We start from the raw sequence: 72089 nt of genomic DNA, 5'->3' as shown, positions 1-72089 counted from the left end.
GCCAGGAACCTAGTTTTTCATGCTCACACGAAGCATATAGAGGTCCACTACCATTTTGTCAGAGAGAAGGTTCTGGCAGGAGACATTGACCTTGTTTATGTCAGCACATAGGAACAGGTCACTGACATCTTCACCAAAGCATTGGGTACAGAGAAGCTCAGCAGATTCAGGGCTTCACTTGGTGTACATGAGATGGAGTTGAGCGGTTTCATGGTTTTGTTCAATCTTTGTCTTCTTCCAAGCTTTCATGGAAAACTTGGACATAGCTTTATGTTTATTTTTCTCCCTTCCCCTCTCTCCTTTTCTCCCTTCCCATCTCTTTCCTCTCCCTTTCCCTAACCCTAAAGACCGTATTAGGTAAACTGGAAAAAATGCCATTCCCACATTGAAAAATTTAATGAATTTAATCTAGAATCTACCTTTTTTAACCTATAAAAAATTTAAAAATGGTTTGCTTTATCAAGTGATGCTAGATCGAACCTAACTTGATCTTAGAAATAGAAAGGTTTCAAGATTTTTTAGATCCACCACTTGTATATTTTACAATTGAAGAGGATTTTTAGATCCACCACTTGGCCATTCTACAGTCCATAAGAACCCAAGATCAGATTCTACCATTTGGTCAACCTAGACCCCCAATTAAAAACAATGGTACAAGAGATTGTATATTGAGAGTCCCCTTAGAGTAGGATGCACTCTTCAATTTAAGACTTCATTGTAATGAACAAGACTAAATGAACAAGAATTTTAAAAATTGACATGGTGAAGGTATCCTTATATACACAACCACTACAAATTAACATTATTAAGGATAGAAAGAGTCTCCTTGGAGTAGAATGCACTTGTCAAAATTACGATTATAAATTTTCATTTTGATGAAGCTTATTCTACTAAAGAAATAATAAAACTTTTTCATTAACAACCAAAATATAAAAGGATAAAAGGAGTCCCCCTAATGTAGGATGCACTTTGTGGATGCATAAGAGGAGTCTCCTTAGAGTAGGATGCATAAAAGGATAAAAGGAGTCCCCTTAAAGTAGGATGCACTTTGTAGATGCATAAGAGGAGTCTCCTTAGACTAGGATGCACTCCATTTATGAATTTATTTATTGTGTTAAAAATTGTTCAATGCATTGCAAAGATACACAATTGAACAGTCTGCTCCCAAAGTTGGCCAAATTACAAAGACCCTCTATATTTTGTTATAATAGAGACCATTTACAAAGACCATTTACATTCAATTATAAAAGGGAGTAACAAAATGTGCTAGTATCATGGGGGTGTAATTTTGATTTTAAGGGGTTCTAGCTCCACCACATGGTAGAGCTAGAATTTTGAGCTAGCTCTACCATGTGGAGCTACAACACATTGAGGAGGATTTAAAGATTTTTAGATCCACCACTTGGCCATTCTACAGTCCATAAGAAACCAAGATATCACATTTGATTAATCTAGACCCCCAATTACTAACATTGATACAAGAGATTGTATATTGAGAGTCCCCTTAGAGTAGGATGCACTCTCCAATTTTAAAGCTTCATTGTAATGAACAAGACAAAATGAACAAGCTTTTATAAATTGAGGTGGTGAAGGTATACTTATTGTTGAGAGGTAGCGATTGCATTTGTGCAATGCTACATTGATATGGGTGATGGATGATGGGTGAGTTGTGGAACACCTCGATTAAGAGGGGGTGTTGAGAGATGTAATCGCGGTGTTGTGTATGTGGGAAAGCACCCTAGAGGTGCAAGATATTGTCACTGAGATAGGAATGCCACATGTAATATTGTATGGTGTGTGAGTGTTGACCAAAAGAAGTGGAAAAGGAGTTGACACATGGATGATGATGTGTAAAGTGGGATAAGGCTAGAAAGCCTATATCATTGTATGGTTCATTGTGATATGCAAGTGAATAGAATTGAGTGTTGAGTGTGCAATCTCTCTCTCTCTCTCATGGAGTTTTTAGTGTGGTTTAATCCACCTTAATCTTATACTTAATCTATGTCCTTCACCATGACCAAGAGCCCACCCAAGCTCTGATACCATGTTAACAATCCTAAAAATGGGATTGATCATGGTGAAGGACATAGATTAAGCATAAGATTAAGGTGGATTAAACCACACTAAAAACTCCATGAGAGAGAGAGAGAGAGATTGCACACTCAACACTCAATTCTATTCACTTGCATATCACAATGAACCATACAATGATATAGGCTTTCTAGCCTTATCCCACTTTACACATCATCATCCATGTGTCAACTCCTTTTCCACTTTCTTTGGTCAACACTCACACACCATACAATATTACATGTGGCATTCCTATCTCACCACAATATCTTGCACCTTCAGGGTGCTTTCCCACATACACAACACTGCGATTACATCTCTCAACACCCCCTCTTAATCGAGGTGTTCCACAACTCACCCATCATCCATCACCCATATCAATGTAGCATTGCACAAATGTAATCGCTACCTCTCAACACTCCCCCTCAATGATACATTGGAGTGTCCATCAACCAAACATGTGTGCGCATGTCTACCATCTTAGACACCTAGTCCATTTTGAGCCGACTCACTTACAGCGGAACCACTGAGTCCGATTTGAACATAGAAGTTCGGGTGGGAACCAACCCATGTGCATGCACCTCACACGTGCATCGCTCTTGCACACATCACAACCATTTCGAGCTTCTCGGTGAGCTCGGGCATGGTTACCCTCATACCATGGGTGAATACAAATTTTTTTCATTTTGAGCACGCATGCTTGTGGACGATTGTCCATCATCATATTTGGGTGAAAAACAAAATTACAAACCCCTTGGTCGCAACCCGGCAGGGGACCCTCGATGTGTGTTTGAACATCTTCAAAAAAACTTTGAAAATTATTTGTGTGTGAATGTGTTCTCAAATAATGCCTTTCAAAAGCATGTGAACAAGGCTTTATAATTTTCATATAATGCCTTTTGAAATAAATGATGTGGTGTTGTGTGAATGTACCCTTATTGCCAATAAGGGTTAAATTAAATTTTTTTTAAAGAAAAATTTCTGAAATTCTCTGTATGCGCGTTGAATGCGCCGACCGTGCTCAGACTGCAAGGTCTTCTTCTTCCTCGGTCGCAGCTTCTTCCTTTGCGTGGTTGTAGCCGTTGCTCCTCTGCTTCACACAAGACGCTGGCACACATGCAATGCCTTTGTCTTTATCTTTTACACTAGCGCCAATCGCAACCCACTATTCTCAGTCTTCTCCTCTGCACTTGCTTCCTTGGCTTTCTCAGGCTTCTTGGTGGCACGGTGCACCCTCGGCTTCTTCGTCTTTAGTAGACTCTCCCTTGCCGCCTCCCTTCTTGTTAGCCTTGATGGCAGATGTCGTGTCGCTGGTGCTGCTGTTGTACTTGTTATTGCTATTGTTGTTATTTGGCTTCGCCTGGTTCTGCGGATCACTACCTTTGCCTGTAGAGCTGACTCGAACTGGGCCACATCTCTGCGTGCTTACCATGCTTTTGCAGCCTTTGCAGTATGCCTTGGAATTAACTGCTCTCGTCCCATATCTCCCTAATTTAAAATTTAAAAAAAATATTCCCTCCACACAGGGAAACTCGAATTTTCCACTAGACTCCAAAAAAAAATTCCATGAAACACCTATTTCACATCATGAAACACACTTGCTAGTTTACGTCATGAAATGGGCCCCCGTGCAAAAAATAATAATCTATGAAACGCCTATTTCACATTGTGAAATGTACGTACCTGTTCACATCGTGAAACAGGCCCCCATGTGAAAGAAAATCCGTGAAACACCTATTTCACGTCGTGAAATGCACCTACTAGTTCACATCGTGAAACAGGCCCCGTGCATATATATATATATATATATATATATATATATATATATATATATATATATATATATATATATATATATATATATATATATATATAAGCAACCAGTTTCGCCTATTACTAAAATAATCAAAGGAATACCACGGAAAGATCGAGACATGGGTGGAGTTCGTTCAGCTTGAGATCTTTTGGATTTTGAAGACAGTATGTAACTTCTTAATGGGCTTTCCTTGTATCTTCAATACTTTGATTTGGTGATGTTTTGACTTGTTATATCCTTGGTTCATTTTTTAGTAGTATTTAGTTCTTTTGATTTTATACAATGCTTTTATTATTTTTGTAGCTCTCTCCAAATTGGGCTTTGGAATCTAGAATCACCAAGTTATGGATCCTAACATGTTCATTGACAAATTCACTTTTTACAGCCAACTGGTGAATTTAAAAATCTAGCTTATAAATCTAAGATGATAGAGCTAGAGATCCTCTCATTTACTTCAATCCTACCTTGTGGTAGATCTAGATTTCAATAGGTCTACAATTTGGTGGAGCTACCTCTTCAAAGTGGTGGACCAAGAACCCATTAAAGTCTAGCTACCTCTTCAAAGTGGTGGAGCTAGGCCAATGCACCCCCCCAAAGACAGTTTTTGCAGTGCATCCATTTAAGTCTAGCTCTACCATATTGTAGAGCTAGGCCAATGCATTTCTAGCTCCACCACATGGTAGAGCTAGTTCAAATGCAGGTTCTTGTCACGATGAGCTGGAACCCATTGAAGTCTAGACCTAGAGCCTATGGAAGTCTACTGGCTCCACCCATAAAGAAGCTATCTTGATCCCCAACTCAACCACGTGGTAAAGCAAGACTTATAAATTCTAGCTCTACCATATGGAAAATCTAAAACATCTAAAATTTTAGCTTTACCATATAGTTGAGTGGTTTTGTGTTTCTCACCTCCACCTACTCTTGGAGCTCGAGGGTGGATCTCAAGGCCTACTTCCAACAAGAGCTCCCTTGCAAACTGGCTCTACCAAATGGTAGAGCTAGAATAATGGGTGTATTTGAAAATCCATTTTAAACCCTCCAATTCTAGAGTGAGCAAGTAGAATTGATAATTGGTATCCAAACATGATTTCCTTTTAAATTACACCAATAAACATGTGTTAAGAGTGAGTGTTACAATTGTAAATTCTTGTAGTTTGAAAGATTGTTGAGTCAATGTTACTTTTTTTTCTTTTAGATCCCGAAATTGAGATAGTAGCACCAAGTGAAGTAGCTACGGAATGCCACAATCAAACTGTGGATGAGAGCTTCTCCCACACATTCAAACAGTGATGTCCATCCAGAAGATTTAAAGACAAATGCTGACAATGAAATTGGGGTACCTAAATCTCCAACAAATGAAGCAATGGGTGAGAGTTTCCAGCTCGAAGAAGAAGTACCAAGAAGTACCAACACTGCTATCTCCAAGAAATCAGTGTTGACAATTATGTTGGACCTGAATGGTCTACTACTGAAACGTTGTCAACAAAAACCATCTTCAATACATGAAACTATTCAAATGGATTCAAAATGATATATTATACTAAGGCCAGGATGTATCCAATTCTTGAAGATTTTATTAAAAAATATTAATGTTGGGATCTGGTCAACAGCGACGACAGAGAGTAATGTTCTTCAAATATTGAGAATATTACAAGACAGAGCAGGAGAGATATTATCTTTTTTTGTAGTTTGGGCTCAAGAGGCTTGCGAGAAGGATAAAAGTGGTAAAATAGCTAGACCTGATAATCCAACAGTTCTCAAGCCATTGTCAAAAATCGCTTCATGTTTTGATTGTGATGCGCGTAGAACGGTTCTTATTGATGACTCTCCATACAAGGGATGTGCTTCTCCTGATATTAATTGTATATATCCTGCAAAGTTTGATGAAGAAAAGATGGTCGACAATATTCTCATTGATGAGCTCCTCCCTTACTTTTATTGCAGCTTAATGAGAGTGAAGATGTGCGTGAGATCATTGGCTCTAATCGCTACGAACAACCTCCAATATCCAATGAAAATGAATATAGAGGTGTGGTAGATTTTTGGAGAAAGCGCAATTTAAATTGGTCACAGAAGATAATCTACACTGATAAGCTACCACTATCAGAGATTATACAAAAGTTTGTCAACAATCAAGAGGTATTAGCGAGACAATATGAAAACAAAAGAGAAGAGATAATAGAAATTATGGCAAAAGAACAAGTCAGTATTGCTAGCATGAGGGGACCACAAGTGATTTCTCTAGCTAGAAAATTGGGTTCTACCACAACACAATTGAAGGCAGCCAATGCAAGGGCTTTCATAAACAAGGTGTTAAATGAGTACAATCTTCTCCAACGGGATAGAAATAACTAAGGTACTACCTAACATAAATGATAATTATAACCAAATACATGATTTTATACAACAATTTTATATTCACAAATGAAGAAACTTAATTTATGATGGTTTCTTGTTGCTGATTTATTTCAAGGATATTGTTCCAAGGAGTATTCACTTAAAGAAGCCATTTGTCACAAGGATTGTATTTTTTTGGAGAAATTTTATTTTTTTGTAATCGTGAATTAACAAGAAATTTTGTCCTATTTTTAAAGTAGTGGCAAATGTATTACTCTTCAGATAATTTTATAAATGTTGGAGTGCACTCTACTATAAGGGGCCTCCTAATTTGAAAATGTATGGAAGCTTGATCTTTGTCTTATGATTTTAATTCCTACATATGTGGACTATGGTAGAGCTAGATCAATGCCTTCTAGCTCCACCTCATGGTAGTCTAGCTAGACTTCAAAGCATTCTAGCTCCACGACATGGTAGAGCTAGACTTGAAAGCGTTCTAGCTCTACCATATGGTAGAGCTAGATCAATGCATTCTAGCTCTTCCACATCACCACATGGTTGAGTTGGACTTCAAACCATTCTAGTTCTACCATGGGGTCTAGCTAAAATATTTTGATACAGCTCTACCACGTGCTAGAGCTAGACTTCAAATATTATTTCTAATTTTGCCATGGGATCGAGCTAGAATACTTTGATATAGCTCTATCACATGGTAGAACTAAATTTAAAAATATTCTAGCCCTACCACATGGTTGAGCTAGAACAGCACATTCTAGCTCAACCACGTGGTTGATCTAGATCAATGCATTCTAATTTCACCACATTCCGATACCTGCTAGCACATTTTGTTGCGTCTTTTTAGAATCAAATGGAAAGAGTCTTTGCATCTTGGGTCATTTTGTAATGTAACTAAAGTCAACATTTTGGAACAGTATATAGTTTAATGTTAGCATGCATAGTCACATTTGTTTTGTAATTGTTTAAAATCTATCTTTGCATAAGAGTAGTTGTAACATTTCTTCCCCCACATGCCACCTTTATCATTAAGCATGCTCATTGTTTTCCAGGTCATGTGATTGATTCTAATTGGCAGAGGTGACTTCTTCGTTCACAGAGCATTAGTACGTCACATGTCCAAGAAAATCCAGAGTGTACGAAGACAGTTGGTTCAGCGCCGTCTTGACCGTCTACGGGAAATTGATGCAAGGTTGCACTTTGTGCATCCCTCTGAGGGGGTTATCATACTGGCATGGTATTTGTCAGACCCAATATGCGTACCCCTATGCAAAGAGGATGATAGGAGGGCTATTATTCTAAATCTCAATGGTTTGTTGTACTATGTTGTCGAAACCCAATATGATGAGAAGGATCCTCCTTATAGCAACGAGTTGGTAAAATACCTAATTAACCAATATCGTTATGTCCTATGTCACAAGGATACACATGAGTTCTTAGATTGGTGTATTCAATTCTTTTATGTTTTTATTTGGTAATTGACACAGTATTTCCACAACAAAAGCCCAAGTTTGCAAGTGTTCTCTCACAAGAGCATTGTTCAAAAGCCACATGGGTTGTGCAGAATAGACAAGTTTTCTTTAAAAAGCTTGAGACCTTTTGGGGTCTCCATCCTTTGTACAACAAGAAAAATACATTGATAATTGATGATAGCTACTATAAGGTGTTTAAGAATGAGCGAGGTACCTGGTTAATAGTCCCAGAATTGTACCATCAACCTTCCAAGGAAAGGTATAGTTTTTTGACAGAAGATTTAAGAAATTGGTTGTTTTTATGGCTACAGAATGAAGATCAGCAAGAGTATACATGGGATAATGCCTTTAAAGAAAAACCTAACCAATTCTCAGATGATGTGATGAAGAAATGGCTTGAAGAAGAGAAATTGAAAGTAGAGAATAGGAAAAAGGCAGAGGTGTGGAAGCGACAGTAGGAGATTGATGCTGAGGCAGAGAGGCAAGAACAACTTGAAATTCAAAGAAAGCAACGAGAGGAGGCTGAAGCTGAGGCAGGCAGAGAGTGAAAATTAAGCAACGAGAGGAGGCTGAAGCAGAGAGGCAAGCAGAGAGTGAAAATTAAGCAAAGCAACAAGAGGAGGCATCATGAAAGTAATACACCACCATGAAGCTCATTTTGTTTGTCCGTAATATAATCAAATGTAGAGGATGCAAGTAATTTGGCCTTTTTTTTATGTAATAAAAGTCCATATATTGAAATATGATATTGTAATCATGCCTCTTACGGAGCATACTGTCAAATGTTTGCCTTTGCAAAGCATTGAACAAATTCTAGCACAAGCAATAAATTCATGTTCATTTACAATGTCTTATTATAATTGAGTCATAAATGGAGTGCATTCTTCTCTAAGGGGACTCCTTTTATCCTTTTATCTTTTGGTCAAACTTTGCAAATTATTATTTTTTTAGTAAAGTAGGTGAAGACTTTTAACTATCATTTTGACAAAGGGCATCCTACTGCAAGGAGACTCTTTCTATCTTTAATAATGTTAATTTGTAGTAGTTGTGTATATAAGGAAACTTTCACCATGTCAAATTATAAATTCTTGTTTATTTAGTCTTTGTTTATTACAAGAGAGTTGCAAATGGAGTTTTGCAACATGGAGAGCTTGCTCAAGGAAGTTGAAAATAGAGATTTCAGCATTATGAAGGCTATGGAGTCTTCATCATCGTCAAGGAGAAGCTGCCAAGAGAAGATATGCTGCTGATTATACCTCAAGAAGGTTGGTTTTGTGAAGTTTTGCCTCAAAGTTTTGTGTTTGAGCATGGAAGAATGCTCTATGAAGGGTTGCTATGTATGGGAATTGTGTATCCCATGAATCTTGTGGAGGTGCATGCTTGTCAAGATAATGGCAAGTGAGATGGTGAACTCAATGGAGTTCACATGTGTGTGCATCAAGAAGAGGATGTACTTGAGAGGATGTACTTGTGGATGTTTGCTCAATGAAAGAGAGCAAAGAAGGGGATGGAAACCTTGGAAGTTTCCACATATTTATGCACCTATGGTTTCATTTGAGAGACCATGTGAAGAAGCACCCTTAAAGTTTGTATGCAAGAAAAAGCATAGAGAGTGCAAGTTCATTTGGGAGCTTGCAAGGCCATGTTGATGGCTATGGGAGAAACCTCAATGAGAGAGGTTAGAAGAGGCAAAGAGATTGAAACAAGGAGATGCATGTTAGAGTTCAAATTGGGAGCTCTTGAAGGCCATTTGGATGGCTATGTGTGAACCTCATTGAAGAGGTAGAGGACGCAAAGTGACATAATAACAGAGAAGATGAAGTTGTTGTTCGTGACATGAGGTAGAGCTGGACCTCAAAGCTTTCTACCTCTACGATTCTAGCTCCACCACATGGTAGAGCTAGACCTCAAATGCAATTCTAGCTCCACCAAATTAGCCTTTTCAAATGTATAACGCCTTCTCGTGAACTAGCATGTAAGTGTCAATCATTTTAATACCATGTCTGGGCTCTTGCACTTGGACCCCCCAGCCAAGGTAATGCCCAGGTCCCAGCTAACGTTCGTACCCCTGACCATCTCGTAACCATCATCAATGGTCATAATAATGACCCCATCGACGTCTAAGCCAAGGTTCCAATAAAGACATATGCACCATGGCTACTCCTCATAATGGGGGCCTGACAAATGTGCATTATACATCAAAGTGAGATACATGGTGAGAGGTGGCCATTGAGTGTATATTAACACATTTACATAGATAGCCTAAATTTGTTTACTTTAAATGAATGCGGATCAGATTGACCACGTGCTTTATAACTTCATACAAATTTTTAACTTGCACATACTAGAAATATCTACATTTATGGAATTGCAACCACATCTATGAAATTTGAATCGCCTAGAGACATAGAGGCATCCTTATGAGTAAAATCATCAAGTTGAAAAAATGATTCTATAAACCCCATGCCAAAAGACAACTTGTGCCACCATGTTTTTACATCAACAAAGCACATTTTACAACTTTTAAGATCCATTACCTTGAAAATTACTAACTTGTATAGAATATTCCATTGCCATATCACGTGTTATGTTATTTTCTCAATAAGTGTATAGGATGTCATGGATGAAAAACGAGAACTTCAAGGGAGTGCGAAGCATTCACAAATAATATGCCTACGTAAGAATTTAAAAAAAACACATTAGCAGTGGTGGATTATTGCTGAACACATAATTATATATGCTAAAAAACGAGTTACTGCAAAAGCAATAATATATTTGGCAAAACCCAAAAGTGCCCCCTCAAAAAAGAAAGGTTTGAAGTGTGTCCTGTGTTTTAACAGTCAACGCGAGGAAGGGCAAAACGTGATCATGTACCCCTTCGCATCCTTACACGTGAAAGTGCTGCTAGCGTCGTCGTAGGCGTAGCTATAGGCGTTGGGGCACGCACGCTTGAAGATGCGGGAGTACGCGGTGGGCTTGCAGGTCTGCGGGCTGGCGAAGCTGCCCGTGCAGCAGTACTCCGGGGAGCCAATCGCCTCGCAAGCGCTCTTACACGCGACGATGTCGGCGCCGTGCTTGACTTGGAACTGAGGCGGGCAGATGGGGTTGAGATTCTGGGTACAGCCGGCTTCGGAGCAATTGCCGTTGCCCATCATGGGAAGGACCGCCATCTGCAGATTGTAACCATCCACGAGGCTGACGTCGTAAAAGTCTAGTCCGGCGTAGCCGGAGAGCGTGATTTCAAAGATGGTTACGGGCGCGCTGCCTCCCCGCCCATCGCACTGCAGGCCGCCCCCCTCGCAGTTGCCTGTTGCGCAAGAACCATTGCTCTGGCGGCCGCCTTCAAACACGCACCTGGTCCGGCCCCATAATCTGCCCGCCCACCCATTTGGAGCAGCGATCGTCTTCCTTGCTCCTACCCCCAGCTCGAATCCCCCCTCTCCGAGGGGTGCTTTCCCTGCGTTCGGCTGAGTAGCCGGCCATACCACTTGGTCGCAATTATTTATCAACGTGAACGAAACGGCAGAGACGTGCATGCTGCCTGTGCATGCAACCCACCAAACCCACATAAATATCAGTGTTTGGGAGCCCCTACAACAACATTACAAACGCAGCTAATCCATATTAAAAGGTTACCGGGATCAAGCGAGGCGAAGAGGAGGACAGCAGGGAGGAGGAGTAACGCCATGAATCAGAAGGACTCACCACAGGCGGTTCACCGCTCGGTTTTGAAGCGGCACTGCTTTGGTCCTACCTGCCAGATATAGGTGGCCGTGGCCGCTAGAGGCTCGTGAGTTTCCAACCTGCTTATCTTTCATGCTTTCCACGTCATTGATAACGTGGTTCGCTATTGGTCCCTCACTTTTTTCTTTTTTTTTTCAAATCAATAAAAAGGCTACGACGCGTGTCTTAATTTCCAAGAAGATCGGATGTGTTTTTTTTTTAAAAACACCAAGAGGAAAGGGAAGTTACATGAAATTCATCAGGGCTTGATTTAGGAAATCCATCTATGCTAGGGCTTGATTTAGGAAATCCATCTATGCTGGAGCAATTCAAGGCACGCATAGAAAGAAGAAGCCGCAAAGATTTCGTGAAAAGGGTCCTTAAACCCCCCTGATTTCGCATAAAATAAACAATGCAAGGAAATTGTAAGACTTAGGAGACATTCGAAATCATGTTGTCTCACCTAGGCTTGAGTGGCACTTGAGGTTTGACCATTTAAAATCTAACATCCCACCTGATAGCTACAAAACCAATTTCCAAGAAAATCACCATGCTCCATGCTCTTGTAGTTGTTAACTGGATGAGCTTTTTTGGAGTAGAAAATGCACGAAGAGGAAAGGGAAATTACAAGAAATTTGTGAGGGCTTGATTGGTCATGTAAGACTTCAAAACAGGCATGGGATGCACTTGCTGCATTATACCAAGTGCACAATGAAGCATGTTTTGCATATATGCGCAAAAAGTTAGAGTCTGAGTGCATGAATGACAGAGAATCAATGGACAACTTCTTGACCAAGATCAAAGATTTTAAGGAGCAGCTTGCTAGTGTGGATGAGATATATCGTGATAGTACATTGGTGCCCACAGTTCAAAATGCATTGCCGGATTCTTATGAGAGTTTTGCCTCTACCCTTAGACTCATGATGAAGGGAAATCCAAATGCCCTTACATTTGATGAGCTGGTTTCAGTACTCTTGCAAAAGAAGAGTAGTCTAGGTAAAACAGATCTAATATGTGAGTTGGTGACCAAGCTTTTTTTGTCAATCTGAAAGGCAAAGGTAAAGCTTCTTCGCATGGTGGCTATAAGCCAAAATCAAAATCCCCAGGTAAGGATGCAGAGAAAGAAGGTGATAAGCCTAAAAAGAAGGGCAAGTGTCACTATTTCTCGAAACCAAGGCACTACATACATGAGTGCAAGAAAAGGCTAGAGAAGGAGAAAAACAAAGAATCCAACATGGCTGTGGTGGGGCCGATGCATCTGCACCAAGTGCAGAGAAGAAGGAATCTGCAAGTTTTGCTCAAGATGATTGGGCATGGATTGTACATCACAGTTATGACCCTTCTGTTCATGATGTATGCATGTTAGTGGCAGAATCGGATGCTTGGTACTTTGATGGTGGTGCTAGTAAAGCACATTACTTCACAAACTCATCAAGGGAGCCTCCACCTTCTAAGGACCACCTTATGCAATATAGCACACCTTGTGCTACATAGCATTCAAGAGCAGATATGTGCTATATAGCTATAGTGAAGCCTCAACCTAAGGATGATGATTGCTATGAAGCATAAACTAAATAATGTAATATCGCTAGATTGTGTTAGGACTGTCCATGATTAATAATGAGATTGAAGTCTTCTTTCTATTATTGGTATTGTAGATTGTATCGGCAAGCTTTGAGGAGGAACTGACAAAGGAAACTACACACACTAGTTTTTGTGCTGGCCTAAAGAGGATGGCTGAGACATCAGGGCTGCATGCATTTCGTCCACTCCCCCCTACTGTAGTTACTGATCCTCTCAATGGAGCCTGTGTCACTGGCTCATATAGTTGTGCAGGATGTGGATCCCCCTTTGATGCAGTGGACCTTGATGCCTTTTCCTTGCCTTGCTCTGCCATGTTTATCACATGATCTGCTTTTTACACATGTGCATATCCCAAGGTGCATGTGCATACCCTGACTGTAGCCAAGTTGTGTCTGAAAGGGCAAAGTATATGGTAGGTCAGGCAATTGCAACTGTTAAGACAAAGCCCTATTCCAGTAAGTTGCTGACTTTGTATACAAAGCAAGTACTCCACATTGATGGTTCTGGAGTAATGAATACATTGAATTTGCATTTTTAGGTAGTGACAAGCCGACGTCTGGTTTTGCGACAGAGGAGACCATGCAAGTACTAGAGAACATGTCAATGCATGCGACTGGTAAATTTATTCTATATATTCATAATAAAAACCTGTATCTTTCAAGTTTCTTTGGGGAACTTCTAATGTCTCTACATGTATACATGTAGAGCAATGCTCTCATGCTAGTTTGGACAAGGTGGGGGGTTCTCAATTTGAAGAAAACCCAACCCCAAAGGTGCGACACAAGAGTGAGACAGAGTCAACATTGGATGATCAATATGTCGAGTCACTTAAGGAGATAAGCAAAGCGGCAAAGAATCTTGGAGGAACCCCCTTCCCAAAACCTGTGAAGCCATCCCCAAAGTGCCTACGATCCACCCCAAAACAACTAGGTGATGAACTGAATTTGATGTCCCCTTAATCCATGTTAGGAAAAACAAAATTGTGCTACAAAGCAAAAGTTGTATGCTTAATGATGGTATTGTGCATTGTCACATGCCATGCATTTCCCTTTTGTAGCCACTATCTTTAACAAGTTTTTGTTATGGCTTTCCTATTCTTGCAAAGTGTCTATATTCATTGTTGCAACTTTTTGTTATGGCTTTCCTATTCTTGCAAGTTTCTATATTCATTTTTTTTAATGAACGTTATTTTATTTCTCCAACTGCCACATGCCATGGATTTTCCTTTCGTAGCCATCATCAATGGAAATGAACAACGTCTTGTGATGTTTGTTCCTATTCTTGCAATATTTGACATGCATGTGCATAAAAGAATAATATGTTACAGCAGGTAATAAAAAATTGAGTAGCTACCAGAGGCTACAAGGAAAAAAAAGATGGATCCGCATTGTTGAATATGGTACAAGGAGCCAACCACAAAGTGATGCTACTTTCATGGATGTTTCTAGTGATGAAGGTAGTAAAGAAACATCACAGGTTCCAAAGAATGTCACTGTGGTAGATGCCAATGCTTGTGTTCAGGAGAATGTCACTGTGGAGGAGGATGTTAAGATGGACACATTTTATTTTTGCCGTAGTGGTGCCAATGCCAGTGTTGAGGACAATGCCACTGTGGAGGAGGCTGTTAATATAGACACAGCTATGGATGTCACTGTAGAAAATGCCAGTGTTTAGGAGAATGTCAATGTCAGTGTAAAGGAGGATAATAGCCATCGTGGTGCCAATGCTAAGGTTGAGGACAATGTCACTGTGGAACAAGACAATGCCAGTGTGGAGGAGGCTGTTAACATGGACACAGAACATGACAATGTGAGTTTAAGAAATGACACTTTGGAACAAGACAATGCGAGTGTGGACGAGGATGTTAACATGGACACAGAACAGGACAATGGTCTTGCAGCAATCCCATGTCAGGTTATATGTACACCCCCCCAAAGGAGGATAGAAAGCCTCAATTTCAATATGTTGTAAGGCTGATGCTCTTAGATTCCTCTCTGCAGTTGCGGTACACTACTTTCATGTTGCCTTATGAACTAGTATGGTCAAGGACAACCTATATGCAGTGTTGAAGGCATGTTTTCCTGAACTACAAAGATCCTTTTTGTGGATATTTTGCCACAAGAGAGATGCTAGGCTACACCATTCACCTTCAAAGATGTCACGGGTATCCCCATCTCTGATTCCACAGACAAGACAATATTTTTAAAGGTGATTATTAAGGATGACTTCTTGTTATGGTACCCATGGTTTTTTGCCCAAGACACTTTGTTAATCGATGACACACGGTACAAAAGCATGAAGAACCCTTGGGAATGTTGTATATGTCCACCCTCATTTGAACTGGAGGATGAATCTCAAGAGCCAAAATTCTTGACGAGGACCTTGTTTCCATGGATGTTCAAGTGGAGGTGTGCTAAGGATCCCCGGCGTTATGCACGGGATAACATGATGTATAATCCTAAGGATAAGGTATCTGCTACTGTCATCGAATACTATGTATACACCCCCATTATCCTATTTGTATACACCCCCATTATCCTTTTTGTATACGCCCTCATTTTTGTAACAGCCATTAACTTGAATATAATACAACTAGGTGGCGAAGTTATTATACGATTTATGGCTCAACTAGAATTGGATCTTGTTTTGTCTATGCTATTTTTTCTTACTCAATCCTTGGTTCTGTGTCTTGTGCACTTGTTGTATAGTACATGTGCTATATAGCACAACCAGAAAGTGAACTTAGAGTGAGAGGGACATTGTGTTGTGCTGTATAGTATAGGAATTATGCTATATAGCACAACTAGACATGGTGAACTTAGGGTGAGAGGGGCATTGTGTTGTGCTGTATAGTACAGGAATTGTGCTATATAGCACAACTAGACATAGTGAACTTAACGTGAGAGGGGCAATGTGTTGTGCTGTATAGTATAAGAATTGTTCTATATAGCATAACCAGACTTTGCAAAGGTTTTGCTACTAATGACAACCTCCACAAATCAGATTTAAGAAATGACCTCCTGCATACAAATCAGGTTTAAGAAATGAGAACCTGCATACATATTTGATTGCACATGAGACTCTCTCAACAATGTGTTTGCAAGGTTTCAAAGAAAGGTTATTATATAAAAAGGATACATAGCAAAGCTTTCAAGCAGTATCATACGGCATGGCATTGTAAATGGACTCGTGAAGTTGAGGGGATAAATAATACATCTTAGAGGTAGCATCCACAAGGGACATGTCAAACTTGATTGACCTAACTAGGTGAGAATATGTGTGGCTCACACCCTTGTCATCGAGCAGTTTGTAGTGATTGGGATTCTCCATTTGCTGCTTATAATAAAGACTTGTGACAACATATGTGCCTCTAGCGCACTTGTTTTTCCAAGTGTCCTTAAGAACCTTCTCTGTCTTCCACCTTGCTTTTACACATTTCAACACATAGAAATCTACTCCTTCTACATTATTAGCCTCTACGTTGTCTGCATAGTTGTCTCTCTCGAAAGAAGTTGGCAAGCATATCTAATGATCCCTCAAACATGGGTCTCTCATCTTCAAACTCGGCCACCCTATCTAGTATATTGATTGGTTCTTGCATATCTTCCATGTCCAACCCTTCTGTTATAGGCTTGAGAACAATATGTGACCATTCCTGGACATACGATTTGTTAGAGCATGATCTCCAATGACCAGCTATACATGCATTGCAGAAACAGGCCAAATTTCTTGTTTTCAACTATGTCGGGTCTAGTTTGCAAAACCCGCACACAGAATGTAGGGATTGTGTCCCCTTGAGTGTTGCACATTCCCATGCATTAGACCTGTCCACATCATTTGCACTTACTAGCCAAAACTTTTAGTGAATCTGATGACCATTTCTAGTACTACAAGCATACGAGCTACTTGCACCATGAGACATAGTTTTCGTTAAGAAAGCTACAACGTCAGCAGCATTTTGAAGAACTACACCATCAAACTTGAGTTGTTCATGCGTTAATGTCCTCTTCACTACTGCACCAGCACCATCATGTTCTCCCTTGCCATGGCTTGAAGAAAAAAAATATTCCAAGTCATCTCCACACCTGTCAGTTTATAAAAGAGACCAACAAAATAGAATGGTTGAGCAGCTTTAAATTGGAAGCAGTGTTGCACAAAGAGAGTATCATGTTTCTTATCATCAGAGATATAGAAATGCATCTCCTTGATTATTCTTTGGTCGTTGCTTGTACTACACCTATATGTAATGTGAACAAGGATTGTGCATTGATTTGAGTGCCAATGCATGGACTGTATTTCATTTTGCTATTTGAATGAGTAGTTCTCAGTAAAATCTATTACAAACACTATGACATCTATAGGAAAATTCTTGAGACACTCCCTGTACTGATCAACTTTCCATATGTACCTAAAGTTATGCTTAATGAACTTTGATGTGTGGTGTTTCAGCATCACTAATAACTCTTTGATAACAACTTGTTTGATGGACAACACTTTTCATTGTCTGGTTACATCATGTCTATTTTGAACTTGAATATCCTCAAAGACCTGAACAGTGGTTGTCTTCGTTGTCTCCTTTTCTTCATGTGGACACAAGCGTAGCTTTTTAACACCGCATTTATTGCATTGCCCCATGATACATCTGAACCGATGGTATGTGGAATCCTCCTTCTTTTTGCATAGACAAGATTCCCACAGTTCTGTAATTCCAGACATGACGTGCTCATGTGCAACACATTTTCCCTTGGCTTCCATTGATTTGCAAACAATACAATGACATTTGCACAAGCTTTCATGAAAGCCAAAAGCATCTCAGCACATCCAATTGAAGGCATCTTTTAGGTATAACATTTGTATGTGGTACACACAGCAACATATGTTCCAGTCCTTTAGCTTGCTCACAAAGAAAGGTTTGAGCTTCTCGAATGAACGTTGGCCAGTTTGCAGATGAGGATAAGCAGACTTGAACTTCAAAAAATACTCCGTCTGCAACAAGGAACATAGACCATGAAGAATTTGCAAATGAGGATAAGTAGATACACAATGCTATGTATTCACAAAACAGGTTAGCTATATAGTACATGGTTATGCATTAGTAATGTGCTATATAGCTCGTACTGATTGCTATGTAGTACATGTGAGCTATATAGCACATGCACAGTGCTATTTGTGAATCTTAGACTTATGCATAATTGTACAAGTGCTATATAATTAGTTCAGTGCTATATAACTGGTTGCGTGTTTTGTAGAGAGTGCTATATAGTACATGGTTACGCAATAGAACCCCAGGCTTTAATGATGTGTGCTATATTAGGGGTCATTGAACATGTGCTATGTAACTGGTTAACTGTGCTATATAGCTCATAGAGTGACTGTTATGTACTACATGGTTATGCAAAATAGCCCTGGGGTTAGTAGTCAATGTGCTATACCAAGGTGTTGTGAGATATTAGTCAATGTGCTCTATGAGTAATTCTTTTAGCTATATAGCCCGTGCATAGTGCTATTTGTGAATCTTAGACTTATACATCATTGTACAAATGCTATATAACGGGTTCAATGCTATATAACTAGTACATGGCTATGCAATAGAACCCTAGGATTTAATGACGTGTGCTATATTAGGGATGGTCATTCAACATGTGCTATGTAATTGGTTAACTATGCTATATAGCTTGTAGAGAGTGCTATTTACTACATGATCATGCTATATTAAGGATTGTCATTCAAACATGTGCTATGTAATTGGTTAACTATGCTATATAGCTCGTAGAGAGTGTTATTTACTACATGATCATGCTATATTAGGGATGGTCATTCAACATGTGCTATGTGATTGTCAACTATGCTATATAGCTCGTAGAGACTGCTATTTACTACATAATCATGCAAAATAGCCCTGTGCATTAGTCAATGTGCTATACAAGGGTGTTGTGAGCTATATAGCATTCTTCAATGAGTAATCCATGACCTCTACAAACTACTCTCTTATCATCAGTGGATTCATCCAACAAGTGTACCGGATGTTTGATTGATTGCTTGTAGCCAGTTTTGAAGCCGACAAACATCTTTCTTGTTTGGATACACCCTTGTATGATCCGTCCAAAATTTTGGTACTATTTTCTTGATCTCTTCAGCCAGCAGCCTAGAATGGGAACTCTTTCTTTTACATGTTCCAGTGGCAATGGAGAAGCCAGAGCATCACTGCTAGCTCTACTTACTGCAGCATAAAGTTTTCTTGGGTGAATGTTAAGAAGCTTTGCAGCTTGAACAAGGCTAAGTTCTTTGTCAACATATCTGAAAAACGTGATTTAATCCATGAACAAGCATTGTTAGAGTGTTGCGCTTCAAAAATAACTCATCCGAGGATAGTGGAGTCTTCAACACCTGTAATGAGCTACTGATTGCAGAGACCAAAAGAGAGAGACTTTTTGATTTGTCCTCTCTATATGGTAGAATCTGTTCATTACTGATGAGGACTTGCTTAACGATATCTGCATTGTCATTTTTCTCATAAGGTTTTAGTTCTGTCAAAATGTGCTCAACTAGGTGCTCTGCACTTTTTGGTTTCCTTAATTTAATGTCTTTCTCATTGTCTGTGACCTGTGATTGGTTCTGTAGTAACAGATGCCTTTTTCGATACTCCCTCTTTGTAAAAGCTTCATACTTTCTAACTGCATCCTATTCATCTTCAATGAGAAGCTGATTTCTTCTTGAAGAATGGGAACATTCTTGAAATGAAATGAAATGTGCTTGTGAAGAGTTGCTTGCAACCATCAAATGCGCAACAGAACATCCCTCCTGATTTGAAGGCTCTATACTATCTTCTCTGCCTTCCATTAAACAAAACGAAGGATAGATATGGAAATAGCCTCAAGAAGATATGGAAATACCCTGTTAATTTGTGTGTGTGTGTGTGTGTGTGTGTGTGTGTGTGTGTGAGAGAGAGAGAGAGAGAGAGAGAGAGAGAGAGAGATGGACAAAGGTTCTCTATATGGCTCTCTGTGTGTGATGACGAGGAGATGGGCAGAGAGAGATAAGTACATAGAGGGAGGGGGAAGCAACAAAGGCTTTTGAAGAAAGAGGAAACCCACGTAGCAACCCCACTATGTGGGAGATTCAAATCCGAGATGGGCAGAGAGAGATAGGTACAGAGAGGGAGGGGGAAGCAACAAAAGAGAGGAAGCGGGAAGCAACAAAAGCTTTTGAAGAAAGAGAAAACCCACGTAGCAACTCCCACTACATGGGAGTTTCAAATCCATTATACATATATTATAATTTAATTCTTTTTTGTGACTTTTGAAACATAAATGAACCCTTTAAATTTAGCGCAATAGCTAGTGTCCATGAACACAACTATATGAGCCACCATACCATGCATTCACCCACCTATCTTAATATCTAAATATGCTTAAATTCAACCATTGGATCAACTTTTTACACAAAGAAAATTTACTTTCTTAGACAATTCGTGGAAGAATTTCATCAAATTATATTGAGTATAAAAGTAATGTCAATTTTATCACCTATCAGTTTGTTGATAACACGCTATGTACAACATGCATTGTAGAAATGTGTATTGGTAAAAAAACTTATCCGTGCTCAAGGGAAAGTATGATCTAGAGAGATGCTTAAACAAAGCAAAAAAGGAAAGAAAAGTAAAATTTGTCGACGTGTGGAAATGCTTAATTTGCATGATATAGAAATTGTTGTATATGGATTTGAGTTAAAAAGCTTCTTAACACTTGCACCAGAAAATAATTGATATTTTTAAGCAAAAGATCCAATGACTCTCCTAGTTGATTGGAAGAGTTTCTTCTCTTTTGTATATCTTTTTTTAATTGGACGTTTTTGGGTTTAGAGTAAAATGTAAGTAATGTTTTATGCATTTTTTTTTCACAAAAGTAGTGTTTTTTTTTTAAGTTTGACATGAAAGTGTGTCTTTTGTCTCCATAAATTTGAAGAAAAAAAGGGTATATTTTTGGGTTTTTTTCCAAAAATGGAGTTGAGTTGTCGTTTGCATAATTTTGTTGTCATTTTCCATGACTCACTGTTTCCATAGATGGGGGATAAAGGACTGTAAATTAAAAGTGGTGTAAATTATAAGAGTGCATGGATGGAGGATTTTTGGATTACTCCTTGAACACACATGCTATATCGGGTTTATACATATTGACTACCTTAAGGATTGTATGTGCTTTGTGTATTTTTTCTACATGGAGCATAAGACAACTTAGAACTCCCTATAGGGGGGAAAAAAGAAAAAGAAAATCATAGTGAGAGGATTGTGTATCCTCTGTGTATTTTTCTTCGTGGAGCATAAGACAACTTAGAACTCCCTCTAGGGAAGAAAGAAGAAGAAGATAATATTCGTGAGATGAGAGCTTGAAAAACATGAATGCCTATGTAGAAAGAGGAGGAAGCAAATCAACTAAAGACATAGAAAGAAGAGGAAGAAAATCACTTGATAACCTTGCCTTACGCTTGACACCTTTTTGATTTCGCAATCTCATGGAACCTTCCAAAGGATTTAGTAAACAAGGGTTAAATTCCTCCTTTCCCTTGGATGCTTTGCATCTTGACAAATGTATTAGAGGAGACTTTCCATCTTGATGAGTGCATTACAGGAGACTTGCGTGAGAGATTAATGGACTTCACCTGCAATGCATACCTTGTAGGTGAAGAATGAGATGCTGCTCTAGTAAGAGGATTAGGACAATCAGCATGGCCACTTCCAAAGCCCATCTTTATTTGAGCCATGAGAACATAACTCAAAAGAAAAAAAGCCAAGGAGCCCCATCCAAGAGGGTTCACTATGTAGAAACCATCACATGTGTTTTAAGGAGTAATTGCCATACGTACTAATTCTTACAAGTAGGATACCCTTATGTACTCTTTATGTAAGTAGGATACACCCCTTATGTACTCTTTATGTAAGTAAATGTTTTGTAAATAATGTTTTGTAAATATACAAGACAATAAAACCCCTTGTTTGAAGTTACATACTATCTTACATACTCTTGAGTGATCTCAAGGCCGTAAAATTTGAAAAGGCCAAAATTTCATACCGAGAGCGTATGACTAAAGATTTTTCTAGAGGAGGAAGCATTGCATAATGGTAAAGATAGCATGTAGAAATCCATCTCACTCTAAGAAATGTGTACTAGAGAAGCTAGAAAGGGAGGACATGAATTCTAGATATAGCAATCAATTCAAGTGCATGCAAGTTGGACCCAAGCTAACAAACCTACAATGCAAGTTGAACACAAAAACATAAAAATGGCAATGATCTTTATGTGCATGAGTATATCCACAAGATGTGTACACACCATAGCATGCTTGCATTGCCAAAGTCACCTGAGAAGTCCCACCATGTAGATGACTTTGCTTCATGGATTTTGGAGGTGTGTGATTGAATTTATCCAGAGTCTTTTTTTCCAAGGGAAATCAAGGGGTTTCAAGGATCCCTTTCCCAAAATATTTGTGGCTTCTCCTTTTTTCCTTGTCTTGACCTACTATAGCCCTGGAAAATTTCATCTACCTTCCTTTCCTTTTGGTGCATTTTCCATATTTGAAAAAAATCATCTGATTATACCAACTACAAGAGCATGGAGTATGGTGATTTTCTTGGTAATTGGTTTTGTAGCTAATGGGTGGGATGTCAGATTTTAAATGGCAAAAGATCAATTATCCTAAAACCTCAGGTTCCACTAAGGCCTTAGGCGAGACACAGCTCTTAGACATGATTTTGAATGTCTTCTAAGCCTTTCCTTGCATGATTTATTTTAAGGACCCCTTTCATGAACTTTTACCTTGAATTATTTATTTTATGTCAAACCAGGAGGTTTAAAGGACTCCTTTCATGAAATCTTTGTGGCTTCTCCTTTACTTACCTGCCTTGACCTACTACAATACCGATGGATTTTCGAAATCAACCTTGGAAAATTTTGGATACCTTCCCTTTCCTCTCGGTGTATTGTCTATTTAAAAATAAAAAATGAAAACTTTAACTAAAGAGCATGGAGCATGGTGATTTTCTTGGAAATTGGTTTTGTTTCTATTAGGTGGGATGTCAAAAATGGTCAATTATTGTGAAACCTAAGGAGTCACTCAAGTTTAGGTGAGACACACTCATAAATGATTTCCAATGTCTCCTAAGCCTTACAATTGAGAACTTTTGTGAACTTTTGCCTTGCATTGTTTATTTTATATGAAATCAGGGGTTTCAAGGTCCCCTTTAATGAAATCGTTGTGGTTTCTCCTTTCTGTCCTTGTCTTTACCTGCTCCACAACACTGACATGGATATCCTAAAAATCAACCCCCTCTCCAGAATGTTTGCAAAAACCTTGCGGTGTCCAAAACGTCCCCAAATCACACCGCGGACTCTGAAAACATTGTATACATTGTATACAAAACATTATAGTATATACCTTCTTCTCCTAAGATGGTATCTCAATCGGAGACAGAAAAATAGGGTTGTGAGGAGGGGCAAACTACTAGATCATGTCAAGGAAGCTAGCTCTGATACCAATTGTTAGAATTAGGGTTAGGGTTGCAACAATGCACACACACAAGATAGAGAAGCTTGAGAACACACAAACTCACTAGATTAGAATGAACAAATGTGTGCTAGATACAAAAGATAAGTACACACCCCAAAATGAGTAGATAAGAGGGTGTATATATGCACGGGGAAAAAACCTCCTAGAGTGAGGGAAAAAGTACCTCGGCGGTTATAAGTGTATTCACACACAACACTACCAGATAATGCTACACATATACATAAGCTTTATGTATATATCCTATGCATAAAGCCTATGCAAGCATTCATAAAGATATGCATAAAGCTTTATGCATGGAGCCTATGCATAGGGTTTATGCACGCTTATGCATAAAGCCTGTACAAGCCTATGCATAGAGCTTTATGCAAGCTTATCTAAGATTCATGCAAGCTTTATGCATAGAGCCTATGGATAAGCTTTATGTCAGCTTTATACATAAGCCCTATGCACGCTTCATGCATAAAGCGTTATGCATAAAGCTTGCATAAGCTTTATGTATGAATCCTAAGCATAAGCTTTATGCATAGAGCCTATGCATAAGCTTTATGCATGCTTATGCAAGCTTTGTGTATGAAGCTTACATAAGCTTTACGCATAAATCCTATGCATAGAGCCTATGCACAAGCTTTATGCACTAAGCCAAACCTAAACCCGGCACCCAAGAGTGCAATAAATGTAGATCTTGCATTATCAATTACAGAAAAAGAGGGCTTACCTCTTTATTGTCAAGCCGAAGGAGAGGATTAGTGCAAGACCTACAAAACATAAAATTAAACAAAGTTATTATGCATAAAGCTTATGCACACTTTATGAAAGCTTCATGCATAAAGCTCTATGCATGCAGAGAGAGATTTATGCATGCATTAAGAGCTTTATGCATGCATTGAGAACTCTATGTATGCATTGAGAGAATTGAGAGCTCTATGCATGCATTGAGAGCATTCAGAGCTCTATGCATGAATTGAGATCTCTCAATGCATGCGTAGAGCTAACCCTAAAAGCATACAACCTAAAAAATACAAAACCTTAAAAGAACTAAAGCCCTAAAAGCATAAGAGAAAGAAGTAATCTCTTACCTCAAGAATGTTATAAGTGTTGACTTGAATAAGCCTACACAATATCAACAAAACACAAAAAAAAAAAAGTTAAAACGTATACTACATTTTAACATATGAGAAAGCAAGAGGAGAAGGGGAAGATGATAAAAAAAGGCAAGTCTCTTTAACCCTAACCCTAATACATGAATTGAGAAAGCTTGTGGTTTATGAAACTCTAACCCTTGTTTCTAAATAGAAAGACTAATAGAGAGCTTTGATGGAGAACTCTCCATCAAAGCTTTATAAATATTGGCACTTCTATGTAGAATCTAGGGTTAGGGCAAGGTAAAGAGAGAGGAGAAAGAGAAAGGAAGGAAGAGAAATGATCACCTGAAAGCATGGATTAAGCTTTCAACAAACACCTGAGAGTAAAGGAAAAGGGGATGAAGCTTTCCATGCAAGCTTGAGAGCATAGGAGAGGGAGAGAATTGATGGAATGAAGAGGTGGAAGGGATAAAACTGAAATGGATGGGAGGAAGAGCTATAATCAATCAACTATCGTCCAAGCCCTGTGCTTCTTTGAGGGTAGGTAAAAACACAATGACAAAGATTTATGTGGGAGTACTTTTTTTACAGGCTGCTGATGAGCATTGAAATTTTGCTGCTGATTTCAATGCTAAGCAATGAAATTTTGCTGCTAATTTCAATGCTAAGCAATGAAATTTCACTGCTTATAAATGCTGCTACATAGCAGTTTTGGATAGCATATGTCTTTTTATGCTAATATACATTCACTTGTGGTCTAATTGTAGATGTTTGCAGTGATCAAGGGCTCAATTTTGGTTTCAAAGCATGGTTGAGAGACACGATACGATGTATGTGTGATTGATGCAAAGGGTTAATATATACGATAATTTCATATACAATTGATCATGTTTGTACATATGGGCTTCATAAGAGGTAGTGTCATGAGTGACTAAGTGTGGATGATAACATGGACGAGAACCATAGGAGAGTGTTACACAATATGCCACACCATTCCATGACATTGGGTAGATTGCAAAATGTGGCAAGGCTTCATAGGGAAAGCATGGTTGATAATCCTCTTCTCCATCCAATAAATAAGATGCCTCTACCATTTCTACATGAGGAGAAAGAGGATCTCATCATGGAAGATATGGTGAATGATTTATTTGAACGGGAGGTCATAGATGATGGAGAGCAAGCTCCAATGTCACAAGAGGAGAAAACCTTACATAGAGAGGTAAGCACCCCTTTTTTTGTATGAGGTGTTGAGATGCCAAGCTCAATATGAGCTGGCACTCACAAGGCACCTGCATGATTGTTTGACATTTACATCACTGATGGGTGGGTTTCGTATCTGGCACAGACATATCTTTGCCAAAGATTCTACAATTGGATTGCACCGGCTAGTCCACACCTACCCACTCCTCTTAGCGTGTTCACATTATGGACCACTTGTATATTCTCTATTATGTGTGTTAGTCACTTTATCTTCTTTGTAGACCTCTTTTGTTGTGTGAAGAAGAAGAAGAATTTTCAGCCTCTCACCTTGTGTGTTCTCTTCTAGGGTTTGTGTGAGTGTGTGTGTGCTTGCAAGAGCTCAAGCTCTCTTCTCCCCTACATCTTTTTATAGTATCAGAGCTAGGTTCATGCTAAGGGCTAAGCGGCAAGCAAGAGAAGCACAAGAAGCCGTACGAGGGTAAGAGCTTCATCTACTCTTTCCCATTTGTGTTGGCTACTACACCCTTGTCAATAAAGAGAATGTGGGGGAGAGGGAGAGCTTCAAACCCTAGCAAGAAAATACACACATAAGAGAGAGATGGATAGCTGAATTTTCTTCTATCTTCTTCTTCTCTACTCAACCAATATAACATAAAGATAAGAGTACACACTATATGGGTTAGTACTCAACTACTACAACATAAAAGGGTCGGAGGTCCATAATGTGAACCCGACTAAATGAGCTAGCGCTATAACTATGCCAGTCTCTAGTAATCCAAAATGACTGTCACATAGCCTGTCATCCCACTAGCCTCATATCACCTATAATCTTACCAACCATGTCAGTGGGGTAGATACGGAAGCTATCACCCAGGCAGGTCATCAATGTTTGCCATAGCACGAGTTGAGCTTGATAACTCAACACCCCCCCTCGAGCTCAACTCCACACACTCTGCACTCCACGTAAGCTCCTAAACCTATGGAGCTTCTCTGTGCCCAATGCCTTCGTGAAGATGTCAGCCACCTGATCCTCTGTGTTGACATATACCAGATCTACATCTCCTGCTAGAACTTTCTCTCCCACAAAGTGATAATGCACCTCAATGTGCTTCATTCTAGCATGATATACTGGGTTATTGGCCAACTATATGCTGCTCATGTTGTCACAATATATGACAACTACCCTATCCACGGGCTCTCCCATGTCACCAAGTAGCTTCTGAAACCAAGCTACCTCACAAGCTACCATAGCAGCACCCCTGTACTCTACCTCTGTACTCAACAAGGCAACTATTGGCTACTTCTTACTGCTCCAACTCACAGCAGCACTCCCAAATGAGAATATAAAATCACTCGTAGATCTCCTGTCTACAATACTACCAGCCCAATCAGCATTTGTGTACCCATGCAACTGTATCTCTGTACCAGCCTCATAGAAAAGTCCATAATCAATTGTGGACTTTATGTACCTAAGGATCCATCTAGCCACATCCAAGTGTGGCTTCCTAGGGGCTTGCATAAATTGGCTCACAAGTCTAGAAGCATAGCTGGCCTAGAAGCATAGCTGGCCTTGTAATGGTCATGTAGATCAAACTACCCACTATGCACGTATGTAGTGGGGTCCTCCAAAAGCTCACATGTATTTGCGAAAAGCTTTGTGTTCTGCTCCAATGGCACTGAAATAGACTTATAGCCTGTCATACCATACTTGGACAACATGTCCAAGCCATACTACCTCTACAATAGAAAAAATCCATGAGGTGATCTCACCATCTCTATGCCCAAGAAACATCGCAGCTCACCCAAATCCTTCATCTCAAACTTCTACTTCAAAAGCATCCTGACATCATGTATGTCTGCATCACTACTATCACCAATGATAAAATCAATTCATCCACATAGATGACTAATAGCATGATCCCTCTATCTGTTCAAAGCAAGTGGGCTCAACCACCTGTATTGCTTTTAGCATATGTAAGCATAATCAAGGGATATATATCCATCATATCTCAACTTGTCAATAGGATATCCATCATATCTCAACCTGGCAATAGGATATCCATCATATCTAACCCTCGTAGACCTGCGTACACCTGGATCACTACTAGGTGTCCTCAAAACAACCATGGTTCTCCTTACACTAAGAGTAACCACAGATAGAATGCCAAGCTCCTCATCAAGGCTTTGAACATGCTTTTCATGTGGGAAAGCATGTTTGGCTTGCTTACCAAGTTGGCATGCTTCACATACCTTATGCATACCGTTAACCTTAAACTTTGGCAAATCTACAATAATATTTTGGGCCTGCATAAACTTCAGTCGCTATACATTCACATGACCAATGTGCTTGTGCTATATGTCAATATTTGCAATGATACTTGTTTCATGTGCAAAAATGGCTGCCTTTATCTCGGGCATGTTCACATCCAAAGTAAACATCCTGCTATTTCTGTTACCCTTTGCAACCAAGCGACACTTATTTTTGAAGTATTCCACAAAACATCCTTAGGATTAAACCTCACTTGTAGGCCCTGTTGTGTCCAACAGAAACCAGGTTCTTCGTAATATTCGAAACATGAAGTACATCAGCCAAGTACTTCATTTTGCCATCCTGCATAGACAATGGCACTTTACCAACATGCGCAATATCATCACACCTATTTCTAAATAACCTGGTTTTTCCATTTTTTGCATATCTCTAAACCACTCAGCATGACTGGTCATGTGGTTAGAGGCGCCAGAATCTACATACCATAATCTTGAGATCCTAACACATCCCCTGTTATGAAACTAAGCATGTGCTACATCACAAACAGCTGCTCACTTCTGTCATCACCTCTATGTTTTCTAGATGATGCATAGTTGCCTTGCTGCTACTTCCCACTTTTAATGTCATTTTGCTTTTTGTAGTAGCCCTTTGCCATGTGTCCTAGTTTGCCACAATAATAGCACTCTATGCTATTTGCATTTTGATTTCTTTGCCAACCACCTCGGCCTCTTTGGCTCCCCCTGCCTCTACACTGGCCTCTTCCACCTGTATATTATTCTGTTGTGAATCATTGGAATGTTGTTAACTAGAATTCTGATTTCCTTGTCAACACCACCTTAGCCTCGACCACGGCCTCTACCTCTACCTCTACCTTAGAGTAGAAGGCCTGTTCTGATGTGTTCTTGGTTTGTGAAGAAGAATCCTCACTTAAAGCCTTTTCTCCTATGATCAGCATAGATATCAAGTTCTACAAGTTGGGAATATCCTCCCTAACTGCAATGGACGTCTTGAATGGCTTGTACTCTTTGCCAAGCCCATTCTGATAGACACTCACCAAATCATCATCCTCCACTGATACATTGATAGACCTAAGGGATTCAACAATGCCCTTGATCTTTAAGGCATATTCATTGATGGACATGCTTTTATTTTCCACAGTATGCAACTCTTGCTTTAACTGCAACCTCCTTGCCTTTGTGTTAGTCTAGAACATCTGAACCAAATTCTGCCATGCAAATACTGGAGTGGGTGCATCCTATATGTGTCCTATCATAGTGTCTGTGACACTAATTGAAAGCCAGTACATGACTTTTCTTGCACCCTGATTCCAATCCTTGAATGCCTTTATATGTGCAGGAGTGGCATTCTCCTCAGATAACTCTAGAGGCTCCTCATTGTCTCCTTCTACATAATCCTAAAATCCTTTATCCATTAGGAAGTTGGTCATTCTAAACTTCCAGGTATGGAAGTTATTCTTATCCAACTTCTCACTAAAAATCTGAGTAATTCCGTCAGACATGTTTTCCTACAGTAATCAAATAACCTACAAATAGACAACTTCTGTATGCAACCTGTAATAGCATCAACCTTCATAGGTATAACCACTGACTTAGACTCAGGCATTCCAAATATTTTCATTATTTCTTCTGTATAGCTACTAGAGCATTAAGGGTGGTGATTTCCTTGGAAATTGGATTTGTAGCTATTAGGCTGGACATGAAACTATAAATGGTAAATTATCTCAAAACATTAGTTTTAAATGATTTAAGGTCAATTATCCCTAAACTTCAGGTGCCACTCAAGCTTTAGATGAGACAGGGCTCGTACATGATTTCGAATGTCTCCTAAGCCTTACAATTTTCCTTGCAATGTTTTTTAAATGCAAAATCATGGGGTCTCAAAGGACTTCTTTCACAAAATCTTTGTGGCTTCTCCTTTTTTCATTGCCTTGAGTGTTAAAGTGCCAATTTCATAGTTCAAGCCCTCGCAAATTTCTAGTAACTTCCCTTTCCTCTCCGTGCATTTTCTACCAAAACAAACTCATCCGATTAACAACTACAAGAGCATGGAGCATGCTGATTTTCTTGGAAATTGATTTTGCACCTATTAGGTGGGAGGTCAAATTTTCAATGGTCAATTATCACAAAAATTGGTGAATTTTAAATAGCAAAATATCATGGGGTTTTAAGAACCCCTTTCCTCTCAGTGTATTGTCTACAAAAAACATTAAAAATAATAAAAACCCCAACTAAAGAGCATGGAGCATGGTGATTTTCTTGGAAATTGGTTTTTCTTCTACTAGGTGGGACGTCAAAAAAAGGTCAATTATCTAAGAACCGAAGGTGACACTCAAGCCTTGGGTGAGACATGCTCGTATATTATTTTTAATGTTTCCTAAGCCTTACAAATTGAGAACTTTTACCTTGCATTATCTATTTTATACAAAATTAGGGGTTTCAAGGACCCCTTTCATGAAATCTTTGTGGCTTCTCCTTTCTGTCCTTGCTTGACCTACTACAATGCCGATGGATTTCCTAAATCCAGCCTTCGTAAATTTACTGTAACTTCCGTTTCCTCTTGGTGAATTTTCTACAAAAGAAAACCTATCTGATTACGAACTTCAAGAGCATGGAGCATGGTAATTTTCTTGGAAATTGGTTTTATAGCTATTAAGCGGGACATCATTTAATTTTAAATGATCAATTATCTCAAAGGGTTAATTTTAAATGGCAAAAAGTCAATTATCTCAAAGGGTTAATTTTAAATGGCAAAAAGTCAATTATCTCAAAACCTCAGGTGCCCCTCAAGACTTAGGTGAGACGCGACTTGTACATGATTTTGAATGTCTCTTAAGCCTTACATTTGAGAACTTTTTCTTGCATTTTTTATATTATGCGAAATTAGGGGTTTCAAGGACCCCTTTCATGAAATCTTTGTGGATCATCGTTCATATCCTTGTCACCACATGATGTGCTACTATGTCGATGGATTTCCTAAATCAAGCCCTGTAAAATTTTTTGTACCCTTTCCTCTTGGTGCATTTGCTACAAAACAAAACCCATTCGCTACAAGAGCATGGAGCATGGTGATTTCCTTGGAAATTGGTTTTGTAGCTACTAGGTTGCAAATGGTCAATTATCTCAAACGATCAATTTTAAATGGTCAATCATCTTGAAACGTCAATTTTAAATGATTTAAGGTCAATTATCCCAAAACCTTAGGTGCTACTCAAGCCTTAGATGAGATGCGGTCTGTACATGATTTCGAATGTCTCCTAAGCCTTACAATTCACCTGCATTTTTTTTAAATGCAAAATGGGAGGGTTTCAAGGACTCCTTTCACAAAATCTTTGTGGCTTCTCCTTTTTTCCTTGCCTTGAGTGTTTACGCACCGATGGGTTTCCAAGATCAAGCCCTCGCAAATTTCTTGTAACTTCCCTTTCCTCTCCATGGATTTTCTAATAAAAAAACTCATCCGGTACCAACTACAAGAGCATGGAGCATGGAGCATGGAGCATGGAGCATGGTGATTTTCTTGGAAAGTGATTCTATAGCTATCAGGTGGGAGGTAAAGTTTTAAGTGGTCAATTATCATGAAAATTGGTAAATTTAAATAGCAAAAGATAAGGGGGTTTCAAGGACGCCTTTCATGAAATCTTTGTGGATTATCCTTCATATTCTTTCCACCACCTCATGTGCTACTATGCTGATGGATTTCCAAAATCAAGCCCTGGCAATTTTTTTGTACCTTCCCTTTCCTCTTGGTGCATTTTCTAGAAAACAAAACCCATTCGATTACTAGCTACAAGAGCATGAAAGATGGTGATTTCCTTGGAAATTAGTTTTGTAGCTATTACGTGGGACATCAAATTGTAAATGGTTAATTTTCTCGAAAGCTCAATTTTAAATGGTCAATTATCTTGAAACATCAATTTTAAATGATTTAAGGTCAATTATCCGAAAACCTCAGGTGCCAGTGAAGCCTTAGATGAGACATGGCTCGTGCATGATTTCGAATGTCTCCTAAGCCTTACTATTTGCCTCGGATTGTTTTTTAAACTCGAAATCAGGGGGTTTCAAGGACTCCTTTCACAAAATCTTTGTGGCTTCTCCATTTTTCCTTGCCTTGAGTGTTAGAGCGTCGATGGGTTTCCTAGATCAAGCCCTCATCAGGTGGGAGGTTGAAATTTTTAAATGGCCAATTATCACGAAAATCGGTCAATTTTCAATAGCAAAAGATTAATTATTTAGAAACCTCAAGTGCCACTCAAGCCTTAGGTGAGACATGGCTCGTACATGATTTCGAATGTCTCCTAAGTCTTACAATTGCTTTGCACTGTTTATTTTATGTGAAATCAAGGGGGTTGAAGGATCCCCTTTCATGAAATCTTTGTGGCTTCTCTTTTTTGTGTGTGCTGCCTTGACCTACCAATGTCAATGGATTTCCTAAATGAAGCCGTGATGAATTTCATGTAACTTCCCTTTCCTCTTGGTGCATTTTCTTTTAAAAAAAAACACATCCTGTTACCAACAACTAGATTTTATTTAGGTGGGACGTCAAATTTTAAATGGCAAAAGGTCAATTATCGTGAAACCTTATCATGTGAAGATTGATATGGAAAAAAAAAAGTACACGTTATGAATGATGTGGAAAGCATGAAAGTTAAGGAGGTTGGAAACTCACGAGCATCTAGCGGCCACGGCCACCTATATTCGACCAAAGCAGCTTTGCCGCTTACCTAACCTATTTGAGTCGTGGCGTTACTCCTCTCTTCTTCGCCTCGCTTGATCCCGGCAACTTTTTAATATGGATTAGCTGCGTTTGTAATGTTGTTGTAGGGGCTCCCAAACACTGATATTTATGTGGGTGTGGTGGGTTGCATGCACAGGCAGCATGCACGTCTCTGCCGTTTCGTTCACGTTGATAGGGGGGGGGGGGGGGGGGGGGGGGCCATCGCTGCTCCAAATGGGTGGGTGGATGGCTGGGTGGGTGGATGGCTGGGTCTTTGAGGGCGGCCGCCACAGCGATGGCTCTTGCGCAACAGGCAACTGCGAGGGGGGCGGCCTGCAGTGGGGCAGCGCGCCCATAACCATCTTTGAAATCACTCTCTCCGGCTACGCTGGACTAGACTTTTACGACGTCAGCCTTGTGGATGGTTAGAATCTACAGATGGCGGTCCTTCCAAGGCGAGAGGATTAGTGAGAATATGAATTGGGGTACAAGAGTAGCGAGAGAAATACAATCAGCCTGAGTTTTGTTAGTAGCAGATACACTAGGAAAGGGATTTAGTAGCTTATTGTAGATGAAAGAAAGCATGGGTAAGTAACATATGTGGAGGATCCTAGTGTTTCTGCTTGTCCTTCGTCAGAATTGGGTAGAGGTTGGATAGGCTTGTTAGTTTTCATAAATTCTTGGAGGTTGAAGATTTCTTCTTTGGGGATATTCAATATAATCTTTATCAAAATTATATGTAAACCACAATGGTGAGTATTGCCTCCATGTATTTATGGGTGCTTCTATATAGTTTTATAATATCATATAGATGATATAATGTTGATTAAGAGAGATTTAGATGTTGATGAGTATTATAAACTTCAATCCACCTTTGGCTGATAACCCATTGGTAGTTGGCCGGTATTAATGGTATGTCATCTAATATAAACAGGGCGAGTTTATCGACACTGTCATCAGGATGGCCAATTGTTGTAGCACCTAACACCAACTATGAAGATTGAGCACTATTGGGTGTAATAGGAAGAAGAAAATGTCGGCTATGTTAGTAAGTACTAAATCCTTGAGCTCTTGGATTTGTTGAGTGTACCCTTCTTCTTTAGCCTAGAACGTGGAGTGGGCTTCCCTTAACTATGTGTGTTGTACCTCTTTTTTCCTTGGTGTGGACCTCTTCCTTTTTTGGAGTTTTTTCTTTGCTTGATCAACTTGCGCTTTAAGCTCATTATTTTCTTTGGTTATTATGACTATGGTTTGGCTTAGTATAGCTAATTGTTCCCTTCTAGCGTTTGAAGTCTTGCTTCCTGTTCTTTGGCTACCTTTAAACCCTTAGTGATTACCTCCTTATATGTGGCATCAACAGCTAATTGATCTTGAAGAGTTTGCATCTGTTTTGTTTTGTCCCTGAGCTACTGCCACAATTCTTCGTGTCTTTCATAGTAGATGAGTTGTGAGAAGATGACAATGCCACACTCTTTGTTCCTTTGACCAAATCGAGGAGCTAGAAGAGTCCATGCCATCTGCTTCATGAAATTGGAGATGGAGCAATCAGACCTTTCATGGTTTCTTCGAGAAAGCGATTTGCATCCTTTGGTATACGTTAACGATCTAGGAAGGAGCCTGTGCTTGGAATGCTAAGAAGTCCAATCTCCTTCGCTTGCTTGGGCTGGGTCTTTCCTCTGTCCTCGTGTGTTTGTCTACTTCTTGTTCCTTTTGAGTAGCCTCCTCTGGATGTGTAGATGTGGTCTCTTCATGTTTGTTTCCCACATCTGTTTGTGGCAATGGTTGTACCCCTTGAGCTTGTGTGGCACCTATCTCATCTGAAGTGGAAAGATCCTATAATCTGAAGTGGAAAGATCCTATAGTAGTGATAGGTTTTTGAACACATTGGTGGCAAGGTTGGTAGGTGATGTTTGTAGTATGGAATCAGGAACTATAGATTCAGAGGGTAACATCCCCATTAAGCTCATGCTCTCCATTCCCAAATCTGTGGTTGTTACCCTTGCTGTTGGTTGGTGTTCCTTGAGAACCTACTGATACAAGGCAATGTCGTTGGCGAGCTCTTATTGGAGGTGCTGGTCTCTTCTTCCACCTGCTATAGGCTACCCCTCATCTTTTTAGGCTTCCTTGTCTTCTTACTTTCTTTTACCTCCTTGACAAAGCCCTGTATAAGCTCCTTTGTCTCTTTAAGGACAGCTTGTCCTTGTTGCAGCTCTTCTGGTATGTTTGTCGTTGGCTCCATTTCTCCTTTGGCTTGTGATATTTCTACTTCCCTGAGTGTCTTTGGGTATGGGGATGTTACCTACATGGCTTAGAACTTTCATGGAGGAGGTAAGGGTTACATACTTTGGAGTGGTCAGAGATCAAAGATAGTTCCCCGATTCCCTATAGATGTACCATGCCCAATCGTTGGACTTCTCCTCATGTACTTTGGCAATTATGTGGAGAGGAATCCTCTTGTATCTGTCCACTGGTTTCACTTGCATGAGCATTGACATTGCTCGGCAGTATCTTTCATCTACTTCCTCTCGGATATTCTCATATTCAACCCCAGTGGAATTAAAAGAGACCCTCTTGAGCATGTCGTCTCCATGGGCATTTGATCCAGTAAGTGCACATGTGACTGAATGGGAGGGGAAGACTATAGTGCATCTCTGATTATGGTTTCAATGATGAGAACATGCTCTTGAGATCCATCTAGCTTTGTGTTGTTCCTCTTTTTTATATTCTTATCGTAGGTCTTGATATATTCTGCACATGATGGATTAATTGTCTGGGGGAGTACCTCTGCCATCTTTCCTATCCCCACCTTCTCCAGCTTGTAACACACATTAGTGTCTTTGAGAATATTTAGACACTCTGGATTGTGGTATTGGAAGATGATTGTACCTTGATTGGTCTGGATATCTATCTGGAGCATTGTCCCTTGTAAATTTTTCTATGATATGCAATACTTAGAACCAAACACGTCTTCTGGATGGGGTCGTTTGAATCCATTACCCCTCCCAATATTTGGAAGCAAAGAGTGGCCATTGCCAACTTCACAAACTAGTGAAAGTTATAGGATCAAGTTGTATCACGACATACAGAAGTCTCTTAAGGCATTTGTTGCAACAAAGAATGTCAAGCTTACTATTTTTATGCCTATCGAAGTGTTTGTTGACTTTTTCTTTGATGAAGAAATAAGAAATACTTCAACAATGTTTATTTGCAAGTCAAGTAAGGCACTGGACTTTTTGGACAATGGTTGGGACACAAGAGAAAGACAGAAGGCATCATTTCTGTTTTGGAGAAGACGTCAATAGTTTGCAACATTATTGGCTCTCAAAACTTCATTCACTACACCAGATATCATTATGTTCATGGCAACCTTGTTCCATTATATCAAGATTTGGAGTCAGATCCTCTAGTAATGGAGATATATTTGGAAGGGCAATTGCTTACAATGCTGAACACACTATCTAAAACATCTCTTTCTCAAATTAGAGAAGACCTTACATATGAGGAGATTGAACAATTGCCAAAAGATTATACATTTACAATGGATACTAAAAAGGTAAACCATTTATATTTACATTCACCATTTAGTATATTGTGCATAACATTATGTAACATACCACTAACAAAACCCCTTTTTTGTAGGTGCCAAGGCGAAAAGAGAAAACGACTTTCTATAAAGAATCTGTCTCTCATACTATTCACTTGATTAATAGTTGAATGATGACAGTATTGAGACATTGTAACTCCAAAAGCAATTGTATATATGAAAGATTTTTTTCTTACAAAATTAATTTTAATGTTACAAATGTAAATATAAGCCTAATGATGGTGACGCCGATCTCAGAAGAGTCAGGGGCACGGGAGCGACACCGTGATTGAGAGGTCATGCTTGGGATTGAGGGGGCCTTTGCTTTTGCTCCTCTTGCAGCCTTTCCATTTCTTCCCACTGTGTTTCTTCTCTTTCCCTCTCCACCTACAGCTCAACCTACCTCTTGGATTCCACCCACTCATCCACCTCCCGCTTGTAGCCTGTCATACTCATTCAGGGTAGCCACATGTTCTTTGACTTATCTTTGCCACTCGTCGTCTCGCTGATGTATTCTCTCTGTAGCTTCCCTCGCAAATTTGTTTGCCCTCCTGATCTCTTCTTCTCTGCACGATCATGGACAGCCAAAATAATTCTTTGTATAGATTTTTTCCTAAACTGTTTTACGTGCAAGGAACATATTTGTTCAGACTTATTTCCTATACATAGAGAAAAGCTTTGTTAGGGACATTATAGCTACGCTTGATTATGCAAGTCTACGTTACAAATATCACTTACATAAGGAATATCAAAAATTTTCTTTATTAAAAGATAGGCATGTAGGGTCGTCCTCCCCAGCTGACATCATTTGGCTGGACTAGCACCCTTATCCTACAATATGTCATGCGTTGTGTACAAGGTTCGGCTCCATTAGGAGATGTTTTAATATTCCTTTCAAATTATTGTACTCCAACTGTGCTACAAAATTTAAGTCTTTTACAACTCTGGTTGATTTGCTTAGTGCAATGTAATAGCCAAGCAATCCTTGGTGACCATCTCCAACATATCTGATTGATGAGGTCAGATTACAGAATGGAGGTATGAATGGAGGTATGAAGGAGTCTAGAGGATTTATTGGATAAGGAATCCTTGGTGACCATCTCCAATATATCTGATCGATGAGATCGGATTAGAGAATGGAGGAGTGAATGAGTCTAGACAATTTATTGGATACATAGATCCATCACACTAACGGTCTATACATGCTTTGAACCTAAAACTCTTATTTCATTCTTATCTCTTGAATTGATTGAAATGGGCTTATTTATTTTCTTCAAAGGGAGCATAATCTTCTTAAAGATCAATATGTATATGTATGGCTTCCTTTTCTCTCCCATGGAAACTTGATCAAATATGCAAGTAAGTGTAAAATGGAATGAGGCTTTAATGGACATCAATATTAGTGTGTTAGGCTAAATGATAAAATTGAAATAGAATCGAGGAGTGAAAAATCACTTAAACAGAAATGCTTTACTAAAGAGGGAAAACTCTTTTCATATAGTGCATTGATTGAGAGCGCTCGTTTCCCAATAGATACGTTGGGGGCTAATTATTCCTTGGATATTTATTACATACAAGGAACATTCTACAATAATAGAATACTCTCTTTTATTCTCAAGCACTTAAAAACACGCCGTCAGAGTAAGGACCAACTTGTTGATTATACAAAAACACGTGAAAATGAGGAGTAGAGGAGAGTTTGGCGCAGAGGGTCACATTCTTGGCCTATTGGATGCTGGATATCTTCGTGGGTCTCGTTGGGCTTCTTTTGCCGAGTGACATGCCTCTTCCCTTCTTCTCTGCGACCTTGGTTTTGAGACATTGATGTGAGCTTGCATCTTCCCCATGTCCTTTGTGGCCCACTGGTGTGCTATTCTTTGTATGCCATCCTCATGGCGGCCATCTTGTCATACAGCTTGTCGTAGTTCTTTTGGAGGGCCATTGCATGTTATTTTAGGAGGGCCATGGTCGAGTATTCCCTGAATGTGGTTCCATCGGAGTATGGCACCATTGCCAACAAGTTGTGCATGTCGATCGGCTCCTCCAGATTTGGCTTGGGCTCTTGGATTGGCTTCATCGTAGCCCCTCCCAAATCTCGCCCTAGCTCAACCCGGTCTGAACAATCCAAACCCACCTTCTCTTGGCAAAACAATGATGATGAGATGGGTGGAGTCAAATACTGAAGCTCTTGGACCCAAGGGATGAGGAATGTTCCCAAGCATTTCAAGGTTAGGATTGCTCGGAATACCAATGTGGAGGCCAGTTTACTTCTACCATGGAGGGCATGGTGACTCATTTAACTCTACCTAATGATTAGGAGCAGAGTACCCTCACAAAACTAAAACAATAATGTAGAGGAAAATGCCAACAAGGACATGCACTTCTATGTCAATGTCACACATGTGCATGTTTCATTGGGTTCAAGAGTCTGGGCACTAAGATTACAGAGGAGGATTAAAAGGTATGCCTATCTGTAGTCCCCAAAATCAGGAATGTCTCGAGGATGAGGAGGATGCTAAGGAGCATCTAACACGGTCCCTATCTCCCAATGATTGACAACATCAAGGAATACTAGAATATTGAAGATTCGAGTCATCGGATTGGGAATCTGACCCACCAAGCATGCTAGGTGTTGGGTCGGACAACCACCAGGCTGGACAGCCACCATATCGAACAAACCGTCGTCAAGTCGGATGCTAGATCTGGTGCAGTTAACATCATGGCCCATCCGATTAATTAGGTCATTACTTTTGTAAATTGGCCGTGCTTAAAGCATGAGGGTGTCTTCGTACCACAAACACTGTAAATGTGCATTAAGCAATGCACAGATGTAACTAGAACTCTATACAAAGGTTGATTGTTTCTTCTTTGAGCCAAGTGTTTTTCATTAATCAAAGGATCATTTTGTATCATCTGTGTATATTCATCATGTCTGTTATCTTTGTTGTATTTTTGTTTTTTCTATCATTCCTTTGAATCTGTCTTTTAAATCTTGTATTTCATGTGGCAATCCAAATCATGCGCTCGAGTCAGTCAGTCTTAAGCAATCATTTCTATTTGTGTAATCGCTTGTAAAACCGATAAGCTATTTTCTATGGTGTCCAGTATATGTTTCATATCAAACTAGTGTATTGTTGCGCGCATAACCAAAGTCACTCAGTAGGTTGGTTGGGGTAGTCAATCAACCCTGAGAACACCTTTAAAGATTTTCTAAGGATGTTTCTTGAATCAAACTAGTGTATTGTTAGTGAATCAACCCCGAGAACACCTTTAAAGATTTTCGAAGGACGTTTCTTGAATCTTTCTTAGATGATTTGTGCATTCATGTATCATGGAAGGAGTATTTAATAAGTGTTTATCCTGCTTATGAAAGGTATTTGAACGATTCAAACTTTATTGCATATCTCTAAACCCATTCAAATGCCAATTTTAGGTTAAACACATAGGTTGGTTGGGGTAGTGAATCAACCCCGAGAACACCTTTAAAGATTTTCTAAGGACGTTTCTTGAATCTTTCTTAGATGATTTGTGCATTCATGTATCATGGAAGGAGTATTTAATGAGTGTTTATCCTGCTTATGAAAGGTATTTGAACGATTCAAACTTTATTGCATATCTCTAAACCCATTCAAATGCCAATTTTAGGTTAAACACGTAGTCATCTTAGGACATATAGTGTCTAAAAATGGGATTTTGACAAATGAGAGTAAAATCAAAATTATCTTGGAATTACCCCCACCAATAAACTACAAGAGAGTCCAAAGGTTTATGGAACATGTAGGCTACTACAGGCAATTTATTCTCTTTTATGCCAAGACTACACGTCCCTTGTATAAGCTTCTCTTTATATTTGAGTGGATAGAAGAATGCCAACAAGCCTATAATACGTTGAAGTAAACTTTGGCCTAGTGCTCCCATATTACGAGTGCTAAAGTGGGATGTTATCTTCTAGATGCATATTGATGCTTCTAACTTTGCATTGGATATGTCCTAGCTTACCCAAGAGAACATAAATTGGACTACCCTATAAGTTTTACTAGGCGACGCGTGCGGGTTTAGGAATGGTATATGCCATGAAAAAATTTTGACATTACATTTTAGTTAATAATTTTCTTTTCTATATCAATCCTTAAGCCTTGCTATACCTTCTCAATAAACCTTGTTCCATAGGAAGAATGAAAAACAAGTAGAGGAAGAGGAGACACACCCACAGGAGCAAACCCTAATGTATTAAGCAAACCCTAACCATAGAGGGGAGCCATGTCCCTTCTCACACAATGCATAAAGCAATAATCCATAAACTATAACACACTACATGTGTTCTGTCCACACACAGCTAACCCTAGCTAATGTCCACACACTATGACCAGCTGGACGCGGTCATTTATGTCTCACACATGTTACTACCTAGCATGCCAGCACATAGTGCAACTGGCACAAGCTGACATATCGAGCTTGAATCTCAACAGTCCCTCTCAAGCTCATGATGCACTGCCATAGATGAAGATGTAGATGAGCTTGGTCTATCAAAGCTCTCAACACTCCCCCTCAAGCTCATCCCATGTACTCCCAACATAGTACAGAAGTACTCAAACTTCTCCCTGCTGCTAAGTGGATTTAAAGATGTCGGCCACCTACTCTTCAGTCTTCACATACTGCAAATCCACTGTACCATCCATCACTTTCTCTCTGACAAAATGATAGTGGACCTCTATATGTTTGGTCCGCACATGAAAAACTGGATTCTTGGCCAACTATATGCTCCTCATGTTGTCACAATGAATGACAACCTTGCCATCAATAGACTCACCCAAATCAGCCAAGAGACTCTTTAACCATACTCCTTCACATGTAGCAATGGCTGCACCCCTGTATTCAGCCTCTGTACTAGATAAAGCAACAATAGGTTGCTTCTTGCTGCTCCAACTCACCACCCCACACTGCACTTCCAAATGTAAAGGCATAACCACTAGTAGACCTCCTATCATACGAGCTACCTGCCCAATCTACGTCTATGTAGCCGTGTACATCCAAGCCTTTACCATGCTCATAAAGAATACCATAATGTGTCTCACTACATCCAAATGAGGCTTTCTAGGGCTTTGCATAAATTGGCTTACTAGCCCCACAGCATAACTAAGATCCGGTCGTGTGATAGTCATGTAAATAAGACTGCCAACCCTCTTTCTATACATAGATGGATCATCCAACTCTTCACCAAAATCAGCCCGCAACTTCACATTCTGATCCAAAGGTGTACTCATTGGCTTACACCCTATCATCCCATATTTTGCCAACATATCCAATGCATATTAGCATTGCACTAACCATGTCCCACAGCATAACTAAGATCCGGTCGTGTGATAGTCGTGTGATAGTCATGTAAATAAGACTGCCAACCCTCTTTCTATACATAGATGGATCATCCAACTCCACCAAAATCAGCCCGCAACTTCACATTCTGATGATCCAAAGGTGTACTCATTGGCTTACACCCTATCATCCCATATTTTGCCAACATATCCAATGCATATTAGCGTTGCACTAACCATGTCCCTGCATGGTCTTTGATCACTTCAATCCCAAGAAAATATCTTAATTCACCTAAGTCTTTCATATCAAACTGCCCACTCAATGCCTTCTTGGCATGCATAACATCTGTAGCATGATCTCCTGTGACAATCAAGTCATCCACATAGATGACAAGTAAGACAATCCCATGATCTGTTTTCTTCACATAGAGTGAAGAATCTGCTGAAGAAACCTGAAATCCAAGGGAGATAAGATATCGGCTTATCTTATCACTCCAAGCACGAGGTGCTTGCTTCAAACCATATAATGCTTTCTTTAACCTGCATACATGATTGGGGTACCTCGGGTGTACATATCCTTCTGGCTGTGCCATATAAACTTCCTCTTGTAAATCACCATTTAGAAATGCATTTTTCACATCCATTTGCTACATTTCCTAACCATTTATTACTGCAGCCATAGCAATGACTGCTCTCACTGTTCCCATCTTTGCAACTGGACTAAATATACCAATAAAGAGAAAAAAAACATCGATGTCAAGGTATTTAGCTGTTCTTGGATACTCTTGAGAAAAGTCTTTGGGCCATTACTTGTTGCATCTTTGTAGGATGGTGCCCTACTCTTACTTTTTTATCTTAGAGTTAAAAACTATAATTTATTATATTACAAAAAATAATAAGAAGGAGTTATAACTAGGATTCTCATATAGGTAGTGTTGTCACTATGCAGAAGCACCCAAGAGCTCCACTCTACCACCGCCCCATTCCACATACCAATTGGAGTCTTGACCCTCCTCACAACTCAATCTCACACACTCACTCTCTCACACACATGCAAGCAAGCACACATAAGAGCTCAAACAAGCAAGAGGCAAGCAAGTAAGAAATAGCATAAGAGACTATAGAAGAAGAGCACACATAAGAGCTCAAACAAGCAAGAGGCAAGCAAGTAAGAAATAGCATAAGAGACTATAGAAGAAGAGAACTCTATTACATTATGCATAAAAGAATGAGAGGGTTTGGTTATAAGAGGCAAGAGGCAAGCAAGTAAGAAATAGCATAAGAGACTATAGAAGAAGAGCACACATAAGAGCTCAAACAAGCAAGAGGCAAGCAAGTAAGAAATAGCATAAGAGACTATAGAAGAAGAGAACTCTATTACATTATACATAAAAGAATGAGAGGGTTTGGTTATAAGAGGCCTTATCTAATTCCTTTTTAGGATTTACACCCTTGGACGGCCAAAGCTTAAAAACCAGGTCCTCGAGCATCCTAGGGCTCCTAGGGCTCCTAGGCTAGTGTAAACACTTATCCAAAGTTAGTAACCTAAACTCCTTGATCCAGTGGTGTACCTTTCATAGACAAACAATGAGCACATACATAAAATATACAATATATGGCTTTCAAGTGAATTCCGGCCATTGTGGCGTGTGTGGCCCAAATGAGGTAAAAATGATACGGTGGCCATCAACACCATAGAGGTATTAGATACTCTTGAGGATAGTCTCTCGACCATTACTTGGGTCTCTGTAGGATGGTGCCCTACTCTTACTTTTTTACCTCACAACTCAATCTCACACACTCGCTCTCTCTCACACACATGCAAGCAAGCACACATAATGTAGCTCAAACAAGCAAGTAAGCAACAGCATAAGAGACTAGAGAAGAAGATCACTCTATTACATTATGCATAAAAGAATGAGAGGTTTTGGTTATAAGAGGACTTATCTAATTCATTTTTAGGGTTTACACCCTTGGACGGCCAAAGCTTAAAAATCAGGTCCTCAAGCATCCTAGGACTCCTAGGCTAGTGTAAACACTCATCCAAAGGTAGTAACCTAAACTCATTGATCCCGAGGTGTGCCTTTCATAGACATACGATGAGCACACACATACAATATACAATACATGGCTTTCAACTAAATTCCAGCCATTTTGGTGGGTGTGGCCCAAACGAGGTAAAAATGATACGGTGGCCAGCATCGACACCATAGAGGCCTTAGATACTCTTAAGGAAAATCTCTAGGCCATTACTTGGGTCTCTATAGGATGGTGCCCTACTCTTACTTTTTAATCTTAGAGTTAAAAACTATAATGTATTATATTACAAAAAAGAATAAGAAGGATAAATAGGATTCTCGTAGGTAGTGTTATCACTATGCAGAAGCACTCGAGAGCTCCACTCTGCCACCGCCCCATTGCACACCAATGGAATCTTAACCCTCCTCACAACTCAATCTCACACACTCACTCTCTCACACGCATGCAAGCAAGCACACATAAGAGCTCAAACAAGTAAGAGGCAAGCAAGTAAGCAATAGCATAAGAGACTAGAGAAGAAGAGCACTCTATTACATTATGCATTAAAAAAAGAGAGGTTTTGGTTATAAGAGGCCTTATCTAATTCGTTTTTAGGGTTTACATCCTTGGATGGCCAAAGCTTAAAAATCAGGTCCTTGAGCATCCTAGGGCTCCTAGGCTAGTGTAAACACTCATCCAAAGGTAGTAACCTAAATTCCTTGATCCTTGCATAGAAAAATGACAACCACACATAAAATATACAAAACATGGCTTTCAAGTGAATTCCAGCCATTGTGGCATGTGTGGCGCAAACGAGGTAAAAATGATACGATGGCCAACATCAACACCATAAAGGTCTTCAGCAATGATTAACATACCCCCCTTCTTGATGTAGATTTTGTCCTCAGAATATGTCGATGAAGATGCGTCGAGGTTGTATGCTGGATGGGTATTTCGGTTTGTGTTGGCATTGGAATCGTCAGAGGTCTTATAAGATCTACAAGGCAACATGGTGTAACCAGTAAGGTGTTCCAATCAAAATTAGTTGAACTTTAAGCACAATTCAACCACCTAATCAATCAGTGAGTGACGAAATTTTTATTGTGATTTGTCAAATTTTTCTAGTTATTAAAAGGGTAATATTAAGGTTGGTTTAAGCTCTATCTAGACCAAAACTAAGTAAAGAATATGCCTTAGGTTATGACCTTAGTCTCTACACACTATCATATCTCGATTTTGCATTTGTGAGCTAGGCCATGGTAAATTGGTTTCTCGGTTGAGTTGTTTGTGCTCCTCCTGAGTGTAGTTGGACATTGCCCCATGATATTGGATTGTTTCCTGTGTCTTTTCTATGGCACCAAGGCCTTCCAATATACTTTAATTTAGTGTTTGTTAATCACTCTTTATCAAGATGTTGTCAATATTTACTAGAAAAACTATCATAATACCCTTTATCACACAATAAAACTTTACAAGGTTTATTCTTAATCACCTTGATTAAGCTTCAAGCATACTTAATCTCTTTGCATAAGTCCTCAAAGCATTATTCTTCTTGCTATTAATCACTTTCTTTATTACAAAGAGCTTCTTAGATGGCAATTAATCAACTAGTGATGTAAAATGTGTTGAAATAAGTGGATTTGAAGAGAATATTGAGTGCATAACCATGAGAAGTGAGAGCTATAAGAACAAAAGATAGAAAAATACTTAATTAGAGCATAATATCAACACTAATAGAAGTGATTAAGATATGAGTTAAGGCTAATCAACTCATCACGTTTTTTGTATATGAGAATGAGCTTGTTACATCCATTTATATCTCTCATAGAACTCTCATTCACATGTTCTATACACACTTGTGTCATCCATGTATTCATAAATGCTCACATGCCTTGTACACTCTTGCACCTTCCATGTCCCTACTTTTTTACCATTGGTCACCTTTTACATTTATCCATTCACATCCCCTAATAAGCTTACCTTGTATTCATTTCAATTTCATAGCATCCTAATTTTCTTCTACCTTATTCCCACATACATGTGCCCCATACATGACATGACGGGCACCATATTTCAACACCCCCCCTTGGTGCTCAAATGGATCTCATCTAAAGAAGGTAATTTGCATAAACATGACATTTTTCCCCCCTTAATAGAGACACACACATACATCACTTAGCCTACATCATCGGTGGCTAGAGATGATAACATCACTATGACATGACATCATGGACATCAACATAGACAACATTACATCCACTCACATATGGGCACATCTTGACCAAGGGTTACCCAATCCCAAGGTTGACATAGACATCAACATAAGAAATGGCATAAAACATCATCTCATACATCAATGTTACACCTACTAGAAAAGATGTTCTTGTGGAGCATCCTTATGTGTCGCTTCCACCATCAAGTTGCTTTGTTTCTTCTCCTTTGACCAAAAATTCTTTTCAAGGTGGCCTACCTTGCCCATTGCATCACATACAAGCTTAGTCTTGTTTCAATGTGACAACATTAGGCCATTACATGCCCCATCCTTCCACAATGGTTACATTTAACATTGGATTTGTTAAAGAATTTTGTATCACTGTTGTTGTTGAGCTTTGTTGTGTACCTTTTAGTTTCTTTTCTTATTTAAACAAGGAGGATTTAACACCTTCAAGAGTAAGATTTGGAATATTAGTAAGAGTTGTTACCACCAAAGAAAACTCTTGAGATGCATGCTTTTGATTAAGATCCCAATTCCATCTTTTTCATCACAGGTTCCTTGATACCTGCAAGTTACATCATAATGCTCTTCATCTTACCTACATGCTCCACAGATAGAACTGTGTTTTCATATTTATTTTTAAATTTTTTGCCCTAGCTCCAAATACTTTCTCTAGTTCATCCCAGGCTTCTTTGTTGGCATGCCCTTTGTTATTGATGTGATGAATGATATTATCCCCAAGACTTAATCCAATGATGGTGATGTCTTTTCTATCTTTATTTATCCATGCTTTGACCTCAACCTCACTTCCTTCATTGACTTCATCTCCATTTACTACCCCCCAAATCTCCTTTGCATATGAGTAGATACATGGCTTTTGTTTGCATATATGGAATCGTTCACCACTAAATTTATCCACTAGAATTTGGGTAGCCATGGCTTTATGAGGAGGATCTTACTGAGTTTTAACAACATCCAAAGATGCAAACCCAATCATAAGATGCTCAGAATACCTTTGATAATTAACATTAATTAAGATATTAGTGGTGCTAATTTTTTGTTAACTATACAAAAAACTTGGCTAGGATAATGATTTTGAGTAGATTTGATCATGAATGCAAAAGAAAAACTTTGTAGTCCTCAATACAGTGAGTATGCTTGAGATTTAAGCCTATAAACACATGATTATCATTTTAATCAAGCTTTAATCACTATCTTACCAAACTTGCTTTTTAAAGAGTTTCCAAGCTTGAATGAGGTAGATGGCGATGTTTTTAGCTCATTCTAAGACTACAAATTGATGTGCACCTATCAAAAACCCTCGAAGCCAAGTGGATTTCATCTGATTTTGTGCGAGCTTTTCGATTTTGAATTTCTCCCCAAATCTGGTAGCATCAATGCCGCGTGATTCCTGATGAGATGGCTCTATTCCTTGTAGTTGTTTGGTCACCTTGAGATCCTCTATCTTAATCTAGAAGGGTTTGTGGAATGGTTGAGAGAGACGAGAGAGCCAATGCCTCCAATGGCAGCCACTCATTTTGTGCAGAGAATATGGTTCATTAGTGATAGTCATAGTAATCCTAATTACAACTAATGAAACTTCTAATTAGTGCTAATATTAAGTTGTTAGGCTGGAATGATGGTCTAGCTCTAGATACAATGTTGAAGTAAGTGGATTTAAAGAGGGTATTGAGTGCATAACCATGAGAAGTGAGAGCTATGGTGGATAGAAGATGAAAAAAGACATAATTAGAGCATAATATCAACACTAATAGAAGTGATTAAGATATGAATTAAGGCTAATCAACACATCATGTTTTTTTGTATATGATAATGAGCTTGTTACATCCATTTGTAGCTCTTATAGAGCTCTCATTCACATGTTCTATGCACAGTTGTGCTATCCATCTGTTCATAAATGCTCACATGACTTGTGCACCCTTACACCTTACATCTACTTTTTAACCATTGACCATCTTTTGCATTCATCCATTCACATTCCCCAATAACCTTGGCTTGCATCCATTCCAATTTCATAATATCCTAATCTTCTTCTACCTTATTTCTTTATACATGTGCCCCATACATGACATGATAGGCACCATATTTCAACAAAATGTGTCATAAAAGATTACAAGGACTTGATCAATCTTACCACCACTTCCACAAGATTCACTAATCTTTCTTTTCTTGTATATCAATTTCAAGAATCCAACATTTGTGCTTTTCTTGCTTGAGTTTTCAATAATATTCATGGTTTCTTGAAATTCGTAGCAATTTCTTTAAAAGAAACACTATTGCTTACAAGAAATGATCAAGATTAAGAAAGATTTGATCAAGAATCACTCACTGATATGTATTTAGTCTGCTCAAGATTTGATTTATGCACTTAACATTTGCAAACTTTATAAATCTCCACTAAGATTTCTCTAAAGTCCACTCTACACTGTAAAAATCTATAGCAGATATGAAAATTGCACATAAATTTGCTCAAATCGACACATAACTGTAGATTTGAGAAAATTTATGCGCAATTTCCAGTTCTGTTACAAATTGTGCAAAGTGGAGTTTACAAAAATCTTGGTGCAGATTTGTGAAGTTTGCACAGCAATAGTAAACTGCCAAGAATCTAAAGAAACTAGATAAATGTTGAAGGAAACTAGGATTTATAAAAAGATTTGATAAGAGAAATCACTATCCAAGAAAAATATCCACTAAACACACAAAATAAGTCTTCTAAAAATAGTGATTAGAATTTATTGAGACTAGGCTCATGTCATAGGTGCATGTGCACTCTAAAATTCCTTCATTCCATGTGAAGGCTCTCGATCTAGATTCCTTATTGATAGTTCAAGTTTTCACATGGTGTGCTCTATTGAGACGGCAACGGCGGCAGGTTTGAAGAGTACAAGCTACTTTGACTGCATGTGAAAATGTTGATGATGAGGGCTTGAGAGATTTTTCCAAAGTTTTGTTTTGATGTGTAAGCTCACACGATGGAAGCATGAGTGGCAACTAGGCATGGTTTGTGAGTGGTGGTAGTCACACTCAGAGACATGAGTGTGTTGTGAAAGAATGAATTAGCAAGACTTATTGGGTGAGAACTTGAGTAAAAATATTCACATGTGCGAATGCAGAATGGAGCATGAATTGACATGACTAGCAACCTAAGTGCATTAGGGCATGAAAGTGTGACATAAATACTCACAACTTACGTGTGGTGTGAAAACATGAGTGAAATATGAGTCACAAATTGGAGGAAGGTTCATTCACGATTGTGAATGATGTGAAATCCACACATGAGTGAAGAATAAAGCGTGAGAAGGTGAACTCGTCGACATGAGTGGATTTCATTTAGGGGCACGAGAAAGTAGACACTCATGGACATGAGTGAAGTGTCAAATCGTTGGTGTAACAAGTGTGTTAATTGGAGAAATAAGGGTATACCACATTGATGATATTATTATTGGTGATTTTGCCTAGTTTTTATTTATTATCGGGCTTGTTTGAGCTTTTTTTTTTACTATACTTGGGCTTCTTGTTTTGCTTTATATTGATTACTACATTATGTATTTGAACTTTTCTCTATTTTTTGGTTAAGCTATACACCAATTTGTACATTTTGTTTCTAATTATAACTGAATAAATACCTATAAAAATTAAGCTTGAACCTAAAATTTCTTACAAATTTTCCTTAAATTATAATATTAAAATGATTGTATCAATTTTAGTAAGTTCCTGTAAAAAAACAAAATCAAATAGCATTTGCATTGTAAGGTACCATACGATCCATGCTCACTCTCATTTAGTAATTCCATCTTTTGGTGCTTGCCATTGAAATTAGACAACACTTCCACTAGATTCGAACCCGCAACCTTCACTTGTAAGTTTTACCAGCCAATGAAATGCACTCGCTTGCTCTATTTCCAAAAAGACGGCTACAATCTTCTTACTATGTATAAAAGGAGAAGGCATGCTGCCTTTTCTACATCTTCCACGTGGTGAGTTTTTTAGGCATGATAGAAAGAATCAACATGGTAAAGACTAGAGAGAAGACTACCGTAGGGTGAGAGTCTAGAGAGAAGTCATTCATTAAGGGATCCTCTGGCATTTTTCCATGTCAGTTTCCTTCAATATGAACGTATCTCTAAGAGTCTTTATTTTCTTTAAAATTTTGAATCCTAATTCAATTTTTTAACATTTATGAGAATTTATTTTTTTTCAAATTAAGGCTTTATATTAAGAAGCTAGGGGAGATTACATGGAGTAGAGAGCTTTAACCAGAGGTTTATCTTTAGTTACAACAATCTCTCTAATAAGCATGAGATCCAGAATTACTCCAATCTTTCTGTCATCCTTCTTTATCTAAACCTTCTTGTGCAACTATAGATCTAATCTTGGTGTCCAGCTCCTTTACCCTTCTCCGCACATGCCGCTCTCCTGCATGAATTAGATTATCTTTCAGCCAAATGTGCTGAGAGGGTGAGCTATTAAATATGAAATCCAATCTATTTAACCAGAGCAGCCACAGCATTTCACATCTCAGGACAGACCAAAGTTCCATTGAGCAACCTATACTTTCCCCCAAAATCAGATTTTTCCACCGCAGGGTCTGACCATTCCATGACATAATGCACTTGGTTATAGAGACAAAACACTATTGGGCCTGTGGACAGTGTATAAAGATATGCAGGTCATCATCTAGCCCTTAACACATCTGACACATTTGCCATCTCCAATCCGGCATCTGAAAGCTTTCTGTTGTGTCCACAAGGCTCTGTGCATTATCAACCAGGCTCTGTTCATCTGAAAGCTTTGTAAGGGTAAGGGGTTGCCCACCAATTTAATAGGGTATTTGCTCCAATATAGTGAGAGGTAGGAGGTTCTTCCACTTGGGGTGTCTTTTAAGCTTGAACTGGTTGAGATTTCTACTGATTAACCAGGCCCAATCTTCTGAGGGATTGAGGAAGCTTCTGAATATTCACTTGGTAGCCATTCTATCTACCACATCACTCACATCGAGGAGACCAAGCCCCCCTTTCCCAGTTTCAATGCAGCACCAATCCCATCTCACTTTAGGTGTTTTTTTAACCATGGGTCCCCACCCCACAAGAAGTTCCTACATAACCTAATGAATTGGTTGAGGTTATCTTTAGGAGGTCTCTAGCAACTAAGAAAATAGATGAGTGAGGGGATAATGAAGTGATTGATGATCATTTTTCTGCTTGCAAGGTTGAGTTGTTTTTTTTTGCCATCTGTTTAGTTTGTGCTCTACTTTACTAAGAATCCATAACCATCTTTGTTTCATGGTAACCTTGAAACCCATGGGGATACCCAACAGTCTGAAAATCACACCATCCTCTAGTAAATTGTAGCCAACCTACAGCAACCACTCAGGAGGTTTGTCAATCAGAGTTCTGAGGCTCTATAGTATATGTCCAAGCATGACCAAAAGCATTGGATGTGCTACTCAGTGTTGGAAACCATTGCATTAGTATCATTTGCAAACATTTGTGTACATAGTTACTTACCATTAGGTAAGGCTACTCCCTGCATCTTCCCTTTGTCCATCCTGTCCTTGATAAGCCATTTCAATCCATTTGCAGCAATGGCATATAGTAATGGTGCTAGGGGGCAACCCTACCTAATGGACTTGGTGAGAGGGAGGGGGTCAGACAGCACCCCATTAACATTGATCCTCGTAGATGCATTCCCAAAAAGGGTTTTAACTATCATAATGAACTGTTTACCTGCACCCATGTGTCTGAGAGATTCCAAGACATAGTGCCAACTTAATCTATCATATGCTTTATCAAAATCAATTTTGAAAAAAATATAGTCTTCGTTGGATTCTTCGGCATAGCCCAAACCCTCCCAAAGAGTAATTATAGCATCCAAAATGTATCTGCCTTTTATAAACCCCTTTTGTTTTAGTCTAATCCAGCTTTTCAAGTGGTAGGAAAGTCTCAAGGCTAGGGCTTTGGCAAAGATTTTGTAGGCACATGTTAGCATGGTTATGGGTCTCCAGTTACCCAAATTGTCTTTCTCTCCCCTCTTATGAATAAGCTTAATCTATCCTTCATTAATGGTGATAGGGAGAGCTCCATATCCCCATACTTCATTAATGGTGATAGGGAGAGCTCCATATGGCAGGGCCTCATGCCACACCTCTAGTAGGGGACCAATCAGAACCTCCTTGAATGTTTTGAAGAATTCAGAGGGCATACCATCGATCCCTGGACTCTTTTTGCCTTTAAGGTTGTCTATGGCCCTACTAATTTCTTCCACTGACAGATTATTCTCCATGGTTTTTGATATGGTTTTTGGGATGGTAGGTTTCCTAGATTCCCCTATTAATGCTATGCATTTGGTCTGATCCTTTGTGATCTCTCCCCCCTTGTTGAAAATATTCCTAAAATGGTGGAGGGCCACTTTTCTATTGCCCTCCTCTAAGCATCATTTAGTCCCATTCACACCTTGTAGGAAAGGAAGAGACTCTTTGCTTTGTTTCACTTTTAGCATTTTAAACATTTTAGGGGATAGCAGGTCACTTTTAGGGGATAGCAGGTCACTTTTAGGAAAGGAAGAGACTCTTTGCTTTGTTTCACTTTTAGCATTTTAAACATTTTAGGGGATAGCAGGTCACTTTTACCAGCCCACCAATCTCTAAAGAATAGGTTGGAATGTTGTAGTGATTGTCTTCTTCCTTCTTAATCTGAGCTCTAAGCCTACACACCTCTTCTTGAATTGTGGGGTCCTTCTTGTTTTCTACTTCTTCCAACTCTTTTAAGTTTCAAATATAGCTGATCTTTCCTTTGTTTCCTGACTCTGGTCAATTCCTTCCTAGTACAAATAAGAAGGGACTGGGCAGATTTGATAGCAAGACTCCATGCCTTGGCTAGAGTGAGTCCTCTTCCAAAGAAGTCACTCCAAATTTTCTTGATCTCTTCCTGCACTATAGGAAGTTTAAACAGTGATGGGTCAGTGCGGAACCACTGATTATTACTGACCTTTTTGTCAGTATTATCCATAAGGAGTAAGATGGGATAGTGATCAGACAGGCATGTGGAAAAGTATGTTTTACATTCAGTCCCCTAACAAAGGAGTTACATAGACTCTTGCTGACATAACCTCTGTCCAGTCTAGCTTTCTTGGCATGTTCTCCCACCACATAATTCTGCCAGGTGAATTCTCCTACATTTCCAAGGCCACACAGGTCAAAAAAGTCAGAAGTGAGATGCCATGCCTGCAATTCAGTCCCTCTAGGAATTCGCCCTGCACCTAGTCAAAATACATCCACATGAACATCCTTGAGATTTTCCTAAAGGTCCATATGCATACCAATTGCAACTCCTCCAGATCCTTGAGATTGTGCAGTGAATATCCATATATGGTCTTTGGAGATGGTCTGCAGCCTTGCTTCCAATTCCTGTCCAATAGCTTTCACTTCTCTGAGAGAATAAAGTCAATTTTTCCTTTCTTTTTTAGCCAATTTCTAACCTTTTGGGCCTTTGAGGGGTCTGTAAGACCCTTAACATTAAAGGTAGAGCACCTCATTTGGTCTTCCTTTGAGCATGTGGCTTTTTAGAGTCATTCTTGGTAGCTCACTGAGGGGTTGAGGATCCCACCTGAGAGTGGACCCTTTTCAGTTCTTTTGCAACATCCATTTCTCCCAACATTCTTGCATCAGGGTCAGACAATTCAAGGTTGACCTTGTTTGGGGTTTCTTCAGATTGTCCATCTTCCAGAGGGTTAAAGTTATTATCTAGGTCATGATCCATTTGATTAATCTCAGCGTTTTGTCTGTTTCTATCCAAGGGAGTAGGGAGGATGGAAGTCCCCTAAGAGTCTTCTATTTCATCAGAATCCAAGGGGTTGTCCAGTAGGGCATACGAGTTGGAAAATGACTTTTGGTGAATGGACCTTAGCTATCTAAAAGTTTTCCTTCTATTGGGTACACTAAAGCCATCATTTTTCTCTTTTCCATGCAGATGAGCTGGAGGGAGAGGGGGTTCTTAGAGGTACTGGCCTTTATGTTCTGCGATTTGGGGATGGTAGTTGGAGAGACTTGGGGGCTAGGGGATTTTAGGTTAGGGTATCTAACCGAACAGTTTCTTATAACATGCCCTTGAGCCCCACAGTGAAAACAGGCACTGGGGAGGTGTTTATAAAAGATTTGTTGCTTGAAAATATATTCTCCACAGTTTACCTCCATTTCCTCAATCAAGGGCTTGTCCAAATCCACTTCAACCAAAATTTGAGGATGCCAAGCGGGGTTATAATCATTTTTGGGCCTCGGACTTAAGACCTTGCCTGTAGGAGCTACTATTCTCTTTGGCCAAAGATAAAGATAGAAGGGCAGATTGGGGACCCAAACCAGGCATGCAGAGGGTTTCGGTCCCGAGCGGTTAAAGTCCTTGGACCACCTAAAGAAACAAAAGGGTAAGTTCATGTACATCCATTGGCCTAAGCCCATCACCTTCAAGGCCATTGAAGGGTCTTTAAACAAGAAGATGTAATAGCCATTTGGGAGGGCTTGAATCACCTCCACTTAAATCCCAATGCTAGTCCAGTTATCTCTTACCCACCCCCTTAGGAATTCTACCGTTGGTCTAGGGCCAAACAACAGCTATCTCTTACCCACCCCCTCAGGAATTCTACCGGTGGTCTAGGGCCAACCGAAAGAGGGGGACGGGGTGAGGTTCGCTGGGAAAGAAACACAAGGGTAAGTTCATGTACATCCATTGGCCTGAGCCCATCACCTTCAAGGCCATTGAAAGGTCTTTAAACAACACGAAGATGTAATAGCCATTTGGGAGGGCTTGAATCACCTCCACTTAAATCCCAATGGGGAAAGAATGACAAGCGCCACCAGAGGTGGGGGTAGAGGGGGAATAGACGTTCTCCCAAACCCTAATGGGCAAGGGCATGCAGAGTCTCAGTTAGCATGGCGGGTGAGCAGGTGAAGCAAATGATACCTGTAGATCCCCTGTCTTGTTTTTTTTTTTTGGGTGCAAGGGCTGATGAGAATATTATTCGCCAGAGGTTATGGCATTGCGCATTTAAAGAGGCAACATCTCTCTTTCCTCCTCTTTCTCTTCCACTTTCCAAATCTGAAGCGAGAAAAACTGTGCGCAATAGGGCAAGGGTGTGAGCATAGCTAGCTTCCGAGGAAGCGTAGGAACGAGGGTGAGGTTGATAGCTGAATGATGTTGGAGCTCATGATGGGTCCGATAGAGAGGAACAGCAGCAACAGTAGTAAGCACATCACCACTCTTGATCTCCTAGGTGCTCTTCAACCACCCAATTTTGAGTCCGCCATTGACCTCGAGTGCAAGTGCCTTTTGCCTTCCGGATGGGAGAAGTGCCTCGACCTGAAGGTGAGCCTGCATTTGAATCTGTGTCGTTCCATTTTCATGCCACTATCTTAAGTGTTACGTTGATTGGTGTGATTGATTTTTAAAATTGTATGGCAAGCCGCAACTCACAGTATGCAAGTTATGGATATAGTATTCTATCTTCTAAGCTCAACATTATCAGTGTTTACTCAAATATTGTTATTTTGCATCAACAAATAGGTGCACCATACTAATGCTTAACATTGAAATCAATTGTTATGGGCTTGTAGTAGGCAGGAAGCATATGCTATCTCAATAGAAGTATCGGCATAAGCTCATCCTCTAATCCAAGGTAGGCTTCACAAAACAAATGGCAGAGCCATAACAATCTTCTCTGTGAGACAACATGCTGAATGATTAACCAACATAGCCATAAAATCTTCTCTATGGCACACCAACATAAGTTACATCCTTCCATGCACAAAGGTATCTAAAAGCTTCATTGACTACACATCGTCACACCATACAAGCACCTCATGTACACATTAGCATTTGCACCGTCACACCCAAGCAGGCATTGTCACTCATCTGCTGAATATTTTTACTATTGGGTGTTTTGATTTTACTTATCCTTCACGTTAGAGTTTGTAAAAATTCATGTATTACATATGGAGTCAACAAATTACAAAAGAACATATCAATTATATCAAAACACTACCATAGAAGAGATCAATATATCGACAAACATGTAGAAGTAAACTTTTTATGCCAAAATTTTCAAAAACAAGGCTTACTAATACGAAGCAATTTTTTAAAAATATACATTTTTCATGTTATAAAAATCACCATGTCATTACTTTGTCCTATATGTGAGAGAGAGTATTATGTTTTTAACATATATATTATTCATACTATAAAGATAGTTATGAAAATCTACATGTCCTTATTTTGTCAAACATAAGCATACAAACAGTTATATTTTTACTTATGTACAAAATTTAAATTGAAAAAGTTTTATTTTTCATGTTTTTTTAAAATTACATGTTACATACATGCACATATCACATCTACATACATATGCCCTATATATATGTGTGTGTGTGTGTGTGTGTACGTACATACATATACGTAGACATATATATTTATGCATATAGACGAGTACACACACACATACTATTTTTATGTCCATGGCATTTTTAAGGCTTGGGTGCTATTTTTAGGCCTGACTTTTAAAAACTTTGGAAGGCTTATTTTTACTCCTCCCCCCCTCCCCCCCACACACAATTCTCTCTCTCTCTCTCTCTCTCTCTCTCTCATGGGCTTTATTTGCTTGCATGCAATTTGAAACCCCATGGAGAGTGCTTCTTCCCTCTCACAATGCTATATTCTCCCTCTCACACAAGATTTGTTAACTTGCATGCAGGTTGAAACATGGAGGTAACTACTTTTCTCATCAACTCCTTGATGGGGGGTGCTTCTGAGAGAGAGAGAGAGAGAGAAAGAGAGAGAGAGAGAGTATATTTATGTGTGTGTTGGGGAGAGAAAGAGAGAGAGAGAGAGAGAGAGAGAGAGAGACAATCCTAAAGGGGAGAGAGAAAGAGGAGGGGAGGACTGCAACGCGCGCGCGCACACACACATAGAGAGAGAGAGAGAGAGAGAGAGAGAGAGAGAGAGGTGACTGCATGACAAATGGCTTTTCTTTGTACAGTTGTCTTTTGAATGGTGTATAGTGTGCCCAACTCCTACCCATCAGAGACGGACCATTAGACTAGTCAAAATAAAGTGGAGCCATTAATGAATGAGTAAAAGTTCTGGCAATGAATTCTTGTTGATTGTCATTACAATTCATTATTCCTTTTCTTTTTCTTTTTTAGTTTTTAAATTATGATAGGCATTTGGGTCGTGGCTTTCAAATTTAGTTTATTCCTTCTACTTAACTGGATATCTGCAAGATCTTGTCATTATTTCTACAAGAGTGCCTTATCTAAACCCATAAAACATGCATATAAATAATGAAAATCATTAGCATATCAACTTTCTAATCACAACGCAAAAATATTAAAGTAAATGAGGCAATATATTAATCAATCCTTGCATATTCACCAATACGGCAAGACAACATTTGCAATTTGTTTTCAATGCACGCATGTATTTACTCATGAAAAAAGCATACCAACTTGCTTGCTCTTCAAAAAGGCACAAAAAGTGATCTGATTGCTTTTCACTAGAAACCATATTCAACTTTAGATTTTGAATTTCGCGTCATTTTAGGCATAGGTAAAGGGGGCATTACAAGCGAAACGATGAGTGACTTGAGTGAGTGGTCTTTCACTTCGTGGGCCCATAGGCATAGGTAAAGAAGGCGATTTTTAAAGAGAAGCGATGAGTGACTTCAGTGAGTGATCTGCAAGCTTAAAGAAAGGGAGGCAGGCATCTAATCTTGACAACCCAACGCATGATTAGCCAAGGTCAAAAAAAAAAGGCAATTGGGTAATCTATCGTGAAGGTAGAGTGCTCATTGAAGATTCGTAAGCGTAAACAAAAAAAAAAATCAATATTAGATAATTTATGATAAAGGTGATTGTACTTGATGCTTGACATTGTAGGTCTACTCGTGTTTTTATGTATGTTTTCTTTTCTAGACCATAGATTTAGCTCAAAAACCCACACGGTCTTTTAGTTACTTATTTGGTCTCATAAGTGTTTTGGTATTACTTTCTTTCCATTTTCTCTCTCCATGCAGGGAAGAAGCATCTCTCTCTTCTCTCTCTCTCTCACTAATGTTATCAAGCCATAAGCATTCCCTTTTGGTCCCATCCTTCAAAGATTCACCTATAGGCCTCCTGTCGTTTCTTCAAAGATTTAAAGATTTAACCATTCCCTGTGAGTGACATACATTCATTATTTCTTTGACAAGTAAGAATTAACTTTGTTTCCGAACCTGGAACAAAGCGACAATGCCTGAGATTTTGTATTTTATTGTGTATAAGAGGCAGTGCTTGAGTGCCCCTACGCATCTTGTGTGTCATTATTTATTCATATATTGGCATATGTTGCCCTTATGTATGTAATCATGCGTCATATATTACTTGGGTCCATTTACTTAGTGTGTAATTATAATGTAGAGAGGCAAGGCAAGACCTATGGCTAGTAGCGGTGCAGTCTTTCAAGAAACAAGATTCAATTAGAACCAAAAACCTTAGAACTTCAACATGGGGATGATGGGGATGAGTTGATGAAGTCTGACATCCCCGTGTTTCTTGGCCAGCCGCCAACAGCCAATGCAGATCAGAACTAAAAGAGGGCTAAAGAGTGGAAGTACACTTGCATGTCAGAGTCTCAACTCCATAGCCAGCTCCTCTGCAACTTGCCCATTGTTGCTTTACAATTGATTGCACGACATGTGAATCATAATCAAGTGCTGATTTTCTGGATGAAGATCCAAATTTATGCCCTATGGGCCTGCGCCATGTGCTTGACCCTCGACCCTCGGCTGCAACTCTCTAAACTGTTGTAAGTACGTGTTAAAAGACACGACTCACATATCCAAGTCTTGCATTTGCACACCACGTCAAACTCATCCTTCCACTAGACTCTAGAGGAACAGATCTCAAAATTGAGTCTCAAAACCCACTGAAGTAGTGGGTTTATCCATCAGCTCTCTTCACCAAGTAAGGGCTTTCCTCTTCAGGAGACCCCTCGCCAACTGTATCTTCCGGGCATCCGAGAAAGGGTGAAACTCGAAGTGAGCATTCCAACAGTTCAGCATAGTTGAACATTCCAATAGTTGAGCCAACAGTCTACAACCTCATGTATCCTCTCCTTCTCACCTGCAAATGCATCCGGTATGAACGAAGGAGCAACTCCAACCGTGCTTTGAGTAGTGGTTGTACCAATAACCGCTCTCTGCAAAAGCACCACCTGTTCCCGTAACTGCTGAATTTCAACCTGTAAATCAGCCTAGAGTTTTGTTGTCACAAGCGGGCATATCAATACAAAAAACCAATGGCCCAAATCACAATATACATTCAACATCCAGCACAACATGAGCATGAATCAATACATCTGTCACCACGGGCATCATAAACATATACATCTTGAAGCCACACAAGATAATCTTGCACACGACACAGCACTAGGGGCTGAAGTTGGGCCAGCTCCCCCTTGGGGTATCTTTATTACCAACAATCCACTCCTCTACCAGCACCAGATTTATCCAAATCTATGGAAAACAAAGTAATACAAGCTCTCTGTCACCAACCAGAGCAAAGCAGTCACCAACTACTCAATAGAGAAAAACAACCCTCGGTCACCAACCAAGGCCAAAACAGTCACCAACTGCTCTTCCAAAAGAACAAATCCTTGATCACCAACTAGGGCCAAAGCAGTCACCAACTGCCTTCCCGTGAAACCAAGCCCTCGGTCACCAACCAAGGCCAAACAATCACCAATTGTTCCCTTGGTTTCACGGCTGTCCACACGATTGTGCAAATCAGCACTTAGACCAAATCGTTTTGCATCCATTCAGAGTAGGGTTGAAGCCACGCACAAACTGTATCGGTTCCATCCCAAGAAAACCCTTGGTATCTTGCTGAATTTTGCTGTAAATCCGACTGGCTCTCCATATCCTGTAAGCAACTCGGCCAGCACTAGAAAAGGGAGAAATCACTGTCGACCAGCCCAGTAGCACCAGTTTCGATAGTCGACCAGCCCTGAAGCTTGTTCTCATGGAGTCGACCAGTTGTCTGGCAGCAACCGTAGTAGTCAGCCAGCCTCCAAACTCTCCTCTCTGCTGTCCAACAGCCCTATACTCCCCACAGAAGAAGTCAATAAAGGATTATCCTGGAATACAAAGGATCACACTCCCAAAATTTAGGAGTTGCTATTTTTGGCCCAACTCCAATGGAAATTCTGTTCGCATCATTACGTATGGAATTGAGAAGATACCAAGAGTTGCCAAAGTACCTATGACAAATGGGCTACCAATTGGGATATTTTTTTAGAGAGAGATCATGGGAGAACCCATCTCTTAGATTGGGACATGTGGCAAGAAAGTGGATCAAAGTGAGACAAGTGGCCTCACACTTGTTATTATAACCTTCTCTTGCCATTTTAGCTCATGGGAGGCCCAAATCTATAAATTGGAGCCCTCTCTCTTCATTTGAAGGAGGCTCTCTTGCTGCACACTAGCCTCTACCACCATTTCATGCTACCCTAATGATGGCCACTCTCTTTCTCTCTCTCTTGAAGGCTATCCATGACGAATACTGATTGTTGGGGACTGTTTTGGAGGCTTCCATCGCAAAGAAATACTAAAGGCAAAGGTATTCAATCATTTTATTATGATTTTAGCCACTGTACTTGTTGTACCAGCCCTTGTACTTGCTCTACCAGCCATTGTACCGGCTGTACCAGCCATTGTACCTACTATACCAGCCCTTGTGCTTGTTGTACCTACTGTACCAGCCATTGTACCGGCTGCACCAGCCATTGTACCCACTGTATTAGCCATTGTACTTGATGTACCTACTGTACCAACCAATGTACCTGTTTTACTAGCCACTATACTTGCTGTACCAACCCTTGTACTTGCTATACCAACCCTTGTACTTGCTGTACCGGCCACTATACCTATTATACTAGCCATTGTACTTGTTGTACCGGCTGAATGGAGAGTTGTACTTGCTGTACCAGCTCTATTGCATGAAGACCCATGGTTTTTGGGAAAGAATCAGTACTCACACGGAGGTGTATGGTTTATATTGTTGGCTCGGCATTTCTACAACTATGTGCCGGCTGAATTTTATGGTTGCCTCGTGTTGGGCTATGTTATGCCATTTGTATAAGGATAATCTGGCATCTCCCGTGGGGAGAGTAATATGAGGGAAAAAGGACGAAAGGACCAAATGTACGAGAGATCAAAGTAAAACAACGCAACATGAAATAGGTGAGTGAGTCTATATATAATGGTGAGTGAACATATGTACAAGTGGCCCTCTGATGTGAGGTGACTCTGAGAGTAGAAAGACCAGTGCAGAAGAAGAGATGATGTCAGAGCCGAGGCACGGTCGATGACGAACGCTCGCGTCGATGTGAGGCAAAGCACTCCGAGAGGTGGTCGGTATCGAAGGCTCGCGTCGGTGGATGCAGAGGCACTCCGAGGTGGAAGTGGTAGGGAAAGATGAGGTGATGCAGGCTCTGGTGACAAGGGTGCTGCGGTACCTGAGGTGGTAGATGAAGTGCAGAGAGGGCTGCCATCTCGAGTGGTGTAGTGGTGCAAGCTCTGGTGACAAGGGTGCTCCAAGACCTGAAGGGTGCAGGCTCTGGTGACAAGGGTGCTGCGTACCTGAGGGGTGGTGAAGAGCAGAGAGGGCTGCCGTCCTGCGATAGTGAAGATAAGCAGAGAGTGGGATGCCGTCTCGATGGTGTGATGTAGCAGAGAGTGGGCTGCTGTCCCAAAGAGTACTAATGATAAAACAATGATGTCTTGTACTGTAGCAGAGAGTGGGCTGTTGTCCCGATGGTGTGAGCTGAGGAAAATGCTGAAGTGCTCTATGTAGCAGAGAGGAGGGTGGTCCCATGAGCTGAAGATAAAACGCTGACATGCTCTACTATAGCAGAGAGGGGGGTTGTCATATTAACAGATTATGTAACGCTGATGTGATCTATGTGGCAGAGAGGGCTGCTGTCCCATGAACAGATATGTAACACTAATGTACTAAATGTAGCAGAGAGAGCTATTGTCCCACGGTGTGGCCTATAGCAGAGAGTGGGCTACTGTCCCAAGGTGTGGCCAGTAGCAAACGCTGAGCTGCTGTACTGTCAGGCGATGATGATATAGCAATGTGGTGTAGGCCTTGACAGCAGCAGCAGCAGAAGATGGTACCTGATATGTCTATGATGTTGATGAATGATGAGGCTAATCTATATTAGTCTGTGGGACTGTGTCGGCCAACAGGAAAGACACAAAAATCCCAAATAAAACCAATAAAGCCCAGTAAAATCTCCTTTTTAGGACTAGGAAAAGTGTGGTTTTCATACCAGGTCCTCAAAGTTTGTACATGATATTATTCTCCTTGGGTAATAAATTACTCCAAGAGGGGGTTGGGGATCGGCCCGTTCCGGTATCTATGTGGTGTCACGTGCAAGCTCCACTTTCAGCATTTGTGGATGTTTTGTCCAGCTTTTATGTTTTATGGAAAGTGATGATGGATATTTGTTAAGGCTATGGCCAAATTCAGTGTTTAATTGCATTAATGGTCAAGTGTTTTGCGAAACCCCGGGGCACCCCGGAAGTTACACCCGATGCTCGTGGACATTCACAAGCGAAATACCATGCAATGTATAGGCAAACAAAACAAGTCACACGTGCAAGTGCATTTCACAGGCAAATGCTTGTGCGCAATGATTCGGATTAAATCTCCCAACTTGCCATCTTGTACACCAAAACAGTCGCGATCATGGGCACCACCCATGCTGGATCCAAATACTTTACTCACTAGAGCAATTGCCCTTGCATGAGCCCAACTAACTCACCAGGGTCACCAACCCTTCCATGAGTTCACATGCTCACTGAACAGACTCACCAACACTTTCATGAGTTTACACACTCACTAGGATCAACAACCCTTGCATGAATGCATAAATTCAGTAGTCAAAGTCACAAACTCTTCTTACTGACTTAGAGTCACCAACTCTAATCACTCATTAAAGTCACCAACTCTTATATGAGTGAATCCATCATGCTCCAGGAAATCCTTCCACATGGCAGAGATCTCTGCAGGATTGTGAGCCCTTCCCACTCAAACTCCACATGATCCCCTTCAAGCTGAGGATGCTCCTCATGATATGATAGGGTGACATCAAGCTGGAGATCTTCAGCTAAATATCAGCATGTAAATCAGCCCAGAGTTATGTCGTCTGCTCTTGAAGTAAGTTTTCTCTACCCCCTCGACCTCTTCCTGCTCTTAACTCCACATGAGATCTCCTTTGGACTGAGGATGCTCCTCGTGGTCTGACATGGTGACGTCAAGCTGGAGATCTTCCGCCATGGATGAAGCGAAGAAAGCAAAGCGTCTACTCTTGCAAGAAAACCTATGAGCCGATTCTGAATTTCAGAATTTAAAAGGAGAAACTATGCTTTCACGTGAGAAAAGATGTGAAAAAACACCTCCTACCTATGTGAAAACAACATTTTTCCAAGCCCTGAAAGGGGATTTTATTGGGCGTTACTGGTTTTATTTGGGATTTTTTGTCTTTGCTGCTGGCCAACAGCCTTTAGGCTGGCCGACCAGCAGTCCCACAAACTATATATAGCTTTGCCTCATCACTTTTTTCTTTTTTTTTTCAACTGGCCTTTGGCCCAAGATCCTCCCATAGTTATCAAATTGCACCATCAGTAGATGGCCGCCCGTAGGCGCTTATTTATCCACCCGTAGGCGATGCCCCCGAGGAAGCACCAAGGGGGGTTTTGAACCCAGGACCTCTTGGTCCTAGGCAAACACCTTCACCACTTGAGCTATCACCTCATTGGCCTTTGCCTCATCACTTTACCATTGTACCACTTCTTGACCATATCAGGTACCATTTGCTGCTGTTGTTGCTGCTGCTACAGCTGCATACACCATACCTGCTTTATCATCATCGCTTGTCAGCCCCAGCACATCAGCATTTACTACTCACCACACCTTGGGACAGAAGCCCACTCTCTGCTACATGCCACACCTTGGGACAGCAGCCCGCTCTGCTACAGCACTGTCCTTCAGCATTTTACATCTGGCTACACTTTGGGATGGCAGACCTCTCTGCCACGTAGATCACATCAACGTTACATATCTGTTCATGGGACAGCAACCCTCTCTGCCACATAGATCACATCAGCATTACATATCTGTTCATGGGACAGCAGCCCTCTCTGCTACAGTAGAGCATATCAGCGTTTTATCTTCAGCTCATGGGACAGCAGCCCTCTCTGATACAGTAGAGCATAGCAGCGTTTTATCTTCAGCTCATGGGACAGCAACCCTCTCTGCTACATAGAACACTTGAGCGTTTTTCCTCAGCTCACACCATCAAGACAGCAGCCCACTCTCAGCTACCTTTGCCATCACGATTGCCCTCTCTGACTTTATGAGATTTTGTTTCCAAAGGGGGATACATTCCTTCTGCCAGTGTGTCAGTGTGGGACCCTGGCATCCATTATCTTCTCTCATGGTCACCTTTTTGGCCTGAGAGGGGGTGTGAAAACAACATTTTCCAAGCCATAAAAAGGGGATTTTACTAGGTTTTATTTGGGATTTTTTGTGTCTTTGCTGCTGGCCGACTAGGAGTCCCTCATGGCACAGACTATATATAGCTTTGCCTCATCACTTCACCATTGTACCACTTCTTGATACCATCTGATGTTGCTGCTGCTGCTGTTGTTGCTGCTGCGGGGGCATACACGTGACACATACGTGCTTTATCATCATCACTTGTCAGCCCCAGCACATCAGCATTTACTACTGGCCACACCTACTCTCTGCTACAAGCTACACCTTGGGACAGCAGCCCGCTCTGCTACAGCACTGTACTTCAACGTTTCTAGCTACACTTTGGAATGCCAGCCCTCTCTGCCACATAGATCACATCAGTGTTACAAATCTGTTCATGGGACAGTAGCCCTCTCTACTACAGTCTACCACATAGATCACATCAGCATTACATATCTGTTCATGGGACAGCAGCTCTCTCTACTACAGTAGAGCATATCAGCATTTTATCTTCAACTCGTGGGACAGCAGCCCCCTCTGCTACATAGAACACTTCAGCGTTTTTCCTCAGCTCACACTATCGAGACAACAGCCCACTCTCTGCTACAGTACAAGACATCATCGTTTTATCATCAGTACTCTCTGGGACAGCAGGCCACTCTCTGCTTAACTTCACCATCGACACCACTGGGGACGGTAGCCCTCTCTGCTCTTCACCACCCCTTAGGTACACAGCACCCTTGTCACCAGAGCCTGCACCCCTGAGCTACGCAACACTTGTCACCAGAGCCTACGCCCTTCAGGTCTTGCAACACCCTTGTCAGCAGAGCTTGCACCACTACACCACTCGGGACAGCAGCCCGCTCTGCTTTGACCCAGCAGCGGCTGAGCAGGGAGAGCGCCTTTTTCATGTTACAGTTTGCTTCCCTAGACTCCGCCGGGAGTATCTTCCGCTCCTCTCTAGGCTAGGAGCATTGGTGGGCTCGGTACTAGAGACTGGACCTACAGCAGCTTCAGTGGTGGCCAGAGCAGCTGGGCTACCTTCGGTCAGAGTTTTGGTGTCTGACACCTCCTCCCTTCCTAAGGTCATTCAGCTACCTAGGATAGGGGGGGGATGGATTGATTAGAGAGTGGAGTTCTCGGGGCTCCCGAACCAGTGCTTCATTTGCAGGCAGGTCGGTCATCTGGCCAAGGCCTGCCCTCGCAGGAGACCTCGACCCTCACCACAGCAACAGGCCCCTGATGGCCCGCCCACGGATGCGGCACGGCAGGCTGCCTCCGGGACACCTGCTCAGGCCACAGAGACCTCGGAGTGGCAGCCTGGAGAGGGGCGCCGCCGAGGGAGACAACCACAGCAGCACGCCCAGAGACCGCTGCAGCAGCAGCCACAGTCTCAGCCTCACTGGGTTCCCGTGAGGAACAGCTTTGCTCCCCTCCAGGAGGAGACCCCTGCGCGGCGACGACTGAGGACCAGGAGATGCCAGCACCCCCTCCTTCACCCCCCCCACCCCCGTCCCCTCCCACCGCCTCGCTTCCACCTTCGCCTCCTCCCGTCCCCGCTCCGGTTTCGGCAGCGGCTCCCTCTCCACCCCCCTCGCCCCCCCCTCCTCCCCCCCCCCACCCGCCTCACCTTCCCGGGAGGCCCTGGCAGTCCCCTGGCCTTCGCCTGCAGTCCGGAGGGCGCTGAGCACCGACCTCGCTCGAGCACCACAGAGGAGACCTACCATGCCGATTCGGGCTTCACGGATATCATCTATCCGCAGTCAGCTGAGTCGCCTCGGTGTTAGACAACGCTCGGAGGCTTTTGATTACGCCTTCACTCGGCTTTTTGGAGGAGAGGGCCCCCATGAGCCGGCACCCATCCGAGTTCATGTAGTGATACCTCCGGCCCGCGGGGAGGAGGCACTTGATTCAATGGTGGCCTTCTCGTTCCCTCTATGTGGCCCATGCGACCGGTAGTAGACTCTAGAGCTCGCTCTTAGCACTTTGAAGACTCAGGCAGTTGAGTTTTCTCATCATGTGAGCAATCTGGAGGTGACAGATGTGATAGGCCGGCTATGGGAGTTGGCTCATTTTTTCTTGGATCCCGGGAGTGTGGATGCCTCAGGGATTCGTCATTTGGTCGTGCGCATAGTGGCAGACCTTGCATGCGACCCTGGATATGTATGTATACACGAGGTTGCTCTGTCAGAGCGGGAGGCAGTCGCCATGGGCCACAACCACTGGCGCCTGATCCGTGATTCTTGCAGTACACCGGGTGGACAGATTCGCAGCCGCTCGGATGGGGACTACTCTCCATCCAAGCCGCTTGCGAAGGCCCGCCGTACGGCTGAGACAGCATCCACCTCAGCAGGTCATCCATGAGGATCATCTCATGGAATGTACAGGGCCAGGGCGGAGCACATTTTATACGCTATCGTGGTTGCTTGAGGCAGGAGCTTCAGAGATGCCTGGTTGGTGGCAGCATTGATATTTTGATGATGCAGGAGCACCACTTGGGTGAGAGCAGGATCCGAAGATATGGTTCGGTGATGCCTGGTAGATGGGACACCTTTTGGTCTACAGGGTTTGGTCCTTTGGGTGGACAGGGAGGAGTATGCATGGTCATTGCAGATGTATGGCGGTAGGCCATTGTGGATCGAGGGATCATTGTGCCTCGTAGAGCACAGTATGTCATTCTGAGGATGCATGATGAGCTATTGGGCGTGCTCAACGTCTATGCGCCCAATCATGCTAGTGCCAGAGCAGAGTTCTGGACCCAGGTTACGGATGCATTGCCAGAGGCCGCACATTGGTGTGTCGCGGGAGACTTCAACATGCTTGAGGACCCGGCCGATAGGGTGGGAGGCAGTCATGTTACAGTGCACGGCACGGAGCTTGCAGCTTGGGACCGGTTTTACATGTCACTGAGGATCACTGATGCATGGCAGCATGGGGCCTTCTCCCGCTCTCAGGACAGTCTTAGTTTCTCTCGGTCGGATCGCCGGCAGGGAGGGACTAATCTATCACGGATTGATCGCTTTTATGTGGGCGACTGGTTAGGGGAGCGAGGAGGCTCCGTCGGCATTCTCGCTGGCACCTCATTTTCAGATCATGCGCCAGTTATCCTGACATTGGAGGAGAGGACACGGGAGCCCAGCTTGCAGTTGAGGATCCCAGAGAGGGTACTTACAGATCCCAGTCTCGCTGAGGACATTGAGAGGATCTGGCATGATAGTCAGTGCTCTGACCAGGATGCAGCAGGCCAGTGTGCCCAGGGACTCATCGAGCTTAGCTCTTTTCGCACGCTGCAGCTTTGTCACGGCTGGGAGAGATTCGCGAGTGGGAGCATCGGCTGAGACGCAGCCTTGCTTCACTACAGCGCCTTCAGGAGCAGCAGCAGCCTGCATGTGAGTGGGTGGCGTCACAGCTGAGCCAGGCACGCCAGGAGGGTAGAGAGGCAGAGGAGCAGAGACATGAGTTTTACTATCGTCGTGAGGCCTCTCAGTGGACGCAGCTTGGTGATAGAGTGACTGGGGAGTTTTTTGAGATCACTGGATCCCGCCATGCTCGAGCAAGAGTTCGTCAGCTTGGTAGACCGGATGGATCGGTAGCTACTGAGCCCGGGGAGATCAGAGCCATTGCCACTGCATTCTATAGAGACCTGCTTTCAGCGGAGCCAGCCACTGAGGATAGAGATGCTTGCAGACAGACTGTGTGGGCCCATGTGCAGAGGAGGGTCACAGATCGTATGCGTACAGTTCTTGGTGCGCCTCTTTCAGAGATTAAGCTTGCCGAGGCCTTGAGGGTCCTGCCGCGACATAGTTGCCCAGGGGAGGACGGACTGAGGCCTTTTTTATGCGCTATTGGGACCTTTTGGAGCCAGGCCTCCGCAGGGGCTTTCAGTATGTTTTGGACACTGGGGTGATGCCACAGAGCTTTTCAGAGGGCTTGATCTTTCTTATCCCCAAGGGGGAGGGAGTATCAGATGATATTCGGCATTGGAGGCCTATTACGATTCTCAATACTGTCTACAAGGTCTTAGCAAAGGCCTTGAGTTTGAGGATCCAGCCCTTCCTGGGGGAGTTGATTCATGCTACCCAGACAGGATTCGTCAAGTAGCGCAGTATCCTTGACAACATCTTTACTTTCTGGGAGGCGACGGCCCGAGCTAGATTTCTTGGCGAAGACTTGGTCGTGATGCTTCTCGATTTTGAGAAGGCATACGATAGAGTTGATTGGGGTTTCTTAGAGGGCACTATGCTTCGCCTGGGCTTTGAGCCAGGATGGATCAGAGGGGTGGCGGCTTTGTATTCCATAGCTCGTAGCCAGGTGTTGATTGCAGGAGGACGGGGGCCGAGTTTTGAGCTGACCAGATCAGTCCGTCAGGGGTGTCCCCTCACCCCTTTTCTTTTTCTCTTCTTTGCGGAGGCTATGAGCATGTATTTGACGGCAGAGGAGGTTGGTTTGAGAGGACTCCAGCTCCCAGTCCGGGGGGAGGACCTGCTCGATGCTGAGTTTGCAGACTACATGGGCTTATTTTTGCACGGCCAAGAGGCCAATCTTCTTCGGGCAGAGCAGTCGCTCCAGGTTTTTAGTGCAGCTTCAGGAGCATTGATCAATTGGCGCAAGACAGTGGCCTTTTGGATAAGTAGTGCTCCCACTCCGGCATGGAGCCCGGACCCCGGTTTTAGATGGATTCCTCCTGGCACAGCAGTGCGGTATTTGGGATGCCAGATTGGACTAGATTTGTCACCTGAGCAGCAGATTGCCCCGCTTCTTCTGAGCATTCGGAAGAAGCTTTTGTATTGGAGTACAGCTCGACTATCCTTGGCTGGGAGGGTGGTGGTGGCAAATCAGGTGCTGTTAGCGACCATGTGGTACATTACGTCTTGCTGGATCTTCTCGAGCTCTTGCATCAGCCAGGTACAGAGGCTGATCAGGAACTTTCTTTGGTCTGGGCGGGACGGTCAGCCAGCCCGGGCAAAGGTTGCATGGGCAGTTATTACACTTCCGCTGGCTCAGGGAGGCTTGGGCATTATAGATCCAGTCGATCAGAGTAGAGCCTTATTGGGGAAGCTTATTGTTCGGGGGCTGCTTCCAGGCGCTGAGCCTTGGAAAGAGCTTCTCTTGCAGCGGCTGCAAGCTCGGGCTCCCCCAGCAGGGGGCACTTGGGCACCAGAGATTAGCTGGATCTTCATAGAGATGAGGAGGACAGGCCTTAGTAGAGGATGGGAGGACATATTTGCTTTGAGCATCCTGAGAGCTTGGGAGCTGCTGAGACCGGGGCTCTCTCAGCGACCTTCTCCTTGTGTTGAGGAGCGGGCCAGACAGCCGCTCATCTGGAGCCCAGCAGTTCGCACAGAGCAGGGTCATATGCTGGGTTCTCGGCCTCGTCTAGCCTGTGGACCTTTAGCGGCAGGCCCAGCACGAAGTTTTGGAGACTGGCAGGCCTTCTGCAGTCTCCCAGAGGAGATCCAGGTGGAGAGGCTAAGTCACTTCAGAGGGGGGTTGATTATGAGGGATGATATTCAGGAGGCACTCACAGAGGAGTGGTTCACGCCTTTCGAGCCAGTGGCCCCACGGTGAATGGGAGCCTTTACACGGTTGGAGATCCTAATTGCTGTCAGAGCTTGCACTGAGGATGGCTGATGCCTCTACTATGAGATTCAGGATGAGAGCAGACTTCAGAGAGTGGAGGTGGCGTCGCCTTTGGTTGCAGAGTGCACCTTTCAGAGGATACGGGTAGTGGCCGCCGCTTCTCGGAAGTGGCATATTGACCCCGACCCTGCTGATGTGCTCCCGGATTGGCGCATATGGGCATATGCAATGCGCCCCTTGGCCCGGCTACAGTGGGACCCTGGGGAGTACGAGTGGCATGATCCTTATGCATCCCTTGAGGCCACAGAGATCACCTTTTTCCAGTATACTGTTCGGCTAGGGAGGCATATTTTGACGGCGAGGAGGATGGTCTCTCTAGCTGCAGCGGGGCATTGGCGGCTACAGGGACTCTCACAGGAGTTCGTGGAGGATTTCTGGACTCGGCTCTGGGCTAGTCGACAGGCCCGCAGGATCTCGACTTTCCAGTGGCTGGTCGCCCACAGGGGCTCAGCAGTGGGCACCTGGCTTGTTTACAGCGTAAACCTGCAGCGGTAGTCGTTAAGACGACATTTATGCTTATGTATTGGGCACTTACTATGTGTCTTCTTCTTATCCCCTCAGCAGCTTTGAAATATCCATGTTTACCTTATCTCTTGAGGATGTGGTAGAAACAAGATTTTCCACATGCACATCCTGAAAAGAGAGCTTAGTAACTTCCGCTGCTAAATTTCTCAGCTCAACAGCAGCAGCTGATGCTAGCTCCTTTGCATAGGATGCCTCTTCTGCCAGCTTCTGACTTTGTATTTGTAAGCCTCCATTTTCTTCTTCCAAACGAACCTTCTCTTGCTTAAGGTTTTCAATTTCCGATCCCTGTACAACCATCTGACTGTGCATGCTGGCATTACGACTGACATTCCGAGAGCTCCCTTTTGAGCTGTAGCCTAAGGCGCAGCAGATTTGGCTGCGGATACTGCGTATTCTGGCCTCCCTCTCTCCAGAGGGTATGTTTACGTGGGGTGCCGCTGCTTGGTCGACTTCGTCAGGGCCTACTATGGGCTATGAGATGGAGCAGGACAGTCAGGCCATCAGATTCATTAGGGGCCAGCCTCGCCTGGTTCCGGCACCGGATTTCTCGTCCACCAGCTGGACACAGGAGAGGGATTTACGATGGGAGCTTCTCAGCAGCCTCACCATCTGGTTCACCTGGAGGGCCCGGTGTTTCACGGCCTTTGAGGGGAGACTGGAGCCGCCAGCAGAGACTGTACGGGGGATTTGGCAGGAGTTGCATCCAGGGCGACTCGGACGAGGCGATCTTGCGGCGCCAAGCCTTTCACACCACCTGGCGTAGCGGCCCCTTCTACACCTTACACACGGGATCCCCTCGTTGGCATTACAGGCCACCTGTTTGGCTTCCCCCCCCCCCCCCCCCCCCCCCCCCCCCCCCCCCTATTGTATGATTTAGCCCCTCAGTCCTTTGTAGTGATGCTTGTATTTTGCAGCACCTAGGGAGAGTCTCTCGGGCTGCCTTGCTGTATTCACTGCTCTGTTTCTCTTATGAGCAGGAGAGATCTTTTGGAGCCCTACGGGCGTTTTTATATAACTAATGAAAGGATCTTTTCTCGGGGGAGGGGGGGGGGGGGGGAAGCTTACCATTTTATGTAAATTTGTGCTCATTTTGATGTACTTCCAAAGTAGAATAAGTGTAGAGTAGAAAAACTTTTAAAAACAGTATTTTTTGAGTGTCGTTCCCTCCCCCATCCCCGTTCCCTACTTATGGCTATCCCCCGTCCCCTGTTACCGGCCCCCATTCCTTGTGACTATGACCAATTCTTCTCACCAGAAGTTGATTCTCCAAACTTTGATCTCGACTACACAGGGAATGGGACTTCTTACTCAGTGGAGAGTCATGTTCAAGATCTTACTTTGGGA

General features: G+C 41.5%; 2 protein-coding genes and 2 pseudogenes across 2 annotated transcripts in view; 1 reads left to right on the top strand and 3 right to left on the bottom strand.

The window, feature by feature from the left end:
- Nucleotides 1-10502: 10502 nt before the first annotated feature.
- Nucleotides 10503-11458, bottom strand: LOC147620984 (pathogenesis-related thaumatin-like protein 3.5). The gene is made up of 2 exons (XM_086825497.1): nucleotides 11347-11458; nucleotides 10503-11251 (listed from the first exon to the last, which is right to left on the bottom strand). The coding sequence occupies exons 1-2, from the start codon at nucleotides 11396-11398 to the stop codon at nucleotides 10551-10553; spliced, it is 753 nt and encodes a 250-aa protein (XP_086681623.1). The 5' UTR covers nucleotides 11399-11458; the 3' UTR covers nucleotides 10503-10550.
- Nucleotides 11459-16167: 4709 nt separating this feature from the next.
- On the bottom strand, nucleotides 16168-35101 carry LOC147620983 (uncharacterized; annotated as a pseudogene).
- Nucleotides 35102-35804: 703 nt separating this feature from the next.
- On the top strand, nucleotides 35805-36576 carry LOC147620982 (uncharacterized; annotated as a pseudogene).
- Nucleotides 36577-58493: 21917 nt separating this feature from the next.
- LOC147620981 (putative receptor-like protein kinase At1g80870) overlaps nucleotides 58494-72089 on the bottom strand; it is a 70508-nt gene continuing 56912 nt past the window's right edge. The window contains 1 exon segment of the mRNA XM_086825270.1: nucleotides 58494-59277. The gene's annotated coding sequence lies outside the window, so the exon portion shown is untranslated.

Source organism: Cibotium barometz, chromosome 31 (genome assembly GCF_041138505.1).
Source record: "Cibotium barometz isolate CiBa-2024 chromosome 31, ASM4113850v1, whole genome shotgun sequence".
In the NCBI taxonomy this organism is placed as follows: domain Eukaryota; kingdom Viridiplantae; phylum Streptophyta; class Polypodiopsida; order Cyatheales; family Cibotiaceae; genus Cibotium; species Cibotium barometz.
Note: the sequence above shows the minus strand (reverse complement) of the source record. Positions and strands in the feature narration are given on the sequence as shown.

Bases quoted from the DNA above. Each gene is read 5' to 3' on its own strand.
- LOC147620984 (XM_086825497.1), bottom strand. From the start codon at position 11,398: ATGGCGTTACTCCTCCTCCCTGCTGTCCTCCTCTTCGCCTCGCTTGAT. The intron at 11,252-11,346 runs GTAACCTTTTAA...TTGCATGCACAG, and splicing joins CTTCGCCTCGCTTGATCCCG to GCAGCATGCACGTCTCTGCC.